Source organism: Balaenoptera acutorostrata, chromosome 17 (genome assembly GCF_949987535.1).
Source record: "Balaenoptera acutorostrata chromosome 17, mBalAcu1.1, whole genome shotgun sequence".
In the NCBI taxonomy this organism is placed as follows: Eukaryota; Metazoa; Chordata; class Mammalia; order Artiodactyla; family Balaenopteridae; genus Balaenoptera; species Balaenoptera acutorostrata.
The window spans coordinates 1,420,174-1,490,448 of record NC_080080.1 but is presented as its reverse complement, the minus strand read 5'-3'; the positions used below and the strand labels follow the sequence as shown (position 1 = coordinate 1,490,448).

At 52.4% G+C, this 70,275-nt stretch overlaps 2 protein-coding genes across 3 annotated transcripts; one reads left to right on the top strand and one right to left on the bottom strand.

Moving 5' to 3' along the window:
- Positions 1 to 2,097: 2,097 nt before the first annotated feature.
- Positions 2,098 to 9,726, bottom strand: LY6K (lymphocyte antigen 6 family member K). Its single transcript, XM_007166877.2, has 4 exons — positions 9,620 to 9,726; positions 4,683 to 4,779; positions 3,677 to 3,778; positions 2,098 to 2,458 (listed from the first exon to the last, which is right to left on the bottom strand). Exons 2-4 carry the CDS (start codon positions 4,759 to 4,761, stop codon positions 2,154 to 2,156), a joined length of 486 nt encoding a protein of 161 aa, XP_007166939.1. The 5' UTR covers positions 4,762 to 4,779; positions 9,620 to 9,726; the 3' UTR covers positions 2,098 to 2,153.
- Positions 9,727 to 32,401: 22,675 nt separating this feature from the next.
- Positions 32,402 to 37,731, top strand: LOC103009357 (cytochrome P450 11B1, mitochondrial). Of its 2 annotated transcripts, XM_057532228.1 has the most exons (9): positions 32,402 to 32,640; positions 32,978 to 33,133; positions 34,002 to 34,201; positions 34,289 to 34,501; positions 34,770 to 34,915; positions 36,467 to 36,633; positions 37,069 to 37,147; positions 37,242 to 37,439; positions 37,618 to 37,731. In XM_057532228.1, exons 1-9 carry the CDS (start codon positions 32,402 to 32,404, stop codon positions 37,729 to 37,731), a joined length of 1,512 nt encoding a protein of 503 aa, XP_057388211.1. The 2 variants fall into 2 exon arrangements, with proteins under 2 accessions (XP_057388211.1, XP_057388212.1); XM_057532229.1 differs by lacking the exon at positions 37,242 to 37,439.
- The last annotated feature ends 32,544 nt before the right edge of the window (positions 37,732 to 70,275 follow it).

The following is a 70,275-nucleotide window of genomic DNA, read 5'->3' as shown; positions in this document are numbered from 1 at the left end:
GCCCACTCTCTTCAGCAGATGCCCCCACCTGCCGCTTCACGGAGCAAGCGTGACTGTGGGGAATGAAGTCTTTCAACTTCCCGGCTCCTTCCCACACGTGCGCTCTCTGTGCACTCCTGCCCGTCGCCCTGCTGGCTCACGGGAGAAGCGTCCCCTCCCCCTGCCAGGGCTGCGGCCTCTGCTCTGGATCCCGTTCCATTCTGCTTGCACCAGCTGGGCCCCCGCCTCCTGCTTCTGTCCTTCACCGACTGGCTCCCCACTCTTCGCAGATAAAGGCTCCCAAGTCTTTACATTCTTACTGTGGCACCGATGTTGACCCTTGATCTGTTTTTTCTAAACACTACCCTCTTACAGCTCCTTCCTTCCACAGTGACTTCTAGAAAGAGTATCTGTCACACTGGTGACAACATGTTTCCCAATTCACTTGAACTCATCCTGCAATACGCTGGTATCACCCATCATCTGTCATTGAAAGTGATGCTCATCAAATCACCAAAGACCCACCAGATCCAAACTTAGGGATTCTCCACATTCACACGTCTTGACTTCCCGGTTATCTTACACTGCACCTAACCGTCCTCCTGGTGAAGAGGCTCCAATGTCAGGTTGCCATGGTAACTCTCGCTTAGTTGACCTCTTGCCTCTCTTGCCTGCCCTAACAAAAGGGATGCTCCCCAAGCTCTATCCTAGGATGTGAGTCGGGAGCAGCTGGGGGACGCAGTTCCTGGCCCCGGGCACGAGCAGCAGGGTGTGAGCGCAGAGCCTGTGCTTGGACAAGGGACACACACGCAGTAGGAGCCTAACAGATGCTGGAAATCTTCAGTCCTGGAGTTGCCGGCCAACCCTCAGGGGCCTTCTGGCCCACCTAGACCTCTGGTTTAGAGGGTCCAGATGTGACAGAGAGGGCCCTCCTCCCTGCCTGCCCCGCAGTGCCTCCTTCTGCGGCCACCGAGACTCTTTGGAAGGTTCCCAGGCTGCCCCATCCAGCAGTCTCCCTGAGTCAGACCAGGTTGGGGCAGGCTGGAGTGTGGGCAGACGGGGTAGGAAGGTGAGCTGCAGATGGCGCTGCACGCATCCTAACACCGAGTCAACGCCACGGGGGAGAAAGCCTTTGTTTTGTGCACAACTATGACTCTGACTTTTCAGCTGTCTTTGGACAGCTGCGTCTCAACTGAAAACTGAGAAAAGGCTGACCCTGCTGCTGTCTACCTGCTCAAGTTTCAGATGCTGGACAAATGCACGTGAAAGAATTTGTGAGTCCACCCACCTGTGCCAGCTGGTGGGTGACGTCCATGCTTATTCAGCAGAATTCCTTGTCTTCTGTCTCCTGGGAGCTGGTAGCAAGAGCTGAAGGAGAGCGGCCATGGGGCCTCCCCTGTCAGAAGACGGCTGTCCCCAGGACGATGTCCCACTCCCCACGCTGAGCAGTATTTCTTTCGCTTCAGGGGTGTCTTACGCCCAAATCATTCTGTCTCCCCCACTGACCCTGGGCCCCCGCAAAGGTCAGAAGCATCCGAGCACTACTCCTCATGGGTGGGCCTCAGGCCCTCGCTTCCATCAATACTGAGGCCCTCCAAGGTGAAGGGGAGTCAAGAGTTACAAGTCTTGATTTCAAGGAGAAACAAGTTGTAGACAAAATCGCTATGGGGGTTGGGCTTCCCTGGTGGTGCAGTGGTTGAGAATCTGCCTGCCAATGCAGGGGACACGGGTTCGAGCCCTGGTCTGGGAAGATCCCACATGCCGCGGAGCAACTAGGCCCGTGAGCCACAACTACTGAGCCTGCACGTCTGGAGCCTGTGCTCTGCAACAAGAGAGGCCGCGATAGTGAGAGGCCCGCGCACCGCGATGAAGAGTGGCCCCCGCTTGCCGCAACTAGAGAAAGCCCTCGCACAGAAACGAAGACCCAACACAGCCATAAATAATAAAATAAATAAATAAATAACATTGCCTTAAAAAAAAAAAAAATCGCTATGGGGAAGGTTTGGCCTTGCTCTAATTTGACCTGCCGACCTGCCGGCTAGAGCCAAATAGATTCGATCTCCCCACTCCTTCCCCATTTCGAGGTCCCTGGAAAGTCAGACCACCAGTGAGCTAATCAATGGAAAACAAGTTTAATGCAACAGGTTCCAACCATCTGCAGCCAGTCGGCTTCATCACGGCAGCCTGAGGCCCAGGAGCCCAGAGGCCAGTGTCAGGAAAGTCACCAGCCCCGCACTGCTGCCTCCGCTGCCCTGCCCGCTGCTGCCGTCCTCCCCGCCCCCCTCTTTGTATCTATCTTCTATGTTTTCTTTGATGATTGGTTTCTGGTTGTTGCACAGGTTCTGCTTACAGCACGCCATGAACAGGAAGGGCATGGGCTTTACGAGCACGAACGACTTGGCCATCTGCGGAGGCGGACTGGTTATCCCACAATACTTTACGCACTGCTTGGAGACATAGAAGAACCGTGGAAATATTCCTAATGGGAAATAAGGACAGAGAGACAGAAAGGAGTCACATGAATTGAAAACGACACCAACACCATTTCTGTCTGAAATCTGCCCAACACTGACCCTTCCGGTGCCGCCTCTCAGAAGCCCCGCTCAAAGAGGGCACCTGATGGGGAGTCAGGAGCCATCACCACAGAGGAAGAGGATCAGGGCTTTGTGTTCAGATTTGCTTCTGGGAGTCGGTGTGGCATCGGATGCCCCAGCCTCGGCCTGTCCGCGCACACCGGGAACCTGGGCCTGGCGGTCTCCCTTTGGGAATGTACAGGCTCCTTCGGCCTCAACTTCTCAAACGCAGGGTCGCTCAGGCCTTTGTGACCACGGACAGACACACGAGAGCAAGGGGCTCCCGGCCGTCCGAGCCACTGCCCGGAGCTTGGAGCTGGCCTCCTGAGGAGCCGCTGCCCAGGGCCTGGGTGTGAGTGCTGTGTCAGGGAGCCTGCTGCAAGGGCACAGGTCAGCGCTGGGGACACGGCCAGTCTTCCGACTGCACCTCACCTCATATTTCACTGTGCGGTCACCTTTCCACGCTAAGTTATCAGGTCCACGTGAGGCTGCAGTGGGGCTTACACCTCGACCGACTCAGCACCCCGCACACTTCTGGGAACATGGAGGCCTCCAGAAGCGGCTGACGAACGGAAAGTGAATTCTCCAGCCCTGACGAAGCCACTGCTGGGTCACGCTGGGGCCTTCAGACTCACCCTCGGGAGAGAGCTCTTCATGAGGCCAGAAGTCCTCGGGCGAATTTCAGATGACACAGCAGTGGTCTCCGGACGTTTTAAAGCATGCACACTCCTTTCAGAACATATTTTAAGCCCACGCCCCTAATTATGTACATCTCTTGTAAAAGCTACTCTTGGTGGGACATTTGAAGTCCTTAAAGCTTAATTTTTCACTTAGAAGTGAATGAAAAGAACTCTCCGTTACTTTCTTCCTACACCTCAGTATTTCACCCTGACCAGCGGTCAATGCGTGTTGCCCTACATCGGCCCTGCTGTGACTTACATAAGCTGGGTCTCCTGCATGGCCCACCTGCCCTCCTGGCTTCACAGGACTTTGCTCTTCAAATTTAACAAAAGGGTCGCTTTCATACTAGTTATTCTCTATCGAGGAAAACTAGACAGACCCTAAACCCTGAAAGTATTCTACTGACCTGCCTGTGGAACCCCAGTACTAACTGAGATACTTACTCACGGCAACAGAAGTGCAATATGGAGTGTCCGCTTTACAGTCTGTTGGTCTTTCACAATCGAAACTGTTCTCCTCCTCGCAAACGTGACACCTCAGTACGTCTGAAATGAGGAATAAAAAGAAAATGGAATGTGGCAGCTCTCAGGTCCTGTCAGACCAACACCCGCCATCCTCTCCTTCCTCCAAATGAGAACAGCCTGGGGTCCCTCTGTCTTTCCAGCTCCCCACAGCCCGCCCCATCCCCGGAGCGCCTTCTCTCCTCTCTGGGCTTCCCTCATCCACGCACAGGGTGTGTCTCACTCACACGTCCACACCAAGACCCACCGCACGAACACCGACACGCACAGACACTCGCCCCAGAGACGTGCAAGCTCCCACGTCCACATGGCAGCACCCAAGGCTCGCCTCCCCCCACCCCGCCCAGACTCAGGGACGCGCCCCATCCACACACAGCTCCGGCATCTCACCTCTGACTTCTCTAGAAAAAGAAACCCCACAGCTTTGGACTCTGCTCCCACACACCCTTTCCCCCCCCCTTCCTGGCCCGCCCCACCTCCTTCAGCACCGGGCTCCCCCGTCCCCTCCCGAGACCCGGAGTCCCTCCTGACCCCGGAGCGGCGGCCCACGGCCAGCTCTGCGTCACGCTCCTGCAGCTCTCTGCTCTCAAAGGCAGCCCCAGAAGGCCCAGTGACGGCTGGGCCTCCAGCCTGACCTCCCCCAGGAAGGCAGGGCCATGGCAGGGAGAGCTGGGCGCTGGGGAATGAAAGCAGCCATCCCGCCCTGCTCCTGGGGGGCTCCGCATCAAGAGGCTCCCCCACTCGGCGTCCAGGCCAGCTGACCACCCTCCTCACGCTCTTTTGCCCACCGAGTCCTCTGTGCTACAACTGTCCAAACCCACCTGGGGCCAGGGCGGCGTCCAAACGTGGACGGCCACCCCCGAGTCCGCACAGGCGTTCCAGCCCACCTCCTCCCCCCAGCCCAGGAGGCCAAGGGCCTGGAACTTACTTTGCCTTCCAGACACGGTGACATTGGTCTCCACCCACGGCAGGCTCATGACCAGCAGCAAAGCAAGGAGGCCCGCCATCTCCCGCGATGTCTGGCCCTGGACGTGAGGAGCAAGCAGGGCCACTTGGTCAGCCCTGTGGCTCTAGGGTTAGATGAGGCCCCCATGTGTCCACCGCCATTTGGAGCCCTTCCCCACTGGACACTGGGGCAGCCGCTCTCCTCCTCAGCCATGGGCCTGGGGCTCGGTGTGGCCTCTTGGTGCCGGGCGGCCTGTCACCGCCACTAAGTCCCCTCTGTCCCCAGGGGCGTCACCACTCCCTGGAGCTCCGCATTCACTCACCCATGTGCCCCAGCAAACCCGCTCGGCAGGTGTGCCTGCCGCTGCTCCCTGAAGGCTGCACCAGGTTTCGCCCACCGCTGATCTGAACTCCTCTTCTCTCGGGAGCCCGCATGGGGCACCCTCCCACCCAGCACCACCGGCCTCCCTCCTCCACCTCCCTCTGTGGCCGGGTCATCACCAGTGCATCCTGACCCCAGGGCACAGGAAGGCTTGGGTACCCCTGCAGCGCCCAGCCCAGCCCAGGCTGGCCTTGCCACCCCTGATGCTGAGGCCGGCTCTCCTCTCACCAAGCCTGCAGGCCTCACGCCCCCCGTGCACTCCCACCCGCTCCCTTCCGGGCTCCCCTCTCCTGCTCCTTCTGGAATGTTCCCCAAGTTCCACACCCACCTTCGCCCTGCTATCTGGCGGGTGGCGGGTCCAGGAGGAGAGACACTGGCCACGCGTCTGGGGCCGGCAGGTCCCTCGCACGGGGGGAGCGGACACCCACCGCCCCTCCCACCCCGCAGGGCCCTGCCCCCTGTGGGCGGGCCGCGCACGCGCAACCGGCGCCTGGCGCTCGGGGAGAGGCTGCACCGGGTGCCCCTGGCGTTCGCACCCTGTCGCTTCCCGGGCCGCACGGGATCGCGTTCTGGTTTCTCCCACGTCGTGGCCCCGGAGGAGCGTGGCGCTGCGGGAAGAACGTGGCTGTTCCCCGCCTGCGTCCTTCCCGCGCCCTCTCCTGCAGACGTGGCTGCGTTAGCGCTGGCAGCACCTTCGCAGGAATTCTCCTGTTTTTTTACAAGGCGCAGCATCCACGGCCTGGATGCAGGATAGTGTATTACAGAGCCTCCTTCCATGAGCCTTTGTGTTGTTTACAGCGTGTCATACTAGAAATAGAGCTGCAATTGTCCGTAATGTTATTTCTTACGAGTGCAGGTACACCGGAAGGACGGTTTCCCAGAAATTCGACTGACAGTCTCAGGTTCAATGTAGTTGCAATCTATCGATGCACTTGCCCAACAGCTACATCAGTTTTCTCCTCCCGTCTTTGAGAAGTGTGAGTGCCGGTTCCCACAGTATCGTAAGAAAGAATGCATGCTTATCCATCCTTTGGGTTTTCACCAATCCAGTAGGTAAAAATAGTATCCCGTAGCATGAATTTGCATTTCTTTAATTATGAGTGACGTTGAGCAAGCTTTTGCATTCAGGTAGGTACGTGTATTCCTTTTTCTGGGCTCTCTATTCGAGTCTGTTGTCTAAATGCACTGTGACAGCAGTCCATTGTCTGCCATAAAAAGTCAAAACAACTTTTTTCCTATCTGATACAGGTCTTGGTATTTTTTGCCAAGCAGAAGTGCTTGCTTTTCATGGTCAAAGATAAACAAAGTCAGACACTAGTTAAAGTGGTAAGGATGGATTTTGATCAGGAACATTCTATTTCAGTGGGGAAAAGAGTCTGCATGAAGGGAACTCCACTTGGATTTGCACAGGGGTGACTGGGCATTTCAAAGGGAGAGTGAGGGAGTAGGGAGGCGGCGAGAGGGGCCCAGTGGAGTCAGGGAGGTGAAAGTTACAAAAGCAGGAAGGCACGGTTGGTCCCTGTGAAACCCACTTGGGTTTGCTAACCGGCACTTATCTAAGTTAAGCTCCCGCCCTCCCACGGAGGCTGGGAGAAGGGGCCCATCTTCAGGTGGCCGCTGGAACACAGTGCTTCAGGCAGGTACTTTAAGGCGGGGGTGGGGGGATTTGGGTCATCCTAGGATTGCGGCCTTCCGCTGTTAGAAGCGACCTTCGTGTTTGCTCTAGTCTTTACAGGCCAAGCTTGAGGCCTAGTTGATAAAAGGCCCAGAGGAGCGTGGCTGGAGTTTGGTCAGGAGAGGAGCTTTATCACCATCTTTTATTTTATGGTTCTGGATTTTGAATGGTAGTTAGAAAAAAGCTACAGTAACCAAGACAGTGTGAGGCTGCAGCTGCAGAAAGCTTAGACATACAATCAACAGAATGGACTAAAGAGTCAAGAAACAGACCTACCCATGTGTGATTAATTGATTTTAGACAAAAGTGCCAAGCAAGATAATGCAATGAAGAAAGGGCCACCTCTGTGACAAATGGTGCTGGGACCTTTGAGCAACCAAATGCAAAAGATATGCCCCCAAATGAAAAAAACTTGTAAAAAAGAAAAGCAAAAACATAAACGTGACTTTCCCCTTACCTCACATCATATACAAAAATCCATTGGAAATGGATCACAGGTATAACTATAAGCTATAAAACTTATCTAAATACAAAGCTAGAAGACTTCTAGAAGGAAACAGGAACAATTTTTTCAATCTTGGGTTAGTCAAAGAATTTTTAGATAAGACACATAAAGCATGAATCATGCAAGGCAAAACTGCTACAGTTTGTAGGGGAAAGAATGCTAATGCCTGTAGTTCCTTTTGAAATGAACCAAAAGATAAGATGAATTAAAGCCTGGTTGGAAAGATGGATGGATACATGGAAAAACTAGTCAAATGTTAAGGGTGGACTTTAGGTGGTGGGTATCCTTGTATTTGCTGTAAATTTTTCAACTTTACTGTTTCAAACAATTTATATAAAGTGCCAGGGATTAAAAATGTGCTCTACAGAGAATTCCCTGACGGTCCAGTGGTTAGGACTCCATGCATTCACTGCCATGGGCCCGGTTCGACCCCTGGTCGGGGAACTAAGATCTCGTGAGATGAGTGGCATGGCCAAAAAAAAATTTTTTTAATTAAAAAAAAAATGGGCTCTACGTGATTTAGCCCAGATTCAATCCATTATGAGAATCGTGACACAGAGCAGAAAATATCTCAACAAGAGGCTGAATTCACCTCCTCAGTGAAAGACTGAAGGTCCAGAATTTGATTGCATAACCCTGAGTGTAGGAATCTAAGGCTTCTGCAGCGTATAGGTTAAACGGGCTGGGGGTGGTATTTAGAATGTTTTAGGATTGCTAGTCACAGTCTTACAAGCTACAGTGACTTCTATGGGGATAGAAAAAGGAATAAGAACATCATTAAATGAAAGAGAATTAAAACAGGTGGCCCTTTGCACTGCTTCAGTTGTCCCTGATATGGCAAAGACTGTGCAAGAAGAAAAACAGCTGATGGGAGAATTGGTGTATCAAGGACAACTTAGCTAAGGCCTTCTTCTCCCAATTCAGGCAAAAGGCGTATTCTTTGGAAATGAAACTCATCATACATTTATAGTTTTGCCACGGAGGAGTTTGAATTTGCCAGCATATGTGAAAATCCAGTGTGGTGGGTCTCAGACCGATAACCATCATGAATCAGCGAGTAGCTACATTGATAATACCATGTGGATGATGTCCCTCAAAGAAATGTGTGATAGGTAACCTTATTCAGTGCCAACTGGAAAGAAATCACCTGAAGAGATCTCTGGAAAAAAGATCCTGGGGACTACTCTGGACCCTGGATTATTTTGAGCCCACCCCCCCCAATTTTAGCTCCAGAGGTTACAAAAGGTTGTAGAAGGCAAAGTTCAGCAGCAGCCTGTAACCTCATTTTTCCTCTCTGTTGGGGCCACTAGTTTGGGAAGGAAAATGATGACCTGGTCAAATCTCTGTGCTGGTCCTCCACTGAGGGTGTCGGCTAACAGAAAGATAACAGAGTGTCATATCTGTGAATTGCTTTTAGTAGGAAATACCTGATCCTCCTAGGGGCTTAATTTAAATAAACCTGGAATCTACAAGGCACGGGTATATGAGTCCGGGAGCCTTGGGACTCAGGGGAGGGGATGTTAGGTGGGGTCCGGGTGGGACAGGGGTTTCAGTGGTGAAGATGCCGTGTGGGTTCAGTGGGCCATCCGTACCCAGAAAGGTGATAATATATGCCATCTGTCATCATATTTTATATGGCACAAGGGGTGGTGAAAGGGACACCCACAGGAAGGGCTGCTAGGTGGGTAGAGAGGCCATGGGACCCCAGGGGAGGGATGCCGTGTGGTCAGAACGGATGGGTGGTGGTAATGGGATCTGCGACCCCTGCTCCAGGAGGGCAGGGCCAAACCCCAGGATCTGCAGACACTGACCTGAGACCCAGTCCAAGCCTGCAGCACTGCCCCCACCACCCTGCATCCTGCCCAGACCTTTTGGCACCTTCCCGCCCCACCATCCGTCACCCCCCCACCCCCCCATCCATCCCCCTCCCCCCATCTCCTACCCAGACCTTCTGGAATCTGCCCCATCCCTGTGTCCTGCCCGGACCTTCTGGAACCTTCCCCTCCCCCCCTCCCAGCCCACATTCTCCCCAGACTTTCTGGAACCTTTCCCTCCCTCCTCCCAGCCCGTGTTCTGCCCAGACCTTCTGGAACCTTCCCCTCCCCCCTCCCAGCCCGCGTTCTGCCCAGACTTTCTGGAACCTTCCCCTCCCAGCCCGTGTCCTGCCCGGACCTTCTGGAACCTTCCCCTCCCCCCTCCCAGCCTGCGTTCTGCCCGGACCTTCTGGAACCTTCCCGTCCCCTCCTCCCAGCCCACATTCTCCCCAGACTTTCTGGAACCTTCCCCTCCCAGCCCGTGTCCTGCCCGGACCTTCTGGAACCTTCCCCTCCCCCCTCCCAGCCCGCGTTCTGCCCAGACCTTATGGAACCTTCAGGGACACGACCTCAAGACAGGCTCCCACAGGCCGTAGAGAGTGCAGCCGCCGCAGGCCGTAGGGAGCGCAGCCGCCGCAGGAGAGTGAGGAGAGGCCGGTCAGACTCAGAGCCCAGACCCCACCCAGGAAGGACTGAAGGGCGTTTCCCGTCAGGCTTCGCGCGGCCTCTATAAGGTTCGGCCTGGCCTCGGGGCGGAAGTGCGTCCCCAGAGGCGGTTTCCTCAGAGCGTCTGGCCGCGGGTCGGTGACCGAAGGTCTCGGAGGACACGGAAAGGGGAGATGATTCCAGAAGGTCTGGGCAGGACGGGGGCGGCGTGGAGGTCTCCAGAGGGACCACACCAAATGCTGGGGAGGATACAAAGAAACCAGATCGTTCACACATTGCTGGAGACCCAGAAAAATGGTGCAGCCAACGTGCAGGGCAGGGTGGCAGTTGCTTTAAACGCTAAACAAGCAACTACCATAAGATCCCCAACTTTACCTCTCTGTTTTCCCCAAATTGAAACGTGTCCATAGAAAACATACGCATGGCTGTATATGACAGCTTTATTTGTAATATCCCACGACCAGAAACAGCCCAGATGTCCTGCAGTGGGTAAACAAACCATGTAACTTTCTCACCTGGGAAATTACTCAGCAGTAAAGAGAGGAAAATGTGATAGATGCACTGACTTAAATGAATATCCAGGGACTTAAGCTCAGTGAAAAAAGACGATCTCCCAAGGTTACATACCACACTGTTTCTTTTATATGCCATCATACAGGTGACAAACTTTTATAAATGGACATGAAATTAGTACTGCAGGGGACACTGTTTCCAGATATGGGTGGAAAAGAGGTTCGTGTGTCCATATAAGGGATAATTGCAGTGATCAAACCAATCTTTTTCCTCACTATTGTGAATAGCACTACCCTATTAGTAGTAATACTGTACTATATTTTGCAAGATATTAACAAGTAACTGAGTAAAGGACTCGCAGGATCTTTCTGTATTTCCTACAAGTGTATTTGAATACACAATTATCTCAAAGTAAACATTTAATGGAAATGAAATGTTTAAACAAACATATTAAATACATTATTATTTACATGGCTACAATTAGGAACTCAAGACTTTTGGGGTAAACAAAAAATAACATATGCTCTTTATTAGAGACATGCTTTAAAACAAGAACATGAAAAGATTGAAAATGAAATATAGAAAATGGTCTACAATTTGACTGCCCCCCAAAGGACCCTCTTATACACACACACAGGCTGAGTAAATATTAAGACAAGAGCATTACTTATGTGAAGAGCCACATTGTGTAGAGGCGAAGGGACAAAATATCAGAAAGACATTACAATCATATGTACCCCCTAACACGGGGTCAAAATACGTACAGAAGATACCGTGGTAGAATTTAGGTCCTGCAGACAACTCCATTATCCTAAATTTAGTTATCATCAACACTTCTCTCTCCATGGGAAATAGTAAGGTCTAAATGATTATGAAGTTATGACAAGTTAAAAGTGTGGGGAAAGCAGCTGAAAAAGTGCAAAATATATCACATCACAGGCATCTAGTAGAAGAGAGAACAGGGTGAAAGTTTTCTCAGCTTCCATTCAAGATGTTAGAAAAAGAATAGATGATCCACCCAGAGAAATGAAGTATAAAGAGGATAGCAGAATGAACACGAGGTAAATTCACAAAACCAAGGTTGGTATTTTGCAAGGATTCAGGGTATTGGTAACACAGAAGGAGATCACAAAGAAGAAAAATAAAATTCTCATTGCCAATATCAGAAATGGAAAGGGAGGCATCAAACAGCCCTCACAGACCTTATAAAGAAAATAAGGGGCTGTTACGAGTAGGCTCCCTGTGAAAAATGTGAGATTTCTGATGACATGGACGAAAACTTGGAAAACACTGTTAACCATACCACAATGAGAGAGGGAGGCTGAAATGTCCTTAATAGTTTTCAAAAACCCTATGAACCAGAGATTCTATTGAAGTTAAAGCCTTAAAGCAAAGCTTATTGATGGTGAGTCCCAATAGAGTAAAGGTTAATCTACAAATTCAATGAAATTGCAGTCAGTCTCAGTAGGTGGTGTGTGTGTGTGTGTGTGTGTGTGTGTGTGTGTGTGTGAGTGTGTGCGCATGAAGTTGATTCCAAATGTTCAAGTGTTTATGGAAATGGAAAGGGCTAGGATTAGCCAAGGCAAGCTAGTGGGAGAAGAAAAACGCTGGAGGACTTGCACTCTCAACTACCAAGAGCATTTATATCGTCTCATTTATGAAGACAGTGTGGGGTGGGCGCAGGATCGAAAAATAGACCAACAGAGGAGAAAAGCAAAGTCAGAAAACACATATATCTAGTTACGGGCTTCCTGACGAAGCCGACCCTGCCCTAGAGTGGGGATAGACTCTTGATTGCCTTGATGAGTGGTGGATACACGAGATAACATACTCGGTATTCACACCACGCAAAAGAAGCAGGTTTGGGACATTTGTGGATCTCAATAAATACTCAAAAATGAAGTTGTTAAAATGGAAAATGTAGAAGGCTATCTTTATGTCCTTTGGAAAATTAAGAATTTTCAAAACTGAACAAAATTCTGCTGGTCACATAAGAAAAAAATGATAACTGGCATTATGTAAAACTTCACAACGTCTGCCCCTGAGAAGGTACTGATAAGACAGTAAAAATGCACGCCATAGATGAGGAGAAAGCACTTCAAACACATATCTGCTAAACAACTCGTATTCAGAATATAGAATGAACTTCTTCCTACCAATCAGTAACTAAAATAGTAGATCATCTAATAGAAATTGGAGCAAAAGGCATGAAGGCAGTTTACCAGATGTGAAATGTGTATGGGTAATAAGTATAAGAAAAGTTGTTGAACACGATTGCTCTTGGTGGAAATGCAACTTGAAACCACAATACGATGACCCCAATGGGAATGACTAAACGTTCAAAGACGACCACACCATGTGTTGGCGAGATTTTGAAGTGTGCGGGATCGTGTGGAGTATAAGCAGGTACACTCTGCGGAAATCTCTTCAACAGCCTCTGCCAAAGCTGTACTTGAGCACGTCAAAGACCCGGCATTACCACTTCTGGGTACGGAGCTCCTGAAGCACTCGCAATGCCCCACCTCAAGACAAGGACAGGAATATTCACTGCAGCACCACCTGGGGTAGTTACAACCAGAAACGGCCTTAATGTCCGTCAACAGTAAACTGTGGTATATTCATCAATGGCAAGTATACAACTACGAGAGTGAAGAACATACAACCATGCACAAAGGCAGGGACGCGTTTCACAAACACCAGCAGAGAAGAGGAGGCAGCCGCAGAAACAAACAAAGTAGGATTTCATGGTCATTGATTCAGAAGCAGGCAAACTCATGTATAGGCTCAGAAATGCAGACACTTCCTTCTTATCTTTGGCCTTGGCGCTTCTAGTGCCTGAATGGAGGAATGGAGGGAGGAATTCGGGGAGGGGTGCCCTGGGGGTGGAGGGGCACGGCCTGTGCCCAGGTCTGAGCCCTGGCCCCATGGCTCCTGCAGACAGCCTTCCCCTTGCTGATGACTCTCTTTGAACTGGCTCGGAACCCGGAAGTGCAGCAGGCCCTGCGCCAGGAGAGCCTGGGGGCCGAGGCCAGGATCTCAGAAGATCCCCAGAGGGCAACCACGGAGCTGCCCCTGCTGCGGGCGGCCCTCAAGGAGACCTTGAGGTAGGCGTGGTAGACCTGGGCCACCCCCGCTGCCCTGGCCCCGCCGTCGGCACAGCCCGCTCGCCGGGGCTTGCAGGCAGACGCCGGGGCTGCTGATCGGCAGCTTGGCCCAAGGCCACGTCCCCCTGCACCTCCTCTTCCTCTCCCTAGAGGGATGGGGGTGCTTCTCCCTCTGGGATCCCACCTCAGTGTGCCGGGACCATCGTCGGTCGTGTCCTCATTGGCCCGGGGCTGCTCAGGCCGGGGCAGCTTTGGCTGACTCAGGAGATGCAAGGAAGCAGCCCCTCGGGATTTGGACTTCCCGGTGCCAGGAGTGGCCTGTGAGGGCGCTGGGGGAGCTGCCCTCGGGCCGTGGGCGCTGGGCTAGGAAGGCTGCACAAGGGAAGTGAGGGCCCTGTCCCAGCTCAGGGCCCTGTCGGCCGCCCCTGTGCACAGGCTGTACCCCGTGGGTGTCTTCTTGGAGCGACAGGTGAGCTCAGACTTGGTGCTGCAGAACTACCACGTCCCGGCCGGGGTGAGTGAGGCCGCAGGGCTCCTCTGTGAGACACCCCGCCCTCTGACCTTCACCCACAGGGCTTCTGACCCTGCCCCTCCCCACCTGTCTGCAGACGTTGGTGAAGGTGCTACTGTACTCCCTGGGTCGAAACCCCGCCATGACCAAAACACTCTTCTAGAGACTGGTGACCTGGCGCCCACCTAGCTTTGATATGGAACTCTCGAATCCAGGGCAGCAAAGAAATGAAAAGTACTAAGTAAGAAATGTACTAATGACACATTTTACAACTTGAATGAACCTTGAAATATTACACCAAGTTAAAGATGCCAGACACAAAAGGCCATATATTGTACGATACCTTTTGTGTGAAATATCCAGAGTGATGGGTGATTTCACGTGTCAGCTTAGCTAAGCTATGGTGTTCAGTTCACTGGCCAAACACCAATCTCAATGTTGCCCTGAAGATATTTTTAAATGCGATTAGCTCTTTCATCAGGAGACTTTGAGTACAGCCAATTATCCCCCATAACACAGGTGGGCCTCATCCAATTCGTGGAAGGCCTTAAGAGCAAAGACCTGCCTTCAGAGGCGGCTCGAGTCACGCAGGGCGTGTCTTTCTGAGCCACGCGGGGCGCTGGACAGTCTCTATGGCAGGCCCCGACAGCCCACATACCACCGCATCTCCAGGACCCTGTCCGCTTCCGTCGTCCCCACCTGAAAACTGGGAGGATGCAGGCTCAGGTGCCTCGGGTGCCCGGGGTCTGAGCAGACCTGGCGCCACTCTCTCAGGGGGCGCGTAGACTCTGCCCTGTGACTGTTTTGCTTTTATTAAAACGCCCATCTCTGCTCCCTAAAGTGGCAAGATATTTCTGTCTATGTGTGAGATGATGCCTAATGAGGGAAAAAGGGTCAAATGCTAAAACCACAAAGAAGTCTCTGAGTCCACAGTACCCAAACAATAATGCTGTTTATTTCTCACTTGAAATAAGCCCTCAATGGGTAACTCGCCAAGGGGGCCCCTGGGGGATCCGTGTCTCTGGCTCACAAGAAAGCAAAGGACCACCAACTCATTCTGTGAAACAGGGAGACGATCGGTCCCTCCACAGGGGCTTCTCACGCCAGTGTTTTGCTGACTAGGATGGAGACAAAGCTCAGGAACAAGGTTGACCCCCCCGGTCGCACAGTTCCTTCCAGTTCCTCCTCAACTGTATAATCGGGTAAGATGTCCCTCTCAAGATTAGTAGGTCCTCCATAATTGCAAGTCATAGAACTACAACAACTAACCCAGTAGAAACTGTTAGTAAGAAAATATCTTTTTCTGGGGGCTTCAGGAGGCTGATGGGCTGCATACACAAACGTGCAGTTGTCTGTACAGTTCTTGTAAACGAGCAGTTCCCGAGGACTCAAACCTAAAAATGAAGTAGAGATGCAAATCTTAGATTTCACGATTTCTACTTGCAAATATCAAAGCACATTTATCTTAACTAGCTCCATCCCCCAAATGTTGTTACATTGCCTAAAATTCTTGACTGAGCAAGAATATCCAAGCCCACTAGAGGTTCTGGTTATTCCATGAAGAACTTCCCCTGGAGATGTTTTTCAACCTACACTGCCACCTCATCTAGGCATCTGGCCTCCCTAAGTAGTTTTATGGTCCCTTGGCCCGTAGCTATACCAATGAGTCGTCCTGTTCGTTGTTTGTCATAAGGATTCCAGGGACCCAGAAATAAAATGGAGACCTGGAAACATGTTTTGTTTGGATCCCAAAGATCACACAGACCCTCAAGCAGAGAGCCCCTACAGTAGGGCCTTCAGCTGATTTTCTGCAGTTGGCATGGCCCCTCTAGATGAGCTCCTGCAGAGCCCCTCTGCCTGCTGTTCCCAGCTCCTGGCCCAATATAGAAACGCTGATGCCCCAGGGCAGACCTGACGCACCATCCCAGGCAGAGCCCCACGAACACTGTGATGACCTTCGCTGGAGGGCTCACCAATGGCCTGGACCAACCAATGCTATCTGATCAGGGCTCCCCCCGAGACCTGCCTCGTGAATCCCTGTGTTAAATTCCACAGGCCTCATTCACCTGTTCTGTTCCCCTTGTGTCTCACAGCCTTTGCACAAATACTTCCTTTCCTTCTGGAGCTAGCCAGGATGGATGTACCCACTCGTGCATCTGATGTCACCTCTTCAAACACATCAAACGAACTAACGGCTACACTCCAGTCACTTGCTTTTCTTTATGTTCCATATGTGATAAAGAGCTCATTAAAGTACAACATTCTACAGAAAAGTGCATAATAGTAGGCCAACATCTTTAATGGATTTTCACCAAGTGCATATCACCATGTGACAGCACCCAGCTCAAGAAATAGAACTGAGTGTAAAGCCCCGAATTCCTCCCTCCGTTCCTCCATTCAGGCACTAGAAGCGCCAAGGCCAAAGATAAGAAAGGTCTGCATTTCCGACCCTATACATGAGTTTGCCTGCTTCTGAATCAATGACCATGAAATCCTACTTTGTTTTTGTGGCTGCCTCCTCTTCTCTGCTGGTGTTTGTGAAACGCGTCCCTGCCTTTGTGCATGGTTGTATGTTCTTCACTCTCGTAGTTGTATACTTGCATTGATGAATATAAACCACAGTTTACTGTTGACGGACATTAAGGCCGTTTCTGGTTGTAACTACCCCAGGTGGTGCTGCAGTGAATATTCCTGTCCTTGTCTTGAGGTGGGGCATTGCGAGTGCTTCAGGAGCTCCGTACCCAGAAGTGGTAATGCCGGGTCTTTGACGTGCTCAAGTACAGCTTTGGCAGAGGCTGTTGAAGAGATTTCCGCAGAGTGTACCTGCTTATACTCCACACGATCCCGCACACTTCAAAATCTCGCCAACACATGGTGTGGTCGTCTTTGAACGTTTAGTCATTCCCGTTGGGGTCATCGTATTGTGGTTTCAAGTTGCATTTCCACCAAGAGGAATCGTGTTCAACAACTTTTCTTATACTTATTACCCATACACATTTCACATCTGGTAAACTGCCTTCATGCCTTTTGCTCAAGTTTCTGTTGGATGATCTACTATTTTAGTTACTGACTGGTAGGAAGAAGTTCATTCTATATTCTGAATACGAGTTGTTTAGCAGATATGTGTTTGAAGTGCTTTCTCCTCATCAATGGCGTGCATTTTTACTGTCTTATCAGTACCTTCTCAGGGGCAGACATTGTAAAGTTTTACATAATGCCAGTTATCATTTTTTCTTATGTGACCAGCAGAATTTTGTTCAGTTTTGAAAATTCTTAATTTTCCAAAGGACATAAAGATAGCCTTCTACATTTTGTTTTAACAACTTCATTTTTGAGTATTTATTGAGATCCACAAATGTCCCAAACCTGCTTCTTTTGCGTGGTGTGAATACCGAGTATGTTATCTCGTGTATCCACCACTCGTCAAGGCAATGAAGAGTCTATCCCCACTCCAGGGCAGGGTCGGCTTCGTCAGGAAGCCCGTAACTAGATATATGTGTTTTCTGACTTTGCTTTTCTCCTCTGTTGGTCTATTTTTCAATCTTGAGCCCACCCCACACTGTCTTCATAAATGAGACGATATAAATGCTCTTGGTAGTTGAGAGTGCAAGTCCTCCAGCGTTTTTCTTCTCCCACTAGCTTGCCTTGGCTATTCCTAGCCCTTTCCATTTCCATAAACACTTGAACATTAGGAATCTTCACGCGCACACACACACACACACACACCACCTGCTGAGACCCTGACTCCAATTTCATTGAACTTGTCGATTAATCTTTACTCCATTGGGACTCACCACCATAAGGTTGCTGTATCCTTCTATGGGTTTAAGGCTTTAACTTCCATAGTGTTTTTGTAGTTGCAGTGTGGAAATCTTGCACAAATCTAGTTGGATTTCTTCCTAGGTAGTGATACTTTTGTGTTTTTTGTAAATTTCACTTTCAGTTGGTCAGTCGTTGGTGTATAGAAACACAATTGATTTTTAAGATTGATTGCTGAATACTGACCTTGTATCCAGGGCCCGTGCTAAATTCACTTGTTTTTTCCAAAGCCTATGGTCTTTGGTGACTTGTAGCAGTGTAGTTCCTGTCTTTCCAATCACCATGTGTTTTGTTTCTTTCTCTGGCCTAACTGAACCGACCATGAACTTGGTTCCATGGGGAGCAGAGGTGGTGATGGCAGGCATCGGGACCCCATTTTGACTCAGGAAAATCTTCCCACCCTTCTATTGAAATATCATAATTTCTATGAGATAAAATTCCCTTCTGCTTCCGTTTCCTTTCACTTTTCTTCTTAACTGGGAAAGGGTATTGGATTTTAACATAAAAATTTCTGCATGTTGATCAACATTCTATGATGTTTCCTATTTTCTTTGTTAATGTGGTGAATTGAACTAGTAGGTTTCAAACTGTAAGTCACAATGCAATTCTGTAATCACTCCCCTCTTGTCTGTCATCACACTTCCATGGTACATTAGTCCCAAATGATGAATGAATATTAATAAATTCTTATTAACTCAACTCCACACTTATTCAGAGCTCATTCATTTCCCCTTATTGTTCTTGTCCTATTCCAGGATCCCATCCAGGGTAGGCATGCATTGGGCGTCCAGCAGGTCATGTAGACAAGGGTTTTTCTGGCAAATGTTTGGTTAGTACCTTTGCATCTCTATTCATAAGAGATGATGGTCAGAGATTTCCCACTCTTCCACTGTCTTTTCGGGTTTTGCGTTAGGCTTAAGCTGCTACGGTAAATGTGCTGGGGAGCAGCCCCTCCCTGTTTGTTATCTGGAGAGGATTGTGGAAGATTGGGGTGATTTCTCCCATGAAACTAGTGCGGTGTTTGCCAGGGAAGCAAGCTCTGGTTCGTAGGTTTTTTGGAAAGCATGATGGACACTTCAGCCTCCCAATCTCATTGGGAGGCAGTTATGCTTAACAGTGTTTTTCAAGTTTTTCCCCATTTCATCAAGAATCTCACATTTACCACAGGGAGCCTACACATAACAGCCCCTTATTTTCTTTATAAGGTCAGTGAGGGCTGATTGATGCCTCCCTTTCCATTTTGATATTGGCAATGAGAATTTTATTTTTCTTCTTTGTGATCTCTTCTTCTGTTTTACCAGTACTGTGCATCCTTCCAAAAAACCAACGTTGGCTTTGTGAATTTACCTTGTGTTCATTTCTGCTATCCTCTTTATATTTCCTTCTCACTTCTTTGGGTGGATCATCTATTCTTTTTCTAACATCTTGAATGGAAGCTGAGAAAATTTTCACCCTGCTCTCTCTTCTACTAGATGCCTGTGATGTGATATATTTTGCACTAAGCACTTTTTTAGCTGCTTTCCCCACACTTTTAACTTGTCATAACTTCATAATCGTTTAGACCTTACTATTTCCCAATTTCTGTTGGGGCTTGTCTTCTGTGAAATTGGTTTAGAAATGCCCTGAATGATCACTAAGCAGTTGGGGATCTCCTGGTTCTCTTTTGAGTAATGATTTCTAGCTTAACTTCACTGTAATAGAGAAGGACCCCTACGTAATGTCAATCATTTGAGACTTGTTGATGCTGGGTTATATCATGGCATGAACTCAACCAAGTGGAGTCATATGTGACCCAGTAAAAAGCTGTATCTGGTCATCTCTGGGTCTGCTGTTTTATGTGCTGATTGTTCCTAGTTTGTTAACGGAGCTGTTCAGACCTTCTATAGCAGCGGTTGGCAAACAGGAGCCTTGGGACAAACCCCATCCACCAACCGTGTCTGTAAATAAAGCTTGGTTGGAACACAGGGACGATCATATGTTTACTTACCCTGTATGGCTGCTTCCACCTGCACAAAGACAATGTTTTGTAGTAGTGACAGAGACTAGAAGGCCTACAAAGCTGAAAACATTTGCTGTCTGCTCCTTCCAGGAAACGATTACTGACCTGAGTCTATCACTGTGGTAAGTTTGTCTCCTTATTAAAGCATCCAAAAGCTGGGGAGAATCTTTTGTGTGGTAGGCATTGTCCCAAGGAGTCCAAGGTGCATCTACTTCTTGGGCCTGCTTTGCTGGAAGGCCTCGCCAGAGGACCACAATCCAAAGGACGACAGGGAATTGCCCAGGCCGCACTGGGGCATCGACCCACATGACCAGGGACTGCTAAGGCGTGGAGGCCTTGAGGTGCAGCTGTCCTCCCAGCCCCTGGAGACATCGCAGGTCACGTGTGCACAGGAGGCCCCACCTGGCAGGGTTTGTGTCTCTGTAAGAGGCTGCTACTGCCCGTTCCTGGGGCTGAGCCTAGTTCTGGGATCATGCTCTCAGGATGGGGACAGAGGAGGCCAAGGCCAAGGGGCTGGGCACAGAGAAAGGACAGAGTGGCCCTGTCCCTGAGGCTGCTCAGGTGGGGTGACTAGTTCACAGGTGTAAGAAAGATAATCAGGTACTTACGAATGGAGACAGTCAGGCAGCGCCTGAATTCATAAGGACACTCTCTAACATTTGGACAGGTGAAGCTGTTTATGGCCCAACAGTCATGGCATTTCAAATTATAGGTCCCTAGATAACAGAGGGCAGTGTCAGGCTCCTGCTGCGACGTGCCTTTTCCTCGTGACCACCCGCTGCACCCCTCCGGCAGCTGTCCCCTTCCCTCAGCACCAAGGGCTCCCCGAGGCTGCACAGCTGAGCCGTCCGTGGGCCCTGAGCCAGGGCAGGACGGGATCCCTGGACAGAAGCCGGCTATACCCGGGCGTTTGTCCTGTTCTCAGAGACAGCTTCCCAGGAACACCTCCAGGCGCCCAGGTGTGTGAAGCCTCTGCTCTGTTGATTGGACCCACCTTTTCAAGGAAGGCCTGGCGGTCATAAGAGGCCAAAGCCCCCCTGAATTCCCTGAGCTCAGCCACTCCTGCCTGTTCCAGATGAGGAAGGGCCACAGCTGGAGGCTCCCCCGCCCCCTCAGGCCCCAGGGTCCACTGGTCTTTGGAGGAAGCCTTCCTCCACCCTGACCCTCCCCTTGCTCACGGACACCCGTGCCCACCAACGGCACTGACGATGGAGATCTCAGCTGGCTGAGATGATGAAAGTTCCATTCACACCCTTAAAATGACCCCAATTAAGAGAAGTCTCATCCCCTCCAAGACACAGAAGACCTGATACTCACAGGCTGAGTCAGCGAAGCCCAGGGGCCAGCCCGGGAGGAGCAGTAAGGCCAAGAGGAGCATCGTCCCTGTGGGGCTTCAACCTGCAGGTGAGGAGACCCGGGGTGCAAGTCAGCAGGGGCGTGGCTCCCCCCGGGGGCTTCCGGCTCCCAGCTGGACCAGCACGCGAGTGCCGGCCCCCTTCCCACCTTCCAGCGCCTCTCGCTCCGGGCCAGGCGCTCCTCCGCAGGGACCGGGCAGCAGCCCTTCCCACACACGATGGCTGCGCCCAGCTCAAGCCTTCATCCTGGACGAAGGCATCCTGCCTGCTCTCCACCGGCAGGGCGCAGCGGGGTCAGCGAGGCCCCGGGGCTGTCTCCACGTGGCCACACGGCCGCACGTGTCTGCTTATCTGCTCGCTGTCTCCCGACCTCAAGGGCGCCTCGTGTACCGAGCTCACACATTGCCCACGGAGCTGTCTCCCGCTTGCACAAGCACCGCGACAAGCGCAGGGGGCGGTGACTAGCGCAGGGGTACGAGTGCAGAGGCGCCGGGAGCCTAACGTGCCCTGTGGCTACGAAGCGTGGACCCCGTGCAATCATGTCTCCCGGGCCTGGGCATCACAGAGCCACGAATTCCCAGCAGGGGAGGGTCTGGGGCTCGTCACACCCGAGTCCAGACGCCAGCACCTGCTCCAGGGGACGCCCGCCAGGCGCCGGGCAGGGCCCGCATCTGAAACACTTCCGTGCGGGGACCCATGTGCACCCCGACTGCTGCCAATGCCCATGGTCCTCCTGGAAGCTGCCCCCCCCCGGCCCCAGGCAGCCGTCTCCCTGGGGCGCCCCCTCCCCCTTGCCAGGAGCAGGACGTGCCCTCAATGCCCAGTGGGGCTCCTCTCTGAGGGACGCTGCCTCGCCCGCTGCCGCCCGTCACCCCGAGGAGGCCCACCCAGCTGCTGGCAGCCCCTGACGTGCACCTGCCACAGCACCAGCTGAGGGGCCCGGGCCGGGGGCTGACGGTGCAGAGCCAGCCGTGCCCCTGAAGTGGGGACCATACGGGTCCCGCCCCGGCCCCCCTGCCTTCCTAAGTCCAGCTCTCTCAGGGAAGGCTAGGCCTCGACCCTGCTTGCAGCCAAAGGCCCTCCCGCTCGGGATGAACGCGGGCTGAAGCACCCGGGTCCGGAGGGCCGGGGTGGAGGGGCTCAGCGGCAGTGCCCGGCGGGGCTGCTGATTCGCTCAGCCGGTCGGCCGCCCACGTGGATGCCCCCCACGCCCAGGCCCTGCTTCCCCACTGCCCCTTCCCACGCGGTGCTGCCCGCTGTCCCTCATCTGTCCCCTCGCTCATGCCTCCCTTGCTCCCAGGGCTGGTCTCCCCAGCGGCTCGTGACCCAGAGCCAACGCCCAGAGGCCCTCTTCCTCTACTTGCCACGCCAGACACTCCGAACCCTCCTGCACTGCAGATACCCGAGCTGACGCTGACCAATTCCTACCAGATGTCTTCACTGACGCCCCGCTGAGACCTTTAGGCTGACGGGAAAATACTCAAGAGCTAGGATGAAGTACACAGCAGAAATCAGACCACAAAGTGTCCACGAGCAGTACCATGTCCTGCACTGTTACCCCCCAGCGCTCAGAGATTCAGGGTTTGACAGCTGAACAGGTCCTGGAGACGAAGCCTGGGCCCCTGAAAGGCGGAGAGTGGGGACTGAGATTCTCACAACGAGCAGACAGGATCCCCCAGGAGTGAAACAGGAGCAAAGTGTCAGAGAGCGAGGTGGGCCGGCGAGTGTGGCCTGCGGGCACAGAGATGCCTAGCGAACTCACGTGGGCCTGGGCTTCAAGCAAAAGCACAGAAGGAGCGCGCGTTTCTCCACAGCAGGCCTGGGGTCAGGAGGGACGTGACTGTGGGACTGTAAACTTCGGGCAGGAAAATCGCTTTGCAAAGGTCATGAACGTCCTCGTCCTCGGAAATGGCAAAAGCATGAGAAACCCCCACTGGAGGGACATGCCTTCCACTCGGTCACTCGGCCTCCAGGCAGAGTCGTGATGACCAGTGCAAGCTGACCTCGATGAGAGACAGGCAGGGTGCTACTCGGGCTGCCACAACCAGGATACCCGGCTAGGTTTAAGTCCCATTTTTTGAGCTTTAGGACAGATGTGGAGGCACCAAGGCCCAGATGAACTGAAACTGCAAAGAGGGACGAGCCCTTCCCAGGGGAGTCACTGTCATCCCAGGTCCTTTGGCCTGTCTGGCCACTGGCTGAAGACCAGGCTGGCCTCAGGCAGAGGGAATCTGGTAGGGAAGGCCAACCAGGAGGGCTGTCTGGGCTCACGAGGGCTGGCAAGGCCCACAGTCTCCAGGACCCATAAAGACCAAGCGGATTTTCCCACGGCAGAGCCTCCAAGAGCTCTCAGTGGATCCTGGGAGACCAAGTGCTCCTCGAAGTTGAGCCTGTGCCCATCACCCCACCGGCATCTGCCATCAGCCTCTGATCCACGTGTGACAGGTGTTGGGGAGGAGGTGAATGAGCTAACGTCAGAAGGCTGACAGGGAAAACCCTTGGAACTGAAGATTCCAAGTGCTTAGAGGTGAACCTCACTCTCTAAGCACTTTCTCTAAGGTCAGGAATAAGAAAAGGATGTCCACTCTCACCACTTTTATACAGGATAGTTTTGGAAGTTCTAGCCACAGCAATCAGAGAAGAAAAAGAAATATAAGAGATGCAAACTGAAGAAAGACGTCAAACTGTCTCTATTTGCAGAGGACATGATCCTATACATAGAAAATCCTAAAGATGCTACCAGAAAACTACTAGAGCTCATCAATGAATAGGTAAAATTGTAGGATACATAAGTAATACACAGAAATCTCTTGCATTTCTATACACTAACAATGAAAGATCAGAAAGAGAAATTGAGGAAACAATCCCATTTACCATCACATGAAAAGAATAAAATACCTAGGAATAAACCTACCTAAGGAGACAAAAGACCTGTACTCTGAAAACTATAAGACGCTGATGAAAGAAATTGAACACGACACAAACAAATGGAAAGATATACTGTGTTCTTGGATTGGAAGAATCAGTATTGTCAAATTGACTATAATACCCAAAGCAATCTACAGATTCAATGCAATCCCTATCAAATCACCAATGGCATTTTTCAGAGAACTAGAACAAAAATTTTAAAAATCTGTATGGAAACACAAAAGACCCTGAATAGCTAAAGCAATCTTGAGAAAGACAAATGGAGCTGGAGGAATCGCACACCCAGACTTCAGACTATATTACAAAGCTACAGTCATCAAAACAGTAACGTACTGGTAGAAAAACAGAAATATAGATCAATGGAACAGGATAGAAATCCCAAAAAAAACCCACCCACCTATGGTCAATTAATGTACAATGAAGGATGCAAGAATATAAAATGGAGAAAAGACAGTCTCTTCAATAAGTGGTGCTGGGAAAACTGGACAGCTACATGTAAAAGAATGAAATTAGAACATTTTCTAACACCATATACAAAGATAAATTCAAAGTGGCTTAAAGACCTCAGTGTAAGACCATGTACTGGACTTCCCTGGTGGCGCAGTGGTTGAGAATCCGCCTGCCAAACATGTGTTTGAGCCCTGGTCCGGAAAGATCCCACATGCCGGGGAGCAACTAAGCCCATGCACTGCAACTACTGAGCCTGCGCTCTAGAGCCCGCGAGCCACAACTACTGAGGCCCGCGCACCTACACCCCGTGCTCCGCAACAAGAGAAGTCACCGCAATGAGAAGCTCGCAGACTGCAACAAAGAGTAGCTCCTGCTCACCACAACTAGAGAAAAGCCTGCGCGCAGCAACGAAGACCCAATGCGGCCAAAAATAAATTAACTAATTAATTAAAAAAACAAAGAAAAAAACCCAACCAGGTACTATAAAACTCCTAGAGGAAAACATAGGCAAAACACTCTTTGATATAAATTGCAGCAATCCCTTTTGGGGTCCATCTACTAGAGTAATGGAAATAAAAACAGAAGTAAACAAATGGGACCTAATCAAACTTAAAAGCTTTAGCATAGCAAAGGAAACCATACACAAAATGAAAAGACAACCTACACAATGGGAGAAAATATTTGCAAACCATGAGAGAGACAAGGGATTAATCTCCAAAATATACAAACAGCACATACAGCTTCAATATAAAAAACAACAAAAACAATCAAATCATGGGCAGAAGACCTAAATAGACATTTATCCAAAGCAGACATACAGATGGCCAAAAGGCACATGAAAAAGAGGCTCAACAAGGCTAATTATTAGAGAAATGCAGATCAAAACTACAATGAGATATTATACCAGTCAGAATGGCCATCATCAAATAATCTACAAATAATAAATGCTGGAGAAGGTGTGGAAAAAATGGAACCCCCCTACACTGTTGGTTGGAATGTAAAGTGGTGCACCCAGTATGGAGAACAGAATGGAGGTTCCTTAAAAAACTAAAAATAGAGCTACCATATGATCTTGCAATCCCACTCCTGGGCATAAGTCTGGAAACAACCATAATTCAAAAAGATACATGCACCCCAATGTTCATTGCAGCACTATTTACAATCGCTAAGACATGGAAGCAACCTAAATGTCCATCGACAAATGAATGGATAAAGAAGATGTGCTATATATATAAACTGGAATATCAGTCATAAAAAGAATGAAATAATGCCATTGGCAGCAACACAGATGGACCTAGAGATTTTCATACTAAGGTAAGTTAGCCAGACACAGAAATATAAATATCATAGGATATCGCTTATATTTGGAATCTAAAAAAAAAATACCAATGAACTTATTTCCAAGTCAGAAAGACATTTACAGGCATAGAAAACAAATGTATGGTTACCAAAGGGGAAAGGGGGGTGGGAGAGAGACAAATTAGGAGGTTGGGATTAACAAATATACACTACTGTATATAAAATAGATAACCAACAAGGACCAACTGTATAGCACAGGGAACTGTACTCAGTAGTCTGTAATACCATATAAGGGAGGAGAATCTGAAGAGGTATATATATGTATATCTTGATATATATATATTTATATATGAATCTCTGTGCTGTACACCTGAAACTAACACAATACTGTAAATCAACTATACTTCAATTAAAAAAGAGATATGTTAATTGCTTGGGAAGCATTGTCAAACAAGTGATGCGAAAACACCCTTAGATTATGTTTTTGTGGATATATGTTATTAGTATAAGTATTCCAGCAATTATATTAAATTCTTAGACATCTGATATGTTATCACTTGTAATTCTACTTAGTATCTGGAGGTGTTATCTGTCACAGAAATAACCCACTTTCTTTGATAGTTGTAACTCTCATCGGATCTTTACCTCTGGCCATTTTTTAAGTCTTCTGGCACTTACAGTTATTGTTCTACTCTGACGCTTTTATGAAAGTGTTCCTGCAAGAGTGCTTCATCTTCAGGGAGATTCACGGAAAGGACTCGGACAAGCACTCTAGAAAACACCTTTCTGATAACACTTCAAATCATACCACTGAGCTAGGGAAGAGTTTACAGAACTCTAAGGGAAACACGGATGGCTTCAGAAAACCTCTCACAAAAGATCAAGAGCAACAAGAAAACTCACACAAGGAAGACCAATCTCAGACATACCACAGCTGAACCGTGGAAAGCGATTTTTAGTAAGTTAAAATCTGGACATCAGCCAGAGGAAACCCAGGCCGTACCTTTAGGCAGCCAAATCCCAGCCATGTCTGGTCTTTCCACAAAACCAGGAGAAACAGAAAACCTCACGGACAATCACTTCCAAACGCTGTAGAAAGAAGACACCGATCACCAGGACTTCTATTCTAAGGAAGGGAAAATATGCTCCAAAAACGAAGGTAAAATGAATATGGTTCGACACAAAAACAGTTTGGCTGTCGCCTTACCAGCAGATCCCACTACAAGGCATGTTTACTGCACATCGCATTTAGAAATAAAGCATTTCACAACAAGAGCCCCACGCAGAGGGGGTAACAGAATTGAGATGTGGAAACAGCTCCATTAGTATCAGCCAGTGTAGACTTCAAGGCAAAAAGTAGCGTGAGAGTTAAAGGCGGATGGAGATTTCACATCCATAAGGGATTTTTGAAACTCACTCAGACACCTTTCCTGACTACAGTGGCCTTAAGCAAAAACCAGTTGCTTCACGTGTTCGGACATTAAGAACAATTCCAACTAATAAAGCCTCCACACCCCCATCACTCCCAGGAGAAAACAAAAACTATTTTGGGCAGCACGATAATTAAAATATTACACAACAAAACCAGACCTAATCAGCCTCAAGGCCTGGCAGGAAAGGAAGGGAGGCCAAGCACACATCAGAAAGGCAGAAAGGCTGAAGCCCAAGGATCTCATTTTCCATCTCAAAAGCCAGGAAAGTGACAGCAAATTCAACCCAGAACAAAGGGCCTGAAAAAAGACACAACGGAAGCTGGAATGGGGAGGGGCCGCTTCGTGGGAGGTTGGAGGTTCCTGTACCCAGGGGAGGGGCAGCTAGAGGGGTAGGAGAAGACCAGAGACCCCATGGGTGGGCCTGCTTTGGGGTTCGGATGCCTAACTGGCGCCCGCGGGATCCCGGAACCTTGCTCGAGGGAGTAGGGCCGAACCTCAGGACCGGCAAACGCTGACCGGAGGCCGAGTCCGAGCCTGCTTCACGGCGCCCACCGCCCGTGACCTGCCCAACCTTCTAGAAACGTCAACGTTCCCCGTGTCCTGCCCGGACCTTCTGGAACCTTCTCCCCATCCCCGTGTCCTGCCCGGACCCTCTGGAACCTTCCCCGCCCTGCCATCCCCGTGTCTTGCCCAGACCTTTTGGAACCTTCCTCGGGACCCCGTGTCCTGCGAAGACCTTCTGGAACCTTCCCAGCCTGTGTTCTGCTCAGACCTTCAGACCCTCCCTGTGGCCACGTTTCCTGCCCAGACCTTATGGGACGTTTTCCGCCCCGCCACGCCCCCCGCCCACCAACGTCCGACCTTTTGGAACCTTCCCCGTGACCCCGTGTCCTGCGAAGACCTTCTGGAACCTTCCCTGATGCCCGCGTCCTGCCAAGACCTCTGGAACCTTCCCTGTGGTCCCGGGTCCTAGCGAGACTTTGGAACTTCCGCCGCAATCCCCGCCCCTCGCCCCGCCCCGCCCCGCCCAGCCCGTCTTGACCAGACCTTCTGTAAACTTCCGGGCACGCAGGACTCAATCAAGCTGTAACCTAGGCGGTAACCTCCAGGTCCCCAGCGAGCCTGCTTTCGTGTTTCCGCCATACGAGGCGTCATCACCGGATCTTGTCGCTCCTCCGCCTTTGATCCTATTTGAAACAGTTATTCGGTGCATGTAATTGTCTAGTTCAGTTCAGATGCAAAGTGTATCATGATGTTGCAGACTTTTGATGTGTGTTCTCACTCATTCAATGTTGTCTTGGTAGCTCGTCCTTCTATAGTTGGTCATCCTTCTTAGTGTGTGTCCTGTAGTAAATCCTTCCACCGTTGTTAGCAATTCAGTCGTGTGACTGTAAGAGAAGGGCTCACGGGTCTGTGCTTGTTCATGCTTATTATGATAAGTATGGGCTTCCCTGGTGGCGCAGTGGTTGAGAATCTGCCTGCTAATGCAGGGGACACGGGTTCAAGCCCTGGTCTGGGAAGATCCCACATGCTGTGGAGCAACTAGGCCCGTGAGCCACAACTACTGAGCCTGCGCGTCTGGAGCCTATGCTCCGCAAAAAGAGAGGCCGCGATAGTGAGAGGCCCGCGCACCGCGATGAAGAGTGGCCCCTGCTTGCCACAATTAGAGAAAGCCCTCACACAGAGACGAAGACCCAACACAGCCAAAAGTTAATTAATTAATTAATTAAAAAAAAAAAAATCAAGTTGGCATAGATTACTGCCAATAAAAAACAAAGTATGTAAGTGAAAGGTAAACCTTGTTTACATCACTCGTACAATTCAATTGTGTGAATGTGCCACTTCTAATTTTTATTTATTTATTTATTTTTAATTTTAATTTCTTTTTAAAAGTTTATTTGTTTATTTTTTGCTGCGTCGGGGCTTCGTTGCTGCTGTGCGGGCTTTCTCTAGTTGCGGCGAGCAGGGGCTACTCTTCGTTGTGGTGCGCGGGCTTCTCATTGTGGTGGCTTCTCTTGTTGCAGAGCACGGGCTCTAGGTGTGCGGGCTTCAGTAGTTGTGGCACTCAGGCTCAGTAGTTGTGGTGCACGGGCTTAGTTGCTCTGCGGCATGTGGGATCTTCCCAGACCAGGGCTTGAACCCATGTCCCCGGCATTGGCAGGCGGATTCTGAACCACTGTGCCACCAGGGAAGTCCCTGTGCCACTTTTTAAAAATTGAAGTAGAGTTGAGGTCCAATACCATACAAGTTACAGGTGTAGAATATAGTGATTCACAATTTTAAATCTTATACTCCACTGAAGTTATTAGAAAATATTGGCTACATCCCCTGTGCTGTACAATATATCCTTGTAGCTTATTTTATGCATAATAGTTTGTACCTCTTGATCCCCTACCCCTATACTGTCCCTCCCTCCTTCCCCCTCCCCACTGGTAACTGCAAGCTGGTTCTCTATATCTGTGAGCCGGTTTCTTTTTTGCTACAGTCACGAGTTTTTATTTCTTAGATTCTGCGGATGCGTGATAACATACAGGATGTGTCTTACTCTGTCTGACTTACTGCACTTAGCATAACGCCCTCCAAGGGCATCCATGTTGTTGCGCATGGCAAAATTTCATTCTTTTTATGGCCGAGCAGCAAGTTCATTCGGGGTTTTCCGTAAGATGGCATGGAAAGTAGCTAACTAACTTTTTGGACACCCAATATGTGCCACATTGTCCTTATCCATTCATCTGTGGATGGACACTTAGGTTGCTTCCATGTCGCGGCTATTGTAAACAGTGGTTCTAACATCGTTTTGCATTAGCGTGTTTAGTTTTTCGGGTATGTACCCAGGAGTGGAACCGCTGGGTCATTCTCCGTCTTTTTCTGTTGGACACAGACTGTTAGTAACCGCATGGACCTGGGAGCAGGCTTCCCGGGACGGGGCCTTTGAAGTCCAGGCTTCAAGGAGAGGGCGGGCCCTTGCCTCCTCCAGGCGGTCCTGGCTGGCCTCACGCTGCAGTTGGCAGTCCTGCCCCCAGGCGGCGGCCAGGAGGGCAGACATCCCGGCCAGCGGGTCCTGGGGCTCTGCGTGGGCGGGCAGGTGGGGCAGGGGCTGGGTCGCTGCTGGGGCCGGTTGCCTCCCCCAGCGCAGGGCAGAGGGAACGAGTCTGGGAACCTTCCTGGGGCTCAGGCTCCGTGCCTGGAGTGGAGATAGGAAGGACCGGGGATGAAGTGTGGAGAAGCCGGGACCCAGCACCCAGGGGAGGACGCAGGTTCTGCTTGGGAACGTCCTCCATATTCAGGGCCACCGTGCACTGGCCTTGCCCGGTGACGCCTCTGACCCGCGTTCCTCTCCAGCCAACACCGGCGCGCCCTCACCAGGATAGGAGAACGTCAGGGAGGCGCTTTCCTCTCAGGCCCCTGGGCCTTGTGGGGCTGGGCTGGGCCCTTGCCCACAGCTGTGCCTCCAGGGAGACCTCCCGGCTTGCTGGGCCTCAGCACAGGAGCAAGTCTGCAGGGAGGGGCTGCCAGGCCCACGGGGCGGTGACATGGGGAGCAGGGCCCTGAGAAGCCTCTGGTGTCTTCATCAGTGAGGAGCCCTTGCAAGAAGGCTCTCCTGGCACCTGCGCCTTGGATTCAGGGCCGGGCGGTCTGGGAGGCACCAGGACTTCAGCGCACGTACTGGAGCCTGTGGTGCAGCCGCCTCTGCGGTTCCTCGCGGCAGGGGTCGGCTTTGGGCTGAGCTGTATCTCCAGCACCCTGCGGCAGAATGTGTAAGGACGGGGAAAGCTGGCACACGGCAAAGCCCCGACAGCCCCAAGGGCAGACCAGGAGAGGCCGGGCGGGGGCGCGGGGTGGAGGGCGCACAGGCAGGAACGGGCAGCAGGAGGCTGGCCAGAGTGGCCTGGGCCGATGCACCAGCACGCCAAGGGCAGGCTGCGTCTTCTCGGCCCAAGGACGGCTCTTACACCATTTGGGGCTGAGGCACGTGGTACATCTCAGCTTGACGAGGGGCCTTGGCGGTCCTGACTCACCACCCCAGCCGAATATTCCGCAAGGAAGCGTCAGGAGCGGGGAACGGGTTAAAGTAGAATGACCAGTAACCCTCAGGTCATCAGCCACCTGCTAAACCCACACGTACCCTCCGTCCTGCCTCCAGAGCCTGCGCTGCGCTGGCCTCACCGTCCCAGCCCCAAGTCAGGGTCAGGGCGCTGGGGCCCCTCTGGCGCACCGGGTGGGACAGGGGACCTTGGGAGTTGACAGAAGCCCGGGGCGTCAGTCGCCTGTTGAGAAAATGGGAACGGCGACGGCGCTACCCAGCTCACGGGAAAGCTGCCAGTCATGGGTGAGACGAGTCGGGGCCCCAAACCGTGGACCCCCTCCTAGGGTTGGCTCTTAGGCTTGGCTCCGGATGCGTGCTTGCTGGCCAGGGTCCCCGGGAGAGGGGGAAGGCCACAACCACACCCCCGTCATAGACTCTGCCCACCCCGGGAGCACGGGTTCCGGGGGAAAGGAGGGTGTGGGTCCCGAGCACAGGCCCCGTGGGGAGGCAGGGACCTCTCACCCTCCTCCCTGAGGAGGGGCTTGCAGGCCACCCCCCCAGTGACCCCGTCTTCTAGGTGTTCTCTGCTCCTCAGCTGGACCAGCAAGGCCGGCCAGACAGGGCCTCGGCCGCATCAGCGCCCTGGCAGTCCCAGTGCCCCCGCCTGTGGTGTCTTTGGATCCCCCTCTCTGCCCCCGTGAGACTGAAAGCCCCCCTTGGGAGACCCCCTTCCTGGCTCCTGCCTCCACTCCCTGGACCCAGCACAGGGCCCGGGGAAGAGTGGACAAAACACATGTGGCCTCAAGAAATTAGAGCAAAGCCCTCACCACTGCTTCCCACTCTGGTCCTTGTAGAAAAGGGCTGAAAATACCCAAGGTCCCCTTTCATCCCTTGCTAAGATAAGGCACCTATCCATCTTGCTTCTTTCCCTCACTGGAGGGGGAGGGAGGCCTCTCGCCCTCACCCCCACCCCATCGGGTCCCTGCTCCAGACCCTGCCCCTGCTCTCAACAGCCACCCCCCAGCAGGTCTGCGTCACTGCCGGACTAGGCGCCCGTCCATCTCTTTCCTCCCCCCGCTGGAGGCCTCCAGCCCTGACCGCTGCCCCGGGTTTTCCTGGTCTGGCCCAGGGACAGTTTCTCCTCTGACGTGATCCAGTCGGCCGGTCCAGCGAGCCAGGCGAGATAAAAGGATGGGGCTGAAGGGGGCGGGGGCGCAGCAGGATGGCGCTGTGGGCAAAGGCCAGAGTGTGGGTGGCAGGGCCCTGGCTGTCCCTGCACAGGGCACGCACACTGGGCACCAGAGCCACCCCGGCCCCCAAGGCGGTGCTGCCCTTCGAAGCCATGCCCCGGTGTCCTGGCCACCAGTGGATGCGGGTGCTGCAGATCTGGAGGGAGCAGGGCTCTGAGAACATACACCTGGACATGCATCAGACCTTCCAGGAGCTGGGGCCCATTTTCAGGTAAAGCTCTCCCTGCCCACATGGCGAGAACACCCTAACTTTCTGTCCCTACTGGCAGCTGAGTCCCTGCTGGGCACCCGGGGAGTGGGGGGGAGGGGCAGGGAGGGGCTTCTGCGGGGCAGGTCTGTGCCTTTGATGCTGCAGACTGGGGCCTTCGTGAGCACGGAGCCCTGCGTGGCTCGCGGCTGGGAGCACAGAACGCAGACCCCAGAGGAGGGGAGGCTTCAGTGAGGCGGCGGGAGGGACCGCCCGCTCCGGGCCGGCGGCGGACTGGCTCTGCAGATGGGGCCCCGGGGAGGACGCGGCGCCACGGCAGGGCTGGGAGCTTGTCCCACAGGTACGACGTGGGAGGGAGACACATGGTGTTTGTGATGCTGCCCGAGGACGTGGAGCGGCTGCAGCGGGTGGAGAGCCCTCACCCCCGGCGGATGTTCCTGGAGCCCTGGCTGGCCTACCGACAGGATCGTGGGCTCACGTGCGGCGTGTTCTTGCTGTGAGGGCGAGTGGGGATGCGGACGGAGGGGGCGGGCAGCCTGGGCGTAGAGGGGAGGCGAGCCAGGGAAGACCCCGAAGCACGCCTGCCCGGGAACCATCTGGGTGGGTGGAGAGAGGGTGACCACTGGCTCCGGATGCAGATCGTGCCCATGCCCTGCGGGGGGTCGTGTGTGCCCTGGGGCCGGGGAGGGGAGCCCGGCCCCTTCCTGCAGGGCCAGAGGAAGAAGGATGATGCCTGCCGTCAGGGAGCCCGGCACCTGCACAGGCCTCCGAGGGGCTTGCGTGTGGCTTGGACTTCTCCCCTGGTCCATCAGGGCCCCGTGGAGGCCCTGCAGGCAGCACCCCGTCGGCATCGGGCTCTGCGTGGACATTAGGAGAGACACGACTTGGTTCCTGCCACGGAGCAGCAGAGGCTCTGCAGGGAGGGGGCAGGTGGGGCTGGCACCGAGGCAGCATCGCAGGAGCCGGCAGGTGAAGGTCTCCAGGGGCCTCGCCCGCTCTGGGGTGTGACGAGAGCAAAGCTGGGCCAGGCCTGCCTGGGGGCTCAGCCCCCTTCCTCACAGCAAAAGCCTCAGCCCCAGAGAGGGCCCGGGTGGGAGACGGTGTGGCAGGCACGGGGCCTGCCAGTTTGCACAAACCGCCGCAGCAGGCTCAGGCAGAGGCGCCTGTCTCCCCTGGGCGAAGCGCACGAGGCCGCCCTGAGGAAGAGGTGCCGCCGAGGCCCAGACGCGGGCAGCCTGCCCCCTAGGAACCAACAGGCGGCTCCCCGCCTCGCCCGCTTCCCTCTGGGGAAAGGAAGGTGGGGTACAGGGCCGCGGCCATCTGCTGACTCTGGACGCCCTGATGCCCCGCTCCCTGCTCGACAGAAACGGGCCCCAGTGGCGTTTGGACCGGCTGCGGCTGAACCCAGACGTGCTGTCGCTGCAGGCTGTGCAGAAGTACACGCCCTTGGTGGATCGGGTGGCCAGGGAATTCTCCCGGGCCCTGAAGGCGAGGGTGGTGCAGAATGCCCGGGGCAGTCTGACCCTGGACATCAGGCCCAGCATCTTCCACTACGCCATCGAAGGTGTGGGCTCGCGACCGGGGCGGGCCGGGGGAGGTGGTCGTGGGGCCCTGGGCTGCCTCGGGCTCAGGAACCCCCTCCTCCCCGCAGCCAGCCACTTAGTCCTTTATGGAGAGCAGCTGGGCCTCTTTGCCCAGCACCCGAATCCTGACAGCCTGAACTTTATCCACGCTCTGGAGGCCATGTTCAAGTCCACCGTGCAGCTCATGTTCGTGCCCAGGAGGCTGTCTCGCTGGACGAGCGGCAGCATGTGGCAGGAGCACTTTGAGGCCTGGGACTACATCTTCCAGTACGGTGAGGGCGGCGGTCGGGCAGCGCTGCGACCAGGGGCCCCAGGGCCCCCTCCACGCACCACAGTCTGGGGAGAACGGAGGCCACAGGAGGGACCTGTGGTTTCTTCATGGTCCCCTAGAGAGTTGGCAGTGAGGCTGGACTGGGCCGATCCGAGAATGGGGTTAGGACCTGGAGACCTGGGGGTACTGAGGGCTGAAGGGTAGGAGGATGACAAAAAAAGTGCTTCCCAGCACCAGACCCAGGGCCTCTGTCTCTGTGTGTCCCGCAGCCAACAGAGCCATCCGGAGAATATATCAGGAGCTGGCCCTCGGCCACCCGTGGCACTACAGCGGCATCGTGGCAGAGCTGCTGATGCGTGCAGACATGACCCTGGACACCATCAAGGCCAACTCTATCGACCTCACTGCTGGGAGCGTGGACACGGTCAGGCCAGCGCCCAGCCCTTCCCATGCAACAGGGAGCCCTCCTGCTTCCAGGCTGCCCCCTCCCACGGCAAACGTCTCCTCCGAGCCCCTCCCCAGTCTACAGCTCCAGCTTCCGAACTGAGAAGGGGGAGCACGGGAGCCGAGCCTCAAAGGCAGGGGTTTGTGGTTACTCTGGTGGGAAACCACGCTCCAGGCAGCGGGCAGAGTGGACGAGGCCCAGGGACATGCAGCAGAGACCCCGGGGACCATCTAGGTCCTGGGCGGGGGTGGGGGGGTGGGGAAGGGCCGAGGTGCAGCTGGAGGCCCACACAGGGGCCTTTCCCAGGGACAGAGTACCTTTGGCTCTCACTCAAGATCCTTTGGCAGTGACAGACTGATGGGAAGGACAGCAAGGGGCTCCAGTGTGTGGGCGGGAGAGCAGGTGTCTGGCAACACGGCACAGTGGGCAGGGTGGGCCCCGAGGTGTGAGTGCAGCCGAAGCTGCCTGCCTCTGGACCGCACCTGCATCCGCCAGCATCTCTGAGGGCCTGCTCTGGGCCAGGCACCCAGGATCCTGAGCAGAGGCACAGACCCCAGGTGCACACACTCCCTGAGCAGGGGCTGTGATGCAACCACAAGGTGAGAGAGCCCAGGGCAGGGCCTTTGCCTCAGGAGGTAGCTCTGGGAAGGCTTCCTGGAGAAGGAGGCCTGTGCGCTGGATGTGGAAGGACCACACAGAAGTTAGACAGGCCAAGAAGAGGAGGCTGGGAGGGCAGCAGGCCAGGCCCTGCAAGAGCGGACAGCGAGGAAGGGCTGTGAGGCTGAGTGGGGGGAACAGGGCAAGTGGGCAGAGGAGGGCAGGCGGGGTCAGGGCCCCTGTCAGGAGGGGCCTTGGGCACCAGGCCTGTATCCAAGGCCAGAGGAAGCCAGTGTAGGGAGTGCCTCGCTCAGACTTCTGTACCCTCTCGGGCCACAGGGCAGAGCACAGACTAAAGCTGAGGAGCAACAGGGAGCCGTAACTGCATATCCGGAGATGCCAGGGGCACGCTGCCTTGGGGATGGCATTTAGGAGATATTGAGCCTCCCAGATCTCAGGCTGGGCTGGCGGACACCTCTCCCTGCACATGGAGATGATCCAGGAGGAGGAAACGGTTGGGGCCCGGGGTGGCTGGTTCATGTTAGGACCCCGTGTTCGGACCTGCCTGTGGCTGGCCAGGGAGGTGACCCACTGGCAGCAGATGGACCCGGGGCCCCTGAACTCTCCCCGCTGAATAGATGGCAAGAGTGAGCGCCTCCTGGGCCCAGAGGAGGGTCAGGGCCAGGCTCTGAAGCGGCTGGAGGAGGCCTGGGTCTCCACAGAGGTTGGGGATACCTTCCCCAAGGGATTCAGGGCAAGTAGACAAGGTGGCTTTAGGATCTTAGGGTTCAGGTCTCTGGGCTTTGTCATCTCCGGGCACACAGGTCCCTGCCCCAGGGGACGGCGGCCATCTTTCTGGGAGGGGTGCCCTGGGGGGGGAGGGGCACGGTGGCCTGTGCCCAGGTCTGAGCCCTGGCCCCATGGCTCCTGCAGACGGCCTTCCCCTTGCTGATGACTCTCTTCGAACTGGCTCGGAACCCGGAAGTGCAGCAGGCCCTGCGCCAGGAGAGCCTGGGGGCCGAGGCCAGGATCTCAGAAGATCCCCAGAGGGCAACCACGGAGCTGCCCCTGCTGCGGGCGGCCCTCAAGGAGACCTTGAGGTAGGCGTGGTAGACCTGGGCCACCCCCGCTGCCCTGGCCCCGCCGTCGGCACAGCCCGCTCGCCGGGGCTTGCAGGCAGACGCCGGGGCTGCTGATCGGCAGCTTGGCCCAAGGCCACGTCCCCCTGCACCTCCTCTTCCTCTCCCTAGAGGGATGGGGGTGCTTCTCCCTCTGGGATCCCACCTCAGTGTGCCGGGACCATCGTCGGTCGTGTCCTCATTGGCCCGGGGCTGCTCAGGCCGGGGCAGCTTTGGCTGACTCAGGAGATGCAAGGAAGCAGCCCCTCGGGATTTGGGCTTCCCGGTGCCAGGAGTGGCCTGTGAGGGCGCTGGGGGAGCTGCCCTCGGGCCGTGGGCGCTGGGCTAGGAAGGCTGCAGAAGGGAAGCGAGGGCCCTGTCCCAGCTCAGGGCCCTGTCGGCCGCCCCTGTGCACAGGCTGTACCCCGTGGGTGTCTTCTTGGAGCGACAGGTGAGCTCAGACTTGGTGCTGCAGAACTACCACGTCCCGGCCGGGGTGAGTGAGGCCGCAGGGCTCCTCTGTGAGACACCCCGCCCTCTGACCTTCACCCACAGGGCTTCTGACCCTGCCCCTCCCCACCTGTCTGCAGACGTTGGTGAAGGTGCTACTGTACTCCCTGGGTCGAAACCCCGCCATGTTCGCCAGGCCCGAGCGCTATCATCCCCAGCGCTGGCTGGACAGCCGGGCCTCTGGTGCCAGGTTCCCACACCTGGCCTTTGGCTTTGGCGTGCGCCAGTGCCTGGGGCGGCGCCTGGCAGAGGCGGAGATGCTGCTTCTGCTGCACCACGTGAGTGCGCCTGGGCGGGGCCTGGGTGGGGCCTGGATGGCCTGGGTGGGGGCCTGGGCGGGGCCTGGGCGGGCAGTCTGGTCGGGAACCTCAGGCTTCTGCCTCTGGGGCACCCACCCTCCGGGGCCTGGAGGGCAGGGGAGGCCGGGAACAGGCAGAACCCGCGCCTCTGTCCTAGGTGCTGAAAAACTTCCTGGTGGAGACGCTGGTGCAAGAGGACGTAAAGATGATCTACCGCTTCGTATTGATGCCCTCTACCCTCCCCCTCCTCACCTTCAGGGCCATCAGCTAGTCACGTCGCCACTCGGTCGGGCTAGTCACACCACACGCTCCCTCTGCCTGAGCCCAGGCCACCCCTCTTTTCTCCCATGGACCCTGCTTCCTGAGCCACACCACCGTCCAGGCCGCACGTTGCACAAATGCAACAGCCCAGCCCTCCGAGGGTCAGGGCTTGCCAGCCTGTGCAGCGAGGCCTGGGCAGAGCTGGGGATGGAACTTGGTCGCAGGTCCGGCCGTGTGCCCCGCCCCCCAGGGCCCTGTCCTGCAAGGGACACCATCTGAGGGCCTTGGAGCCCCTGTCGCCCCAGCGCCAGCTCCAGGCTCCCCGTGAGTCCATCCAAGCAAAGGGGCCTCAGACGCCGCCCTCTGCCTCCCTGTCCAGTCTCTATGCCCTCTGCGCTAAACTCTGCCCCCCTGCAGGAGCTGACAACTTGGGCGTCCCCTGCCCTGCTCGTTGCCATTTCAAATGCCGCCCTTTTGTCTGCAGTGCTCTGGCGTGGACTCGCCCTTCAAGCTGAACTGTTAGTTGTCCATCTACCTGTTCCACTCAGGCCGCGTGGGCTCCTCCTGGCAGAGCCAGTCCTCTGGGACTGTGGCCGAAGTGCCCAGCCAAGGGCCTGCATAGGCAGGTCAGCAGTCATGTTTACTAGAAGAGTAGCTACCAAAGAGCCAACTTGGACATCTGGGTCAGTGGTACGCATCTGACAGCAGGAGGGATGTTGACCGCCTCTGGCAGGAGCTCGGGGGCCGCAGAGAAGCCTCTAGAGGAGGGCGTGGGGCCATCTCGTGCTCCCTTTAGTGGAGCCGGTCTGGATGGCCCCGCTGCCCTCGTGCAGTGCCCCGTGCCCCAGAGCAGAGCGGCCACCCTGACCTCATGGGTGGAAGAGGCTTTGAACAACTGAGAACCAGCCGGGGTCCCCTAGTTGGCAGGAGCATGTCTGTCCCATGCCACCTGGGGTCAGGTACACCCCCAGGTAGAAAGGGGGCCCAGAGGCAAGAGGGGGTGGTGGGGCCTCTCCACTCTCCCTCCCTCCCCACTCCCACCTCGTCTGGCGAGGAGCAGGTACTCAGTCACGGGAGGCAGCAGGGCAGGAGGAGTCGTGTTTCTGGCTGCGCCGGCCCTGCTGGCACTGAGCCACCTCGATGGCATCTGTCCGGTGCCAAGATCCCTGGAGGAGAACAAGAGCTTGCACACCCCTGGCCACTCCACTCCACCCGCGGCGGAAGAGGCCTGCTGCCACCAGTGTGGTCTCCGCTTGCCCCAGTCCGGCACTGTGGAGGGAGACTTGGAGAATCACGGAGAAGAGAGGAGTTTCAGACTCTGTGGTCGCACAGGCACAAGCTGGAGCCCTGGCTTAGCACGTGGGCCCAGCCCTCAATCCCTCTGAGCCGCAAGCTCTTCCTCTGGGAATTCTGTATAATTACCATTTCACCAGGCCTCAAGGGCACACAGGGAGACTGGTGCTCGGGAAGTGCCCAGCTTTCTGGCTCGACCGGCACTGAATAAATGGGGATTTCTTCTCCCACTGCTCAGAAGTTGTCTCCTTGTTTGTGGCCCTGCTCTGTGGAGAGTGGAGGGTGTGTGATGGCAGGAATGGAATGAAAACCTCGTTACCCTGGGGTGAAGGTGTGTCATTCTGTGAAGTTTGGCACGTGTGTTTGCTTGTTCTTCACAGCAGCCCTAAGAGGCACCCACTGTGCTCATCCCCATTTTGCAGGCAAGGAAACTGAGTTCATTCACCTGCTAGAGTCTCACAGCGCATCCTTGGCAGGGGTACCACTGAAGCCAGGATGCCAATCCCATCTCTAAGGCCCTCAGTGCATCTCCTTCCCGTTGAAGGACCTTGGCTTGGGAGTGATCGTGCACATCTTGGAGACAACCTCCAATTTAAAGCATCTCTGGATGCTTTCAAGATCGTCTCTTGGTTTTCTGTGTTTCTCCAGTTTTCCCGTATCAAGCCTATGTAGGAGTCTCTTTTTCTTTATCCTGCTTGGAATTTCCCACGCCTTTCCAGTGTGAGTGCCCATCTGGCTCTTTCTAAAAGTCTTCCAGGTTATCTCAACAGTCTACTGTGTAATCGTCATAATTCTTATGCCTCTTCACATCTTTCAAGGTAGAAATAGTATTGCCTTTTTTTTTTTTTCAATTTTACCTATTTGTTTATTTATTTATGGCTGTGCTGGGTCCTCGCCTCCATGCGAGGGCCCTCCCCAGCCGTGGCAAGCGGGGGCCACCCCTCATCATGGTGCGCGGGCCTCTCACTACCGCGGCCTCCCTTGTTGCGGAGCACAGGCTCCAGATGCGCAGGCTCAGCAGTTGTGGCTCACGGGCCTGGCCGCTCCGTGGCATGAGGGATCCTCCCAGACCAGGGCACGAACCCGCGTCCCCCACACCAGCAGGCAGACTCTCAACCACTGCGCCACCAGGGAAGCCCAGTATTGCCTTTAAGAAGCCCGATGCCAAGACCTGGAACATCTTCCATGGTCCATGTGCCGCTGGGGCCTGGCTTGAGGCTGTGTCCTCCAGTCGCCCAAGGGTTATCGCTTTCCCAGGGCCACTCTTTGTATTAATTACGCAGCCTGGGGTTTCCTCTGAGGCATGAGTAACATAAATCCTAAACCAGCATGGGGGCCTTTTCTCAGTTTTCGGGGGGAGCACGTACCGTCCTCCATCCCAGCCTTAGGAAGCTAGGCTTCTTCCTCGCCTCCCCATAGTGTTGGACGGCAGGTTTCCAGGCTGCATTTTCCGTGTCGTTGTAGTGTTTTAAAAGTCTTGCCTTTCCGTGGGGTTCTGATCACAGTTTCTAATCTTACTTGTGTCCTACGCCTCTCGTCCTTTCCCCCCCTCTAACTGGGGCCACCAGATCACTAGACTTGGTGACTTGTGCCCAGCCCTCCCCTAGTGGCTGCTGTACTGGTTTCTGTGCTCCCTCCTCCCTGGCCCAGGTCCCTCCTTGTTTCAGGATCCTGAAGGGGTCCTGTCCTTTCTGCCAGCCCAGAAATGCACTTTTGACATGTTTTTGATTCTGTAGAGCTGCTGGAGTGGGAGGATTTTCAGAGTATCAGCTCCGTCCCTTTGCTCGAACCTGAAGACCTTCAGTGGCACATTTAAATAGGCAGTCGGTGTCTGGAGGCTCTCCGTCTGCGGCTGCCCCGGGGGAGGACCGGGCAGCCCCATAATTGTCAATTCAAATCTCTGCAAAATGTTTTTCAGCTTTCTTGTGGAACGAGTTGCCTGCCTTGCAGGAGAGGTCCTAGAATTACAGGTTGGTGGTTGTATGTGCTTGGTAGAATGTGGGACAATGGTACGATTGCTAGCCAAAGTTTAAAATGGCTGTACCCCCTTTCATTCACCTCTTAACACATACTTACTGGGACCTTCTACGTGTCAGGCACTGTGCTATATGGTAGTGAGAAAGACAAGACCTCAGTGGAATTATATCCTATCAGTCTAAACTATAGAAATGGATATTTATTTCAATAATTTTCATAATGTCAAAAATGGACACAATGTAATTTTCTTTCAGTAAAAGGATTGCTAACTTTCGGTGTGTCTGTTCATTAGAAGCCTAACCAGCAGTGAAATGAAAAAGTGAGGTCCATGTGCAAGCATTTGTATAGGATGGTGTTCACCAGGTGTTAACTAAAAAGGCGAGTCCCAGAGTTACACCAGGATGCGGATGGGCTCACACATTCTTGCAGATACACCCACAGCCCCAGACATACACACAACCATAGTATAAACCTATATTCTATTGTGTTTTAAGCAGCACATTAACAGTGAGGAGAACTATCAGAAAGCCTCTGGAAATCAAAGACAAGCGTCCAGTAGATTTGTCACAACAACACCGTTAGATGTCAGAAAACATCAGAACAATACACTCGCGGGTGTAGGGAAAATGGACATCCATAGCGGATTTAAATCCGCTCAATGTCCATTCAGGAATACTGGCTAAGTGAAACATTTTCAAAGAAAAGGCGACTGACAAAAGCAGTTCGCTAGTCACACACCTTCACCAAAAGAGCTACCCGGAATTTGCTTCAACGGAAGGAACGCGGACCCTAGAGAGAAGATGCGGGATTTAAAGTGGGAGTGTGAGCCCAGCAGCTGACAATGCACGGCTACATTCGATTAATCGCTGACTGTGGAGAGGCCCAAGGGCACAGATCTTGTGGGCGCGGGTGTATGCGCCCCCCAGGACTTAGCACTGAAGTACTTAGAGCATTCCGGAGTCACTTCCCTGCTGTGATGTGCGCTCTTCGTCAGCTTTCAGAACCAGCCCCTCTGAACCCTCAGCATGTGCCGAGGCCCTTTATCTCCAGCACCGGACGCTCCTGGACAGGGCCAGGCACCCTCAGCCTCGGGCTTCCCTGCTGGGGAGACTCAGGAGCCTGAGTGGCCGTTTTAGCGACAGCTGTGCGAGCTTGGAAAAGCCGTGGAACTCCTTCTAATCCTCCAGATCACTCCTAAATCTGCAAGGACGCTACAGGAATAATGACGGCATAGTCACACTAGTATGGCTTTAACGTATCAGCCACTAGCAATCTGGAGCACTTATGCGTTACCGGATCCACATTTTGTATCCGTCCCATCCAGATGCGGCTGTGAGTGAGGATCTGTCACCGTCCCATCTCGTCCATCAGAAAATGGGGCCCAGAGAACAAGGGTCTTTGTCCGAGGGTTCAGGGCTAATCCACGGGTCGGTGGGGATGGGAACCCTCATCCCTGCGACTGCAGGGCCTGAGCTCCGCCTGGGCTCGCCCAAAACACCAGGCAGGGAGAGGACTCCTGCCAGGGGAGCGAGGGTCAGAGGTCAGGGGGCGTGCGGAGGAACAGCCCTGGGGAAACCGACCCCAGCTAGACAGGCTGAAGGATTCCAGGCCCCAGCTGGGACGGACTCTGGAGTTCGGTGGGGAAGAGGCCGAGCGGCCAGCATTCCGCCAGGGCCTCAGTAGCTTAAGTAACAAGCATCCGGGCACCCCAGGCCCCCAGCAAAGGGGCTGCTGCCAACAGGCCTAACACCCCCCCCCCCCCACCAAAGGCTGCCCCCGGCTAGCACCCGCCCACGCGAGGAGAGCCCCGCACGCACGCCCCGCACGACACTCAGGGCGCCGTGCTGTGGTCATGCCCGGCGACCACCGTAACAGAGTCTCGGGTGACAGAGACAGTCACCGCCCGCAGCGCCTCCATCCAGGCACCTGCGCCTGTGGCTCCTCGCGCTGGTCCCCGTCACGGGTCTGGTGCTCCTCCTTCCAACACCCGCTGCACAGCCATCGCCTCCAATCCTCAGGCCCCCCTTCCCGTGAGGTCTGCGGGAGCAGCCAGGGCCGAAGCCCAGAGCTGCCTGGAAAGAGGGCGCCCGCACCCCGCGGGACGCCGGGCAGCACGCCTCGCGTGACACAGGTGCCTGGGAGGCTGACCAAACCCCTCGTGGCGGACATCGTCGGGTCGAAGCCGCAGAGGTGGGCAGCCTCTGACCTGGTCTCTGCTGAGGTGAGGTGCCTGGCAGGGCCTTGCCTAGTCACCAGAGAAGATTCCAGAGGGAGTAAGGCTGATTCTTGTGGCAGGAGGGAAAGGCACTCATGAATCAGCCGCCATCCGTTTGGGGAGCAGTGAACCCCAATCACAGGAAGCCAGATGAGCACAAGGGGCCCTGGGGTTCCAGAACGGTCCAGACAGGGCACTGGCCTCAGTCCAGGAAAACAGGGTGTCCTCACAGTCCCCCAGGAGGTGACCCCCACCTGGGGAGGCAAGAAGGGCCTGTCCGCACTGGCGCAGTGGTCAGGGCGTGGCAGCAGAGGTGACACAAACACCCTCTGGGGACCTCATCGTGTGGCCACCACTCTGTCCGCATTGGGGTAGGTTTCAGCCAGGGTGACCAGCGCTCTCTTCTAGAGACCGGAGCCCTGGCGCCCACCTAGCTCTAATATGGAACTCAGAATCCAGTGCAGCAAAGGGATGAAAAGTACTAAGTAAGAAATGTCCCTCTCACCCCACCCAGGCATTTGATGGGAGTGCCTTCCCGAGCTGGAGAACAGCTTCTTGCCCACTTACTGGTAGACACATGGCATGTGCTCTGTGCCAGAAACAGCTCTGAGCACTTTGCAAACACTGACTTGTCTGGTCCCCTTCACAGGCACCACGATTCTCTCCACTTTATGGGAGGCGGCTGGGGCACAGAGTCAAAGGCTCACCACGGCCACACAGGCAGGGATCCAGGGAGCTGTCACCCGAGGAGGGAGCCCTGGGTCATGGCCTTAGCCACTAGAGAAAGTACTCATCCTCTGCCCCAGACCAGGCCTGGCGGGGCTGGGCCAGCAGAGTGGAGGGCGTGCCAGGCAGGGCGATGAGTGGGCAGACACAGAGTGGATGCGAAAGCCGCCGTTGCAGGGGAGCTCCACTGCAAGGACGTCCCCCAGTTAGCTGACACCTTGGGGATGGAGAAGGACCCAGAGCCCCTCGCCTGGCGTTTTGCATGTCCCCTGCATTCTCCAGGGCCCGCTCAGGCTCACCCCCCTCCCCACCTCCTTCAGGAATCTTCATCAAATGACCAGCAAACCAAATTCAGCAACATATAGAAAGAAGTAGACATTCTGAACCAGGGGGATTCATCCCAGGAATAAAAGGTTGGTTTCATATCCAAAGGTCAATTAATTGTAAGAGGGCAATAGCCCCATCAGTAGAATAGAAAAGAAAATTCACATTCTCCCCAACTCAAGAGACACAGAAAGAGCACTTAACGAAATTCAACACTGTCATCGTGGTAAGATATACGGAACAAACTAGGAGTAGATAAAGGGCACCTATGGAAAACCCACAGCTAACATCATGCTTCATAGTGAAAAACTGGCTGCTTTCCTCCTAAGACCAGGGAGAAGGATGTCTGCTCTCACCACTCCTACTCAACGTGGTCCTGGAGGTTCTAGCCAGAGCAGTTAGGCAGTAAGCAGAAGTCATCCAGATTGCAGAGGATGAAGGAAAACTATCTCGATTCACAGGTCATATGATCTTGTATATAGACTATCCTAAGGAAATCATCTTAAAACTATTATATCTAATAAAGTAGTTCAGCAATACTTCAAGATACACGTGCATGATACAAAAATCTATCGTATCTCTCTTCATTTGTAAGGGCGAATCTGAAAATAAAATTAAGAAACCCATTCCATTTGCAGGAACGTGAAACACCTAGGAATGAGTTCAGCAAAAGATGTTCAAACTCTATACTCAGAAAACCACAAAGCACCGTCAAAGAAATGAAGGAAGATCTGTAGAGTTGGAAAGCATCCTGCATCCATGGGTCAGAAGCTGGTATATTGCTATGATGACAATACTCCTCATATTGGTCTCCGGATGTGATGCAACCCCTGTGAAAATTCCAGCTGACTTTGTAGAAAGTGCCGAGCTGATTCTAAAATTCACATGGAATGCAAGGAACCTATGTAGCCAATGTAATCTTTAAAAAGAAGGACAAGGTAGGACTCAAGCTTCCCGATTTCTAACCTTACTACAAAGCCACAATCATCAAGACAGGGTGGTACTGGCACAAGGACAGACAGACAGACCAATGGAGGAGAACTGAGTGTTCAAAAATGAAGTGATACATCTGTGGTCACTTGATTTTTTACAAAGGTGCCAAGATTATCCACTGGGGAGCATATATTTTCAAGGAATGATGTTGGGACAACTTTATAGCCACGTGGGAGAAAATGAAATTGGACCTTTACCTCACTCAGACCTTACACAAAAACTAATTCAAATGCACAAAAGACCTAATCATACGAGCTAACACTGTAAAAATCTTAGAAGAAAACATAAAGGTAATTCTTCATGATCCTGGTTTTGGCAAAATATTCTTAAATATGACAGCAAGGGCACGAGCACCAAAAGAAAAGCTAGATAATTTGGACTTCATCAAAGTTAAAAATGCTTGGTCTTCAAAGGACACTTCCAAGAGAGTGAAAAGACAAGCCACAAAATGGGAGAAAGTATTTCCAAATCATATGTCTGATAAGATACTTGTTTTCTGAATGTATAAAGAACACTCAAAACTCTGTCATAAAAGGACAATCCACGGGACTTCCCTGGTGGTCCAGTGGTTAAGACTCTGCGCTTCCACAGCAGGGGGCGAGGGTTCGATCCTCGGTCAGGGAGCTAAGATCCCACATGCTGCTCGGGGAAAGAAAAAAAAAAAAGACAACCCAATTTAAAGTTGGGCAAATCAGTTGAATGGACATTTCTACAAGGAAGATGCACTCACAGATGACCCACACACACGAAAAGGTGCTCAACCTCATGAGCCGTCAGGGAAACGCAAATCAAACCACAGAGGGGTGCTACCGCCTACCCACTGGGATGGCTAGAATCAAAAACTCAGAAAATAACAAGTGCTGCTGAGGATGTGGAGAAACCAGAACCCTCATGCACTGCTGGTGGGGACGTAAAATGGTGCAGCCACTGTGGGAATAGCCTGATAGTTCTTCCAGTGGTTAGAGAGTGATCGCAGGACCCAACAACTCCACTACTAGGCATACACCCAAGAGAATTAAAAACCTATGTCCACATAAAAGATGTTCACACGTATGCTGGTAGCAGCATTGTCCATAATGACCAAAGGTGGAAACAAGCCAAATGTCTTTCAGCTGATAAACGGATAAACAAAATGAGGCACAACCACACAATGGAATATTATTTAGCCAGGAAAAGGAAGTACTGAAACACACCACAACATGGATGAACCTTGAAAGCTCTAAGGCAAGTTAAAGAAGCCAATCACAATCGACTCTGGGTTATGTGATTCCATTCACAGAAAATGTCCAGAACAGGGAAGTCTATAGGGACAGAAAGTACATTTATGGTTGCCTAGTGATGGGGGGTTGAGCCTGGGCAGTGTAAAGGGATAATCACGAATAGGTATGGGATTTCTTTTCAAAGTGAGGTAAATATTCTAAAATGGACTATGGTGATGGTTGACATAGCTATGAATATACTAACAATTATTGAATTCTATACATTACATGAGTGAATGGCATGGTATGTGAATTACATGTCAGTAAAGCTATCTAAATAAACAAACAAACAAATAAGGTAACAACACATGTTACAACAGGGATGAACCTTCAAATATTTTGCCCAGTGAAAGAAGCCAGACACAAAAGGCCATATATTGTATGATACCTTTTGTGTGGAATATCCAGAGTGATGGGTGATTTCACGTGTCAGCTTAGCTAAGCTATGGTGTTCAGTTCACTGGCCAAACACCAATCTCGATATTGCTCTGAAGATATTTTTTAATGCGATTAGCTCTTTCATCAGGAGACTTTGAGTACAGCAGATTATCCCCCATAATGTGGGTGGGCCTCATTCAATCCGTGGGAGGCCTTAAGAGCAAAGACCCAGGTTCCCAAGTAGAAGAAATTCTCCTTGAGAGACTACAGCACAGACACCCTGCCTGAGTTTCTTGCCCACAGCCTTGCGGAATTCAGACTCAAGGCTGCAACATAGTTCTTAGCTGAATTTCTAACGTGGCAGCCTGCCCTACAGATTTTAGACCTGCCAGCACCTACAAGTGCGTGAACCAATTCCTGAAAATAGTTATCTCCTTCCAATGCCTTCTCTTTCTCTGTCCGCTGATCCCTCCCTCCATCCCCTCCTCTCTCACGACGTCGATTTATGTCTCCTGCTGGTTCTGTTTCTCTGGAGAACCCTGCCAGAGAGACCCAGCACAGGCAAATCCACAGAGACCGAAGGCAGATCAGTGGTTGCCAAGGCCTGTGGAGACGGGCAGGAGCTGCTTGCTTGACGTGAGGCTTCTTTGGGTGTGAAATATTCTGGCATTACACAGTGGTGATGGCTACACGACACTGGGAAGGTGCTAAAAGACCCTGAAGTACACACTTTTAAGATGATGAATTTGATGTTCTGTGAATTTTATCTCAGTCATTTCAATTCAGGTATTGAGTTAAAGGAGAAGAAGGAGGAGGAGAGCAACGACGGTCTGAGTTTCTGTTCCGTCCACACGTTTTCCCGATACCGACCATTGGGGCACGGAGAGTGACAGCAGCAGCCCGGACCTCTCCCCCTGTCATTTCAAGGCGGTCACCAGCTGGCCTTCGGGCGCTCGCCCTTCTCAGATGCCAGCATCTGGGGAAACGTTCCGTCCCTTGTAGGCAGCCTGGCGCCACCTTGAGAGGCGGCTCGAGTCGCGCGGGGCGTGTCTGCCTGAGCCACGCGGGGCGCTGGACACAGTCTCTATGGCAGGCCCCGACAGCCCACATACCACCGCATCTCCAGGACCCTGTCCGCTTCCGTCGTCCCCACCTGAAAACTGGGAGGATGCAGGCTCAGGTGCCTCGGGTGCCCGGGGTCTGAGCAGACCTGGCGCCACTCTCTCAGGGGGCGCGTAGACTCTGCCCTGTGACTGTTTTGCTTTTATTAAAATGCCCATCTCTGCTCCCTAAAGTGGCAAGATATTTTTGTCTATGTGTGAGACGATGCCTAATGAGGGAAAAAGGGTCAAATGCTAAAACCACAAAGAAGTCTCTGAGTCCACAGTACCCAAACAATAATGCTGTTTATTTCTCACTTGCAACAAGCCCTCAATGGGTAACTCGCCAAGGGGGCCCCTGGGGGATCCGTGTCTCTGGCTCACAAGAAAGCAAAGGACCACCAACTCGTTCTGTGAAACAGGGAGACGATCGGTCCCTCCACGGGGGCTTCTCACGCCAGTGTTTTGCTGACTAGGATGGAGACAAAGCTCAGGAACAAGGTTGACTCCCCCCCCCCCCTCCCCGGTCGCACAGTTCCTTCCAGTTCCTCCTCAACTGTTTACCGTGTATGAGGTCCTTCTCAATGTCAGTAGGTTCTCCTTCATTTCAAAATATACCGTTACGGCAACGAGTCCAAAAGAAACTGTTAGTTCTTAACTGTCTGGGGGTTTCAGGGGTCTGTAGGGCTGCATACACAAACGTGCAGTTGTATGCACAGCACTTGTAAACATATAACTCATGAACTCTGGGACCTAAAAAGAAGTAGACATGAAAATCTTAGATTTCACGTTTTATACTTGCAAATATCAAAGCACGTTTATCTTAACTAGCTCCATCCCCCAAATATTGTTACATTGCCTATAATTCTTGACTGAGCAAGAATATTCAAGTCCACTAGAGGTTTTGGTTATTCCATGAAGAACTTCCCCTGGAGATGTTTTTCAACCTACACTGCCACCTCATCTAGGCATCTGGCCTCCCTAAGTAGTTTTATGGTCCCTTGTCCCGTAGCTATACCAATGAGTCGTCCTGTTCACTGTTTGTCATAAGGATTCCAGGGACCCAGAAATAAAATGGAGACCTGGAAACATGTTTTGTTTGGATCCCAAAGATCACACAGACCCTCAAGCAGAGAGCCGCTATACTAGGGCCTTCAGCTGATTTTCTGCAGTTGGCATGGCCCCTCTAGATGAGCTCCTGCAGAGCCCCTCTGCCTGCTGTTCCCAGCTCCTGGCCCAATATAGCAATGTTGATGCCCCAGGGTAGACCTGACACACCATCCCAGGCAGAGCCCCACGAACACTGTGATGACCTTCGCTGGAGGGCTCACCAATGGCCTGGACCAACCAATGCTATCTGATCAGGGCTCCCCCTGAGACCTGCCTCATGAATCCCTGCGTTAAATTCCACAGGCCTCATTCACCTGTCTGTTCCCCTTGTGTCTCACAGCCTTTGCACAAATACTTCCTTTCCTCCTGGAACTAGCCAGGATGGATGTACCCACTCGTGCATCTGATGTCACCTCTTCAAACACATCAGAAGGAACCAACGACTACACTCCAGTCACTTGCTTTTTACACTCCAGTCACTTGCTTTTCTTTATGTTCCATATGTGATAAAGAGCTCATTAAAGTCCAACATTCAAAAGAAAAGTGCATAATCGCAGGCCAACATCTTAATGGATTTTCACCAAGTGCATATCATCATGTGGCAGCACCCAGCTCAAGAAACAGAAGTGGGTGGAAAGCCCTGAATTCCTCCCTCCGTTCCTCCATTCAGGCACTAGAAGCGCCAAGGCCAAAGATAAGAAGGAAGTGTCTGCATTTCTGAGCCTATACATGAATTTGCCTGCTTCTGAATCAATGACCATGAAATCCTTCTTTGTTTTTGTGGCTACCTTCTCTTCTCTGCTGGTGTTTGTGAAATGCGTCCCTGCCTTTGTACATGGTTATATGTTCTTCACTCTCATAGTTGTACACTTGCCATTGATGAATATAAACCACAGTTTACTGTTGATGGACATTAAGGCCGTTTCTGGTTGTAACTACCCCAGGTGGTGCTGCAGTGAATATTCCTGTCCTTGTCTTGAGGTGGGGCATTGCGAGTGTTTCAGGAGCCCCGTACCCAGAAGTGGTAATGCCGGGTCTTTGACGTGCTTGAGTACAGCTTTGGCAGAGGCTGTGGAAGAGATTTCCACAGAGTGTACCTATTTATACCTCACAGGATCCCGCACACTTCAAAATCTCGCCAACACATGGTGTGGTCGTCTTTGAACGTTTAGTCATTCCCGTTGGGGTCATCGTATTCTTGTTTCACATTGCATTTCCACCAAGAGGAATCGTGTTCAACAACTTTTCTTATACTTATTACCCATACACATTTCATATCTGGTAAACTGCCTTCATGCACTTTGCTCAAGTTTCTATTGGATGATCTACTATTTTAGTTACTGATTGGTAGGAAGAAGTTCATTCTATATTCTGAATTCGAGTTGTTTAGCAGATATGTGTTTGAAGTGCTTTCTCCTCATCTATGGCGTGCATTTTTACTGTCTTATCAGTACCTTCTCAGGGGCAGATGTTGTGAATTTTTACATAATGCCAGTTATTTTTCTTATGTGACCAGCAGTATTTTGCTCAGTTTTGAAAATTCTTAATTTTCCAAGGGACATAAAGATAGCCTTCTACATTTTCTATTTTAACAACTTCATTTTTGAGTATTTATTGAGATCCACAAATATCCCGCACCTGCTTCTTTTGCATGGTGTGAATACCGTGTACCTTATCTCGTGTATCCACCACTCATCAAGGCAATCAAGAGTCTATCCCCACTCCAGGGCAGGGTCGGCTTCGTCAGAAAGCCTGTAACTGGATATATGTGTTTTCTGACTTTGCTTTTCTCCTCTGTTGGTCTATTTTTCGATCCTGAGCCCAACCCCACACTGTCTTCATAAATGAGATGATATAAATGCTCTTGGTAGTTGAGAGTGCAAGTCCTCTAGCATTTTTCTTCTCCCACTAGCTTGCCTTGGCTATTCCTAGCCCTTTCCATTCCCATAAGCACTTGAACATTTGGAATCAGCTTCACACACACACACACAGACACACACACACACACACACCACCTCCTAAGACTCTGACTGCAATTTCATTGATTTTGTAGATTAATCTTTACTATATTGGGACTCACCATCCATAAGCTTGGTGTATCCTTCTATTGATTTAACTTCAAAAGTGTTTTTGTAGTTGCAGTGTGGAAATCTTTCACAAATCTAGTTGGATTTCTTCCTAGGTAGTGATATTTTTGTGCTCTTTGTAAATTTCACTTTCAGTTGGTCAGTCGTTGGTGTATAGAAATACAATTGATTTTTATTTTATTATTTGTATTTATTCATTTGTTTATTTACTTATTTATTTATTTATATCATTTTTTTTTTTGCTGCCTTGGGTGTTCATTGCTGTGTGAGGGGCGTTTCTAGTTGCAGCGAGCGGGAGCTACTCTTCCTTGCGGTGCATGGGCTTCACATAGGGTGACTTCTCTTGTTATGGAGCACGGGCTCTAGGCACACTGGCTTCAGTAGTTGCGGTGTGTGGGCTCAGTAGTTAAGTCACGAGGGCTCTAGGGCACGTGGGCTCAGTAGTTGCAGTGCACAGGCTTAGTTGCTCCGCAGCATGTGGGATCTTCCTGGACCAGGGATCAAACCCATGTTCCCTGCATTGGCAGGTGGATTCTTAACCCCTGCACCACCAGGGAAGTCCCCACAATTGATTTTTTTAATTCATTGTTGAATACTGACCTTGTATCCAGGGCCCGTGCTAAATTCACTTGTTTTTTCCAAAGCCTGTGGTCTTTGGTGACTACTAGCAGTGTAATTCCTGTCTTTCCAATCACCATGTGTTTTGTTTGTTCCTCTGGCCTCACTGAACCAACCATGAACTTGGTTCCACGGGGAGCAGAGGTCGTGATGGCAGGCATGCGCACCCCATTTTGACTCAGGAAAATCCTCTCACCCTTCTATTGAAATATCATAATTTCTATGAGATAAAATTCCCTTCTGCTTCCATTTCCTTACACTTTTCTTCTTAACTGGGAAAGGGTGTTGCATTTTAACATAAAAATTTCTGCATGTTGATCAACATTCTATGATGGTTCCTATTTTCTTTGTTAATGTGGTGAATTGAACTAGTAGGTTTCAAATTGTAAGCCACAATGCAATTCTGTAATTACTCCCCCTTGTCTGTCATCACTTCCACTTCGATGGTACATTAGTCCCAAATGATGAATATTAATAAATTCTTATTAACTCAACTCCACACTTATTCATAGTTCATTCATTTCCCCTTAATGTTCGTGTCCAGTTCCAGGATCCCATCCAGCATACATATGCATTGGAGGTCCTGCAGCTCACATAGATAAGGATTTTATTGGCTAAGGTTTGGTTAGTACCTTTGCATCTCTAGTCATAAGAGATGATGGTCAGAGATTTCCTACTCTTCCACTGTCTTTCTTGGGTTTTGTGTTAGGCTTAAGCTGCTACGGTAAATGTGCTGGGGAGCAGCCCCTCCCTGTTTGTTATCTGGAGAGGTTTTTGCAATATTGGGGTGATTTCTCCCATGAAACTAGTGCGGTGTTTGCCAGGGAAGCAAGCTCTGTTTCGTAGGTTTTTTGGAAAGCATGATGGACACTTCAGCCTCCCAATCTCATTGGGAGGCAGTTACGGTTAACAGTGTTTTTTAAGTTTTTGCCCATTTCATCAGGAATCTCACATTTTTCACAGGAGCCTACTCATAGCAGCCCCTATTTTCTTTATAAGGTCTGTGAGGGCTGATTGATGCCTCCCTTTCCATTTCTGATATTGGCAATGAGAATTTTATTTTTCTTCTTTGTGATCTCTTCTTCTGTTTTACCAATACCATAAATCCTTCCAAAAAACCAACTTTGGCTTTGTGAATTTACCTTGTGTTCATTTCTGCTATCCTCTTTATATTTCCTTCCTCATTTTTTTTAAAATTTATTTATTTATGGTTGTGTTGGGTCTTCGTTTCTGTGCGAGGGCTCTCTCTAGTTGCGGCAAGCGGGGGCCACTCTTCATCGCAGTGCACGGGCCTCTCACTATCGCGGCCTCTCTTGCTGTGGAGCACAGGCTCCAGACGCGCAGGCTCAGTAATTATGGCTCACGGGACCAGTTGCTCCGCGGCATGTGGGATCTTCCCAGACCAGGGCTCGAACCCGTGTCCCCTGAATTGGCAGGCAGACTCTCAACCACCGCGCCACCAGGGAAGCCCCCTTCCTCATTTCTCTGGGTGGATCATCTATTCTTTTTCTAACATCTTAAATGGAAGCTGAGAAAATTTTCACCCTGTTCTCTTTTCTACTAGATGCCTGTGATGGGATATATTTTGTACTAAGTACTTTTTCAGCTGCTTTCCCCACACTTTTAACTTGTCATAACGTCATAATCGTTTAGACCTTACTATTTCCCAATTTCTGTTGGGGCTTGCCTTCTGTGTAATTGGTTTAGAAATGCCCTGAATAATTACTAAGCAATTGGGGATCTCCTGGTTCTCTTTTGAGTAATGATTTCTAGCTTAATTTCACTGTAATAGAGAAGGACCTCTAGGTAATGTCAATCATTTGAGACTTGTTGATGCTGGGTTATATCATGGCATGAACTCAACCAAGTAGAGTCATATGTGACCCTGTAAAAAGCTGTATCTGGTCATCTCTGGGTCTGCTGTTTTATGTACTGATTGTTCCTAGTTTGTTAATGAGGCTGCTCAGACCTTCTATAGCAGCGGTTGGCAAACAGGAGCCTGTGGGACAAACCCCATCCACCAGCGGTGTCTGTAAATAAAGCTTGGTTGGAACACAGGGACGATCATATATTTACTTATCCTGTATGCCTGCCTCCACCCCGCCAAAGACAATCTTTTGTAGTAGTGACAGATATAGAAGGCCTACAAAGCTGAAAACATTTGCTCTCTGGTCCTTTGAGGAAACGATTGTTGATCTGGGTCTATAGCTGTGACAAGTTTTTTCTCCTTGCTCCAGCATCTAGAAGCTATGGAGAGGGAACTGTCAATGAGAAGTAATTTGGGATCATGGAGTTGTCTACAGTACAGAGCCCAGTGCCGACGGGGGGCTGCCTGCAGGCCCTCCACGGGGCCCTGATGGACCAGGGGAGAAGTCCAAGCCACACGCAAGCCCCTCGGAGGCCTGTGCAGGTGCCGGGCTCCCTGACGGCAGGCATCATCCTTCTTCCTCTGGCCCTGCAGGAAGGGGCCGGGCTCCCCTCCCCGGCCCCAGGGCACACACGACCCCCCGCAGGGCATGGGCACGATCTGCATCCGGAGCCAGTGGTCACCCTCTCTCCACCCACCCAGATGGTTCCCGGGCAGGCGTGCTTCGGGGTCTTCCCTGGCTCGCCTCCCCTCTACGCCCAGGCTGCCCGCCCCCTCCGTCCGCATCCCCACTCGCCCTCACAGCAAGAACACGCCGCACGTGAGCCCACGATCCTGTCGGTAGGCCAGCCAGGGCTCCAGGAACATCCGCCGGGGGTGAGGGCTCTCCACCCGCTGCAGCCGCTCCACGTCCTCGGGCAGCATCACAAACACCATGTGTCTCCCTCCCACGTCGTACCTGTGGGACAAGCTCCCAGCCCTGCCGTGGCGCCGCGTCCTCCCCGGGGCCCCATCTGCAGAGCCAGTCCGCCGCCGGCCCGGAGCGGGCGGTCCCTCCCGCCGCCTCACTGAAGCCTCCCCTCCTCTGGGGTCTGCGTTCTGTGCTCCCAGCCGCGAGCCACGCAGGGCTCCGTGCTCACGAAGGCCCCAGTCTGCAGCATCAAAGGCACAGACCTGCCCCGCAGAAGCCCCTCCCTGCCCCTCCCCCCCACTCCCCGGGTGCCCAGCAGGGACTCAGCTGCCAGTAGGGACAGAAAGTTAGGGTGTTCTCGCCATGTGGGCAGGGAGAGCTTTACCTGAAAATGGGCCCCAGCTCCTGGAAGGTCTGATGCATGTCCAGGTGTATGTTCTCAGAGCCCTGCTCCCTCCAGATCTGCAGCACCCGCATCCACTGGTGGCCAGGACACCGGGGCATGGCTTCGAAGGGCAGCACCGCCTTGGGGGCTGGGGTGGCTCTGGTGCCCAGTGTGCGTGCCCTGTGCAGGGACAGCCAGGGCCCTGCCACCCACACTCTGGCCTTTGCCCACAGCGCCATCCTGCTGCGCCCCCGCCCCCTTCAGCCCCATCCTTTTATCTCGCCTGGCTCGCTGGACCGGCCGACTGGATCACGTCAGAGGAGAAACTGTCCCTGGGCCAGACCAGGAAAACCCGGGGCAGCGGTCAGGGCTGGAGGCCTCCAGCGGGGGGAGGAAAGAGATGGACGGGCGCCTAGTCCGGCAGTGACGCAGACCTGCTGGGGGGTGGCTGTTGAGAGCAGGGGCAGGGTCTGGAGCAGGGACCCGATGGGGTGGGGGTGAGGGCGAGAGGCTTCCCTCCCCCTCCAGAGAGGGAAGGAAGCAAGATGGATAGGTGCCTTATCTTAGCAAGGGATGAAAGGGGACCTTGGGTATTTTCAGCCCTTTTCTACAAGGACCAGAGTGGGAAGCAGTGGTGAGGGCTTTGCTCTAATTTCTTGAGGCCACATGTGTTTTGTCCACTCTTCCCCGGGCCCTGTGCTGGGTCCAGGGAGTGGAGGCAGGAGCCAGGAAGGGGGTCTCCCAAGGGGGGCTTTCAGTCTCACGGGGGCAGAGAGGGGGATCCAAAGACACCACAGGCGGGGGCACTGGGACTGCCAGGGCGCTGATGCGGCCGAGGCCCTGTCTGGCCGGCCTTGCTGGTCCAGCTGAGGAGCAGAGAACACCTAGAAGACGGGGTCACTGGGGGGGTGGCCTGCAAGCCCCTCCTCAGGGAGGAGGGTGAGAGGTCCCCGCCTCCCCACGGGGCCTGTGCTCGGGACCCACACCCTCCTTTCCCCCGGAACCCGTGCTCCCGGGGTGGGCAGAGTCTATGACGGGGGTGTGGTTGTGGCCTTCCCCCTCTCCCGGGGACCCTGGCCAGCAAGCATGCATCCGGAGCCAAGCCTAAGAGCCAACCCTAGGAGGGGGTCCACGGTTTGGGGCCCCGACTCGTCTCACCCATGACTGGCAGCTTTCCCGTGAGCTGGGTAGCGCCGTCGCCGTTCCCATTTTCTCAACAGGCGACTGACGCCCCGGGCTTCTGTCAACTCCCAAGGTCCCCTGTCCCACCCGGTGCGCCAGAGGGGCCCCAGCGCCCTGACCCTGACTTGGGGCTGGGACGGTGAGGCCAGCGCAGCACAGGCTCTGGAGGCAGGACGGAGGGTACGTGTGGGTTTAGCAGGTGGCTGATGACCTGAGGGTTACTGGTCATTCTACTTTAACCCGTTCCCCGCTCCTGACGCTTCCTTGCGGAATATTCGGCTGGGGTGGTGAGTCAGGACCGCCAAGGCCCCTCGTCAAGCTGAGATGTACCACGTGCCTCAGCCCCAAATGGTGTAAGAGCCGTCCTTGGGCCGAGAAGACGCAGCCTGCCCTTGGCGTGCTGGTGCATCGGCCCAGGCCACTCTGGCCAGCCTCCTGCTGCCCGTTCCTGCCTGTGCGCCCTCCACCCCGCGCCCCCGCCCGGCCTCTCCTGGTCTGCCCTTGGGGCTGTCGGGGCTTTGCCGTGTGCCAGCTTTCCCCGTCCTTACACATTCTGCCGCAGGGTGCTGGAGATACAGCTCAGCCCAAAGCCGACCCCTGCCGCGAGGAACCGCAGAGGCGGCTGCACCACAGGCTCCAGTACGTGCGCTGAAGTCCTGGTGCCTCCCAGACCGCCCGGCCCTGAATCCAAGGCGCAGGTGCCAGGAGAGCCTTCTTGCAAGGGCTCCTCACTGATGAAGACACCAGAGGCTTCTCAGGGCCCTGCTCCCCATGTCACCGCCCCGTGGGCCTGGCAGCCCCTCCCTGCAGACTTGCGCCTGTGCTGAGGCCCAGCAAGCCGGGAGGTCTCCCTGGAGGCACAGCTGTGGGCAAGGGCCCAGCCCAGCCCCACAAGGCCCAGGGGCCTGAGAGGAAAGCGCCTCCCTGACGTTCTCCTATCCTGGTGAGGGCGCGCCGGTGTTGGCTGGAGAGGAACGCGGGTCAGAGGCGTCACCGGGCAAGGCCAGTGCACGGTGGCCCTGAATATGGAGGACGTTCCCAAGCAGAACCTGCGTCCTCCCCTGGGTGCTGGGTCCCGGCTTCTCCACACTTCATCCCCGGTCCTTCCTATCTCCACTCCAGGCACGGAGCCTGAGCCCCAGGAAGGTTCCCAGACTCGTTCCCTCTGCCCTGCGCTGGGGGAGGCAACCGGCCCCAGCAGCGACCCAGCCCCTGCCCCACCTGCCCGCCCACGCAGAGCCCCAGGACCCGCTGGCCGGGATGTCTGCCCTCCTGGCCGCCGCCTGGGGGCAGGACTGCCAACTGCAGCGTGAGGCCAGCCAGGACCGCCTGGAGGAGGCAAGGGCCCGCCCTCTCCTTGAAGCCTGGACTTCAAAGGCCCCGTCCCGGGAAGCCTGCTCCCAGGTCCATGCGGTTACTAACAGTCTGTGTCCAACAGAAAAAGACGGAGAATGACCCAGCGGTTCCACTCCTGGGTACATACCCGAAAAACTAAACACGCTAATGCAAAACGATGTTAGAACCACTGTTTACAATAGCCGCGACATGGAAGCAACCTAAGTGTCCATCCACAGATGAATGGATAAGGACAATGTGGCACATATTGGGTGTCCAAAAAGTTAGTTAGCTACTTTCCATGCCATCTTACGGAAAACCCCGAATGAACTTGCTGCTCGGCCATAAAAAGAATGAAATTTTGCCATGCGCAACAACATGGATGCCCTTGGAGGGCGTTATGCTAAGTGCAGTAAGTCAGACAGAGTAAGACACATCCTGTATGTTATCACGCATCCGCAGAATCTAAGAAATAAAAACTCGTGACTGTAGCAAAAAAGAAACCGGCTCACAGATATAGAGAACCAGCTTGCAGTTACCAGTGGGGAGGGGGAAGGAGGGAGGGACAGTATAGGGGTAGGGGATCAAGAGGTACAAACTATTATGCATAAAATAAGCTACAAGGATATATTGTACAGCACAGGGGATGTAGCCAATATTTTCTAATAACTTCAGTGGAGTATAAGATTTAAAATTGTGAATCACTATATTCTACACCTGTAACTTGTATGGTATTGGACCCCAACTCTACCTCAATTTTTAAAAAGTGGCACAGGGACTTCCCTGGTGGCACAGTGGTTAAGAATCCGCCTGCCAATGCCGGGGACACGGGTTCAAGCCCTGGTCTGGGAAGACCCCACATGCCGCAGAGCAACTAAGCCCATGCGCCACAATTACTGAGCCTGAGTGCCACAACTACTGAAGCCCACACACCTAGAGCCCGTGCTCTGCAACAAAAGAAGCCACCGCAATGAGAAGCCCGCGCACCACAACGAAGAGTAGCCCCCGCTCGCTGCAACTAGAGAAAGCCCGCACCGCAGCAACGAAGCCCCGACGCAGCAATAAATAAATAAATAAATAAACTTTAAAAAAAACATTTTTTTAAAATAATAAATAAAAATTAAAAGTGGCACATTCACACAATTGAATTCTACGAGTGATGTAAAGGAGGTTTACCTTTCACCTACATACTTATCTTAAGAAGCATGAACAAGCACAGACCCGTGAGCCCTTCTCTTACAGTCACACGACTGAATTGCTAACAACGGTGGAAGGATTTACTACAGGACACACACTAAGAAGGATGACCAACTATAGAAGGACGAGCTACCAAGACAACATTGAATGAGTGAGAACACATATCAAAAGTCTGCAACATCATGATACACTTTGCATCTGAACTGAACTAGACAATTACATGCACCGAATAACTGTTTCAAATAGGATCAAAGGCGGAGGAGCGACAAGATCCGGTGATGACGCCTCGTATGGCGGAAACACGAAAGCAGGCTCGCTGGGGACCTGGAGGTTACCGCCTAGGTTACAGCTTGATTGAGTCCTGCGTGCCCGGAAGTTTACAGAAGGTCTGGTCAAGACGGGCGGGGCGGGGCGGGGCGGGGCGAGGGGCGGGGATTGCGGCGGAAGTTCCAAAGTCTCGCTAGGACCCGGGACCACAGGGAAGGTTCCAGAGGTCTTGGCAGGACGCGGGCATCAGGGAAGGTTCCAGAAGGTCTTCGCAGGACACGGGGTCACGGGGAAGGTTCCAAAAGGTCGGACGTTGGTGGGCGGGGGGCGTGGCGGGGCGGAAAACGTCCCATAAGGTCTGGGCAGGAAACGTGGCCACAGGGAGGGTCTGAAGGTCTGAGCAGAACACAGGCTGGGAAGGTTCCAGAAGGTCTTCGCAGGACACGGGGTCCCGAGGAAGGTTCCAAAAGGTCTGGGCAAGACACGGGGATGGCAGGGCGGGGAAGGTTCCAGAGGGTCCGGGCAGGACACGGGGATGGGGAGAAGGTTCCAGAAGGTCCGGGCAGGACACGGGGAACGTTGACGTTTCTAGAAGGTTGGGCAGGTCACGGGCGGTGGGCGCCGTGAAGCAGGCTCGGACTCAGCCTCCGGTCAGCGTTTGCCGGTCCTGAGGTTCGGCCCTACCCCGTCGAGCAAGGTTCCGGGATCCCGCGGGTGCCAGTCAGCCATCCGAACCCCAAAGCAGGCCCACCCATGGGGTCTCTGGTCTTCTCCTACCCCTCTAGCTGCCCCTCCCCTGGGTACAGGAACCTCCAACCTCCCAAGAAGCGGCCCCTCCCCATTCCAGCTTCCAGTTGTGTCTTTTTTCAGGCCCTTTGTTCTGGGTTGAATTTGCTGTCACTTTCCTGGCTTTTGAGATGGAAAATGAGATCCTTGGGCTTCAGCCTTTCTGCCTTTCTGATGTGTGCTTGGCCTCCCTTCCTTTCCTGCCAGGCCTTGAGGCTGTTTAGGTCTGGTTTTGTTGTGTAATATTTTAATTATCGTGCTGCCCAAAATAGTTTTTGTTTTCTCCTGGGAGTGATGGGGGTGTGGAGGCTTTATTAGTTGGAATTGTTCTTAATGTCCGAACACGTGAAGCAACTGGTTTTTGCTTAAGGCCACTGTAGTCAGGAAAGGTGTCTGAGTGAGTTTCAAAAATCCCTTATGGATGTGAAATCTCCATCCGCCTTTAACTCTCACGCTACTTTTTGCCTTGAAGTCTACACTGGCTGATACTAATGGAGCTGTTTCCACATCTCAATTCTGTTACCCCCTCTGCGTGGGGCTCTTGTTGTGAAATGCTTTATTTCTAAATGCGATGTGCAGTAAACATGCCTTGTAGTGGGATCTGCTGGTAAGGCGACAGCCAAACTGTTTTTGTGTCGAACCATATTCATTTTACCTTCGTTTTTGGAGCATATTTTCCCTTCCTTAGAATAGAAGTCTTGGTGATCGGTGTCTTCTTTCTACAGCGTTTGGAAGTGATTGTCCGTGAGGTTTTCTGTTTCTCCTGGTTTTGTGGAAAGACCAGACATGGCTGGGATTTGGCTGCCTAAAGGTACGACCTGGGTTTCCTCTGGCTGATGTGCAGATTTTCACTTACTAAAAATCGCTTTCCACCATTCAGCTGTGGTACGTCTGAGATTGGTCCTCCTTGTGTGAGTTTTCTTGTTGCTCTTGATCTTTTGTGAGAGGTTTTCTGAAGCCATCCGTGTTTCCCGTAGAGTTCTGTAAACTCTTCCCTAGTTCAGTGGTATGATCTGAAGTGCTATCAGAAAGGTGTTTTCTAGAGTGCTTGTCCGAGTCCTTTCCGTGAATCTCCCTGAAGATGAAGCACTCTTGCAGGAACACTTTCATAAAAGCGTCAGAGTACAACAATAACTGTAAGTGCCAGAAGACTTAAAAAATGGCCAGAAGTAAAGATCTGATGAGAGTTACAACTGTCAAAGAAATTGGGTTATTTCTGTGACAGATAACACCTCAAGATACTAAGTAGAATTACAAGTGATAACATATCAGATGTCTAAGAATTTAATATAATTGCTGGAATACTTATACTAATAACATATATCCACAAAAACATAATCTAAGGGTGTTTTCGCATCACTTGTTTGACAATGCTTCCCAAGCAATTAACATATCTCTTTTTTAATTGAAGTATAGTTGATTTACAGTATTGTGTTAGTTTCAGGTGTACAGCACAGAGATTCATATATACATATATATATATGAAGATATACATATATATATATGAAGATATACATATATATATATGAAGATATACATATATATCTCTTCAGATTCTCCTCCCTTATATGGTATTACAGACTACTGAGTACAGTTCCCTGTGCTATACAGTTGGTCCTTGTTGGTTATGTATTTTATATATAGTAGTGTATATTTGTTAATCCCAACCTCCTAATTTATCTCTCCCCCACCCCCCTTTCCCCTTTGGTAACCATACATTTGTTTTCTATGCCTGTAAATGTCTTTCTGACTTGGAAATAAGTTCATTGGTATTTTTTTTTTAGATTCCAAATATAAGCGATATCCTATGATATTTATCTTTCTGTGTCTGGCTAACTTACCTTAGTATGAAAATCTCTAGGTCCATCTATGTTGCTGCCAATGGCATTATTTCATTCTTTTTATGACTAATATTCCAGTTTATATATATAGCACATCTTCTTTATCCATTCATTTGTCGATGGACATTTAGGTTGCTTCCATGTCTTAGCGATTGTAAATAGTGCTGCAATGAACATTGGGGTGCATGTATCTTTTTGAATTATGGTTGTTTCCAGACTTATGCCCAGGAGTGGGATTGCAAGATCATATGGTAGCTCTATTTTTAGTTTTTTAAGGAACCTCCATTCTGTTCTCCATAGTGGGTGCACCACTTTACATTCCAACCAACAGTGTAGGGGGGTTCCATTTTCTCCACACCTTCTCCAGCATTTATTATTTGTAGATTATTTGATGATGGCCCTTCTGACTGGTATAATATCTCATTGTAGTTTTGATCTGCATTTCTCTAATAATTAGCCTTGTTGAGCCTCTTTTTCATGTGCCTTTTGGCCATCTGTATGTCTGCTTTGGATAAATGTCTATTTAGGTCTTCTGCCCATGTTTTGATTGTTTTTGTTGTTTTTAATATTGAAGCTGTATGTGCTGTTTGTATATTTTGGAGATTAATCCCTTGTCCCTCTCATGGGTTGCAAATATTTTCTCCCATTGTGTAGGTTGTCTTTTCATTTTGTGTATGGTTTCCTTTGCTATGCTAAAGCTTTTAAGTTTGATTAGGTCCCATTTGTTTATTTTTGTTTTTATTTCCATTACTCTAGTAAATGGACCCCAAAAGGGATTGCTGCAATTTATGTCAAAGAGTGTTTTGCCTATGTTTTCCTCTAGGAGTTTTATAATACCTGGTTGGTTTTTTGTTTGTTTGTTTTTTTTAATTAATTGGTTAATTTATTTTTGGCTGCATTGGGTCTTCGTTGCTGCGCGCAGGCTTTTCTCTAGTTGTGGTGAGCAGGGGCTACTCTTCGTTGCAGTGCGCGAGCTTCTCATTGCGGTGGCTTCTCTTGTTGCGGAGCACGGGGTCTAGGTGCGCGGGCCTCAGTAGTTGTGGCTCGCAGGCTCTAGAGCGCAGGCTCAGTAGTTGTGGTGCACGGGCTTAGCTGCTCCGCAGCATGTGGGATCTTTCCGGACCAGGGCTCAAACATGTGTCCCCTGCATTGGCAGACAGATTCTTAACCACTGCGCCACCAGGGAAGTCCAGTACCTGGTCTTACATTGAGGTCTTTAAGCCACTTTGAATGTATTTTTGTATATGGTGTTAGAAAATGTTCTAATTTCATTCTTTTACATGTAGCTGTACAGTTTTCCCAGAACCACTTATTGAAGAGACTGTCTTTTCTCCATTTTATATTCTTGCATCCTTTGTTGTACATTAATTGACCGTAGGTGGGTGGGTTTATTTTGGGATTTCTATCCTGTTCCATTGATCTATATTTCTGTTTTTCTACCAGTACGTTACTGTATTGATGACTGTAGCTTTGTAATATAGTCTGAAGTCTGGGTGTGCGATTCCTCCAGCTCCATTTGTCTTTCTCAAGATTGCTTTAGCTATTCAGGGTCTTTTGTGTTTCCATACAGATTTTTTAAATTTTTGTTCTAGTTCTCTGAAAAATGCCATTGGTGATTTGATAGGGATTGCATTGAATCTGTAGATTGCTTTGGGTATTATAGTCAATTTGACAATACTGATTCTTCCAATCCAAGAACACAGTATATCTTTCCATTTGTTTGTGTCATGTTCAATTTCTTTCATCAGCGTCTTATAGTTTTCAGAGTACAGGTCTTTTGTCTCCTTAGGTAGGTTTATTCCTAGGTATTTTATTCTTTTCACGTGATGGTAAATGGGATTGTTTCCTCAATTTCTCTTTCTGATCTTTCATTGTTAGTGTATAGAAATGCAAGAGATTTCTGTGTATTACTTATGTATCCTACAATTTTACCGATTCATTGATGAGCTCTCGTAGTTTTCTGGTAGCATCTTTAGGATTTTCTATGTATAGGATCATGTCCTCTGCAAACAGTGGCAGTTTGACTTCTTTTTTCAATTTGCATCCCTTTTATTTCTTTTTCTTCTCTGATTGCTGTGGCTAGAGCTTCCAAAACTATCCTGAAAAAAAGTGGGCATCCTTTTCTTGTTCCTGACCTTAGAGGAAGTGCTTAGAGAGTGAGGTTCACCTCTAAGCACTTGGAATCTTCAGTTCCAAGGGTTTTCCCTGTCTGCCTTCTGACTTTAGCTCATTCACCTCCTCCCCGACACCTGTCACACGTGGACCAGAGGCTGATGGCAGATGCTGGTGGGGTGATGGGCACAGGCTCCACTTCCAGAGCACTTGGTCTCCCAGGATCCACCAAGAGCTCTTGGAGGCTCTGCCATGGGAAAATCTGCTTGGTCTTTATGGGTCCTGGAGACTGTGGGCCTCGCCAGCCCCCGTGAGCCCAGACAGCCCTTCTGGTTGGCCTTCCCTACCAGATTCCCTCTGCCTGAGGCCAGCCTGGTCTTCAGCCAGTGGCCAGACAGGCCAAAGGACCTGGGATGACAGTGACTCCCCTGGGAAGGGCTCGTCCCTCTTTGCAATTTCAGTTCATCTGGGCCTTGGTGCCTCCACATCTGTCTTAAAGCTCAAAAAATGGGACTTAAACCTAGCCGGGTTTCCTGGTTGTGGCAGCCCGAGTAGCACCCTGCCTCTCTCTCGGCGTGGTCAACTTGCACTGGTCATCACGACTCTGCCTGGAGGCCGAGTGACCGAGTGGAAGGCATGTCCCTCCAGTGGGGGTTTCACATGCTTTTGCCACATTTCCCAGGACGAGGACGTTCATGACCTTTGCAAAGCGATTTTCCTGCCCGAAGTTTACAGTCCCACAGTCACGTCCCTCCTGACCCCAGGACTGCTGTGGAGAAACGCGCGCTCCTTCCGTGCTTTTGCTTGAAGCCCAGGCCCACGTGAGTTCGCCAGGCATCTCTGTGCCCGCAGGCCACACTCGCCGGCCCACCTCGCTCTCTGACACTTTGCTCCTGTTTCACTCCTGGGGGATCCTGTCTGCTCGTTGTGAGAATCTCAGTCCCCATTCTCCGCCTTTCAGGGGCCCAGGCTTCGTCTCCAGGACCTGTTCAGCTGTCAAACCCTGAATCTCTGAGCGCTGGGGGGTAACAGTGCAGGACATGGTACTGCTCGTGGACACTTTGCGGTCTGATTTCTGCTGTGTACTTCATCCTAGCTCTTGAGTATTTTCCCGTCAGCCTAAAGGTCTCAGCGGGGCGTCAGTGAAGACATCTGGTAGGAATTGGTCAGCGTCAGCTCGGGTATCTGCAGTGCAGGAGGGTTCGGAGTGTCTGGCGTGGCAAGTAGAGGAAGAGGGCCTCTGGGCGTTGGCTCTGGGTCACGAGCCGCTGGGGAGACCAGCCCTGGGAGCAAGGGAGGCATGAGCGAGGGGACAGATGAGGGACAGCGGGCAGCACCGCGTGGGAAGGGGCAGTGGGGAAGCAGGGCCTGGGCGTGGGGGGCATCCACGTGGGCGGCCGACCGGCTGAGCGAATCAGCAGCCCCGCCGGGCACTGCCGCTGAGCCCCTCCACCCCGGCCCTCCGGACCCGGGTGCTTCAGCCCGCGTTCGTCCCGAGCGGGAGGGCCTTTGGCTGCAAGCAGGGTCGAGGCCTAGCCTTCCCTGAGAGAGCTGGACTTAGGAAGGCAGGGGGGCCGGGGCGGGACCCGTATGGTCCCCACCTCAGGGGCACGGCTGGCTCTGCACCGTCAGCCCCCGGCCCGGGCCCCTCAGCTGGTGCTGTGGCAGGTGCACGTCAGGGGCTGCCAGCAGCTGGGTGGGCCTCCTCGGGGTGACGGGCGGCAGCGGGCGAGGCAGCGTCCCTCAGAGAGGAGCCCCACTGGGCATTGAGGGCACGTCCTGCTCCTGGCAAGGGGGAGGGGGCGCCCCAGGGAGACGGCTGCCTGGGGCCGGGGGGGGGCAGCTTCCAGGAGGACCATGGGCATTGGCAGCAGTCGGGGTGCACATGGGTCCCCGCACGGAAGTGTTTCAGATGCGGGCCCTGCCCGGCGCCTGGCGGGCGTCCCCTGGAGCAGGTGCTGGCGTCTGGACTCGGGTGTGACGAGCCCCAGACCCTCCCCTGCTGGGAATTCGTGGCTCTGTGATGCCCAGGCCCGGGAGACATGATTGCACGGGGTCCACGCTTCGTAGCCACAGGGCACGTTAGGCTCCCGGCGCCTCTGCACTCGTTCCCCTGCGCTAGTCACCGCCCCCCTGCGCTTGTCGCGGTGCTTGTGCAAGCGGGAGACAGCTCCGTGGGCGATGTGTGAGCTCGGTACACGAGGCGCCCTTGAGGTCGGGAGACAGCGAGCAGATAAGCAGACACGTGCGGCCGTGTGGCCACGTGGAGACAGCCCCGAGGCCTCACTGACCCGGCTGCGCCCTGCCGGTGGAGAGCAGGCAGGATGCCTTCGTCCAGGATGAAGGCTTGAGCTGGGCACAGCCATCGTGTGTGGGAAGGGCTGCTGCCCGGTCCCTGCGGAGGAGCGCCCAGCCCGGAGCGAGAGGCGCTGGAAGGTGGGAAGGGGGCCGGCACTCGCGTGCTGGTCCAGCTGGGAGCCGGAAGCCCCCGGGGGGAGCCACGCCCCCGCTGACTTGCGCCCCGGGTCTCCTCATCTGCAGGTTGAAGCCCCACAGGGACGATGCTCCTCTTGGCCTTACTGCTCCTCCCGGGCTGGCCCCTGGGCTTCGCTGACTCAGCCTGTGAGTATCAGGTCTTCTGTGTCTTGGAGGGGATGAGACTTCTCTTAATTGGGGTCATTTTAAGGGTGTGAATGGAACTTTCATCATCTCAGCCAGCTGAGATCTCCATCGTCAGTGCCGTTGGTGGGCACGGGTGTCCGTGAGCAAGGGGAGGGTCAGGGTGGAGGAAGGCTTCCTCCAAAGACCAGTGGACCCTGGGGCCTGAGGGGGCGGGGGAGCCTCCAGCTGTGGCCCTTCCTCATCTGGAACAGGCAGGAGTGGCTGAGCTCAGGGAATTCAGGGGGGCTTTGGCCTCTTATGACCGCCAGGCCTTCCTTGAAAAGGTGGGTCCAATCAACAGAGCAGAGGCTTCACACACCTGGCCGCCTGGAGGTGTTCCTGGGAAGCTGTCTCTGAGAACAGGACAAACGCCCGGGTATAGCCGGCTTCTGTCCAGGGATCCCGTCCTGCCCTGGCTCAGGGCCCACGGACGGCTCAGCTGTGCAGCCTCGGGGAGCCCTTGGTGCTGAGGGAAGGGGACAGCTGCCGGAGGGGTGCAGCGGGTGGTCACGAGGAAAAGGCACGTCGCAGCAGGAGCCTGACACTGCCCTCTGTTATCTAGGGACCTATAATTTGAAATGCCATGACTGTTGGGCCATAAACAGCTTCACCTGTCCAAATGTTAGAGAGTGTCCTTATGAATTCAGGCGCTGCCTGACTGTCTCCATTCGTAAGTACCTGATTATCTTTCTTACACCTGTGAACTAGTCACCCCACCTGAGCAGCCTCAGGGACAGGGCCACTCTGTCCTTTCTCTGTGCCCAGCCCCTTGGCCTTGGCCTCCTCTGTCCCCATCCTGAGAGCATGATCCCAGAACTAGGCTCAGCCCCAGGAACGGGCAGTAGCAGCCTCTTACAGAGACACAAACCCTGCCAGGTGGGGCCTCCTGTGCACACGTGACCTGCGATGTCTCCAGGGGCTGGGAGGACAGCTGCACCTCAAGGCCTCCACGCCTTAGCAGTCCCTGGTCATGTGGGTCGATGCCCCAGTGCGGCCTGGGCAATTCCTTGTCACCCTTTGGAGTGGTCCTCTGGCGAGGCCTTCCAGCAAAGCAGGCCCAAGAAGTAGATGCACCTTGGACTCCTTGGGACAATACCTACCACACAAAAGATTCTCCCCAGCTTTTGGATGCTGGAATAAGGAGACAAACTTACCACAGTGGTAGACTCAGGTCAGTAATAGTTTCCTGGAAGGAGCAGACAGCAAATGTTTTCAGCTTTGTAGGCCTTCTATATCTGTCACTGCTACAAAACACTGTCTTTGGCGGGGTGGAGGCAGGCATACAGGATAAGTAAACATATGATCGTCCCTGTGTTCCAACCAAGCTTTCTTTACAGACACGGTTGGTGGATGGGGTTTGTCCCAAGGCTCCTGTTTGCCAACCGCTGCTATAGAAGGTCTGAACAGCTCCGTTAACAAACTCGGAACAATCAGTACATAAAACAGCAGACCCAGAGATGACCAGATACAGCTTTTTACAGAGTCACATATGACTCTACTTGGTTGAGTTCATGCCACGATATAACCCAGCATCAACAAGTCTCAAATGATTGACATTACGTAGGGGTCCTTCTCTATTACAGTGAAATTAAGCTAGAAATCATTACTCAAAAGAGAACCAGGAGATCCCCAACTGATTAGTAATTATTCAGGGCATTTCTAAACCAATTACACAGAAGACAAGCCCCAACAGAAATTGGGAAATAGTAAGGTCTAAACGATAATGAAGTTATGACAAGTTAAAAGTGTGGGGAAAGCAGCTGAAAAAGTGCTTAGTGCAAAATATATCACATCACAGGCATCTAGTAGAAGAGAGAACAGGGTGAAAGTTTTCTCAGCTTCCATTCAAGATGTTAGAAAAAGAATAGATGATCCACCCAAAGAAATGAGAAGGAAATATAAAGAGGATAGCAGAAATGAACACAAGGTAAATTCACAAAGCCAACGTTGGTTTTCTGGAAGGATTTATGGTATTGATAAAACAGAAGAAGAGATCACAAAGAAGAAAAATAAAATTCTCATTGCCAATATCAGAAATGGAAAGGGAGGCATCAATCAGCCCTCACAGACCTTATAAAGAAAATAAGGGGCTGTTATGAGTAGGCTCCCTGTGAAAAATGTGAGATTCCTGATGAAATGGGCAAAAACTTTAAAAAAACTGTTAACCGTAACTGCCTCCCAATGAGATTGGGAGGCTGAAGTGTCCATCATGCTTTCCAAAAAACCTACGAACCAGAGCTTTCTTCCCTGGCAAACACCGCACTAGTTTCATAGAAGAAATCACCCCAATCTTCCACAAACCTCTCCAGATAACAAACAGGGAGGGGCTGCTCCCCAGCACATTTACTGTAGCAGCTTAAGCCTAACACAAAACCCAAGAAAGACAGTGGAAGAGTGGGAAATCTCTGACCATCATCTCTTATGACTAGAGATGCAAAGGTACTAACCAAACATTTGCCAGAAAAACCCTTGTCTACATGACCTGCTGGACGCCCAATGCATGCCTACCTTGGATGGGATCCTGGAATAGGACAAGAACGATAAGGGGAAATGAATGAGCTCTGAATAAGTGTGGAGTTGAGTTAATAAGAATTTATTAATATTCATTCATCATTTGGGACTAATGTACCATGGAAGTGTGATGACAGACAAGAGGGGAGTGATTACAGAATTGCATTGTGGCTTACAGTTTGAAACCTACTAGTTCAATTCACCACATTAACAAAATAGGAAACATCATAGAGTGTTGATCAACATGCAGAAATTTTTATGTTAAAATCCAATACCCTTTCCCAGTTAAGAAGAAAAGTGTAGGGGCTTCCCTGGTGGCGCAGTGGTTGAGAGTCTGCCTGCCAATGCAGGGGACACGGGTTCGAGTCCCGGTCTGGGAAGATCCCATATGCCGCGGAGCAACTAGGCCCGTGAGCCGCAATTACTGAGCCTGCACGTCTGGAGCCTGTGCTCTGCAACAAGAGAGGCCGCGACAGTGAGAGGCCCGCGCACCGCGATGAGGAGTGGCCCCCACTTGCCGCAACTAGAGAGAGCCCTCGCACAGAAACGAAGACCCAACACACCCATAAATAATAAATAAATAAATTAAAAAAAAAAAAAAGAAGAAGGAAAGTGTAAGGAAATGGAAGCAGAAGGGAATTTTATCTCATAGAAATTATGATATTTCAATAGAAGGGTGGGAGGATTTTCCTGAGTCAAAATGGGGTGCGCATGCCTGCCATCACCACCTCTGCTCCCCATGGAACCAAGTTCATGGTCGGTTCAGTTAGGCCAGAGGAACAAACAAAACACATGGTGATTGGAAAAACAGGAATTACACTGCTACAAGTCACCAAAGACCATAGGCTTTGGAAACAACAAGTGAATTTAGCACGGGCCCTGGGTACAAGGTCAGTATTCAACAATCAGTCTTAAAAATCAATTGTGTTTCTATACACCACCGACTGACCAACTGAAAGTGAAATTTACAAAAACACAAAAATATCACTACCTAGGAAGAAATCCAACTAGATTTGTGCACGATTTCCACACTGCAACTACAAAAACACTATGGAAGTTAAAGCCTTAAACCAATAGAAGGATACAGCAAGCTTATGGTGGTGAGTCCCAATGGAGTAAAGATTAATCGACAAATTCAATGAAATTGGAGTCAGGGTCTCAGCAGGTGGTGTGTGTGTGTGCGCACGTGAAGATTCCTAATGTTCAAGTGTTTATGGAAATGGAAAGGGCTACGAATAGCCAAGGCAAGCTAGTGGGAGAAGAAAAACACTGGAGGACTTGCACTCTCAACTACCAAGAGCATTTATATCGTCTCATTTATGAAGACAGTGTGGGGTGGGCTCAGGATAGAGAAATAGACCAACAGAGGAGAAAAGCAAAGTCAGAAAGCACATATTTTCAGTTACAGGCTTTCTGACGA

Bases quoted from the DNA above. Each gene is read 5' to 3' on its own strand.
- LY6K (XM_007166877.2), bottom strand. From the start codon at position 4,761: ATGGCGGGCCTCCTTGCTTTGCTGCTGGTCATGAGCCTGCCGTGGGTG. The intron at 3,779-4,682 runs GTAAGTTCCAGG...TCCTCATTTCAG, and splicing joins CACCGTGTCTGGAAGGCAAA to ACGTACTGAGGTGTCACGTT. The intron at 2,459-3,676 runs GTAAGTATCTCA...ATTTCCCATTAG, and splicing joins TTGCACTTCTGTTGCCGTGA to GAATATTTCCACGGTTCTTC.
- LOC103009357 (XM_057532228.1), top strand. From the start codon at position 32,402: ATGGCGCTGTGGGCAAAGGCCAGAGTGTGGGTGGCAGGGCCCTGGCTG. The intron at 32,641-32,977 runs GTAAAGCTCTCC...CTTGTCCCACAG, and splicing joins GAGCTGGGGCCCATTTTCAG to GTACGACGTGGGAGGGAGAC. The intron at 34,916-36,466 runs GTCAGGCCAGCG...TGGCTCCTGCAG, and splicing joins CTGCTGGGAGCGTGGACACG to ACGGCCTTCCCCTTGCTGAT.